The sequence below is a fragment of the Nestor notabilis genome, unplaced genomic scaffold (assembly GCF_000696875.1).
Source record: "Nestor notabilis isolate BGI_N333 unplaced genomic scaffold, ASM69687v1 scaffold23755, whole genome shotgun sequence".
Classification (NCBI taxonomy): domain Eukaryota; kingdom Metazoa; phylum Chordata; class Aves; order Psittaciformes; family Psittacidae; genus Nestor; species Nestor notabilis.
The window spans coordinates 1-69492 of NW_009930933.1; the positions used below are offsets into that span (position 1 = coordinate 1).

General features: G+C 37.0%; 2 protein-coding genes across 2 annotated transcripts; one reads left to right on the forward strand and one right to left on the reverse strand.

The window, feature by feature from the left end:
- Positions 1–5234: 5234 nt before the first annotated feature.
- LOC104399135 (gamma-sarcoglycan-like) lies at positions 5235–31951 on the forward strand (the record flags this gene model as incomplete). The annotated part of the gene is made up of 4 exons (XM_010015656.1): positions 5235–5354; positions 9353–9425; positions 30186–30309; positions 31778–31951. Coding segments are annotated over 4 exons (491 nt in total), but the record flags the coding sequence as incomplete, so codon positions are not given.
- Positions 31952–38739: 6788 nt separating this feature from the next.
- On the reverse strand, positions 38740–66649 carry SACS (sacsin molecular chaperone). Its single transcript, XM_010015655.1, is given in 8 exon segments — positions 38740–47467; positions 47469–50529; positions 53850–53941; positions 56287–57769; positions 58968–59114; positions 60382–60493; positions 64053–64138; positions 66568–66649. Coding segments are annotated over 6 exon segments (13287 nt in total). The 5' UTR covers positions 60398–60493; positions 64053–64138; positions 66568–66649; the 3' UTR covers positions 38740–38979.
- Positions 66650–69492: the final 2843 nt, after the last annotated feature.

The window sequence follows — 69492 nt, forward strand, 5'->3', positions numbered from 1 at the left end:
GGATTTCCCCTTAGTGAAACCGTGCTGGCTGCTTCCTTCTTAAAGCTAAGGCATCTCCCAGTGGCAGCTAGTGGCCAAAAAAGGAGTTAGATCCCTCTCTTTTTGCAGCAGGTCTGCAGAAGACGACACACATACACACCCCCCATCCTGGAGTACTACTTGAACATGTATCTGCAGTGTACCCTTCTGAGGTCTAATAGCATACTGGGCTGCATCATTCCACCCTAAGATCTGGAATGCTGTGTTAAGTCCTCTCCAGTATGACAGAGCCACGAGCAAACTCAGGAGTGTCACGTAGGATGCCATTAAGATGGTCAGGGTGTGGAAGCACATGAAGTATAGGAGGCTGAAGAAGTTGTGTTTGTTTAACCTGCAGAAAAGAAGACTTAAAGAGGGCTTCTAACTTCTGCCTGCTACTAGGAGGGCTAGAAGCAAGATGCCAGGCTTTTCTCAGAGGTGCAAAAGAGCAAGAAGTAATGATCATAGGTTGCATTGAAACAAAATGCAACTGGATAGAAGGGGAGGAAATGTCACTGTTAAATGATTAACCATGGGAACAGGTTGAATGGGAAGGGTATTGAATCCCCTTCCTCAGAGGTATTGAAATTCTACTTTGACAAGACCCTGAGCACCTTCATCTAAGTTCCAACCAGGCTGATCCTGCTGTGAGTAGGAAGTAGAACTAGGGGATTTCCAGAGGTGACCTCTGACTTGCATTCTTCTGTGATTTTGTCTTGCCTGGTCTTCAGCTGACACTCTGGAAGGACTCGGGTTGCTTAGAGACCCCATGTCAGACTTCCTAGTCCAGTGCAGAAGTTTTAGGTAGTCTAAGAGACTCAGATCAGGTGTTGTTTTTTTATACAGGACTTCAAATTATCATGCCTCATCTCCTTTGGTACTTGCCGTTCCACCTTACCTGTGTGAGGACTGTGTGTTTCACCTTTTCCTATTGAAGTTATTCACCGTGCAACACATTCTGGACTCACTAGGCCTGAGAGAAAAGGTGACACCATAGCCTTTTTGTCAAGTCACTATGTGAGAAGCATGGTCTCCTATTCCTGCCATGGTTTCATCAGTATTCCATTTTACAATGAAATGTTTCAAGGGTTTGGTTTTTTGTATTTAAATTGAGTATTTTATGAGGACAATGCCTAAATGGATAAAGACATTTAGTTAGCTAAAGCACACGGAGAGGGGAAAGTACTACCACCTAAATACCAGTTGCTGGTGTTTGCATGATCAGTGTCTGCGATGATCATTCAGAACTCATATTTAAAGCTCTCTAGACTTGTGTTTAATCATAGAGAACAACAAAGTATAAGAAGTGCTGACAGTAAGGTGTCCTTACTTTGATCTCAGAAGGCATAAGTGTTGTATCCATTGCAGAAAAGGAGAACTGAGAGAAAAAGAGGAAACAGCAGCAGCAAGTGTTCTATTAATGTATTAGAGACATTTTTCAAGGTGATGAGCGATGTATGATTTCGGCGTAAAATATATGTATTGTATATATGCAATGTGCTGCATGCTCTCTGTAGTAACACATTCATTTTAGCAAAAGACCAGCAAGTACTTCCACACCATTCCATATGAAAATCTGACTAATTCTGTGCTTCAAAAGCAATGGCTTTACATCTTTTGGTACTGTATTACTCATGGAACTGAATCTGTAAGAGTATTACATTTTTAATACACTTTTATTGAGATCTTAAGTGAGATGCTTTAATAAAAATTAACTAAAAAATGAAATTGCATAGCAATACCCTGAAGCACTCAGGTTTTTGGCTTATATTCAACACTTCTATGATTCTAGGTGATAGGATGAGAGTGAAGCATACAGAGGAAGTAATAGCCATAGGTTATCAGAAATGATGGATAGCAGAAGAGAGTAAGAAAAGAAAAAATCTCTTAGCAAGGCCTTTTGTGATAGATGAAGGGTGATGGTTTTAAAGTAAAGGAGTTCAGGGTGGACGTGAGGAAAAATATTCTTTGCAATGAGGGTAGTAAAATACTGGCACAGGTTGCCCAGAGAGGTGGTGGATGCGCCATCCCTGGGGACATCTAAGGCCAGACTGGATGTGGTTCTGGGAAACCTGATCTAGTTGAATATGTCCCTGCTCATTGCAGGAGGTTTGGACTAGATGACCTTTGGAGGTTCCTTCTGACCTAAACTATTCTATGATTCTATGATGATTCTATGATCTTATAACTATTATCTTTTTTTAAGTCACGTCTCTCTGAATTAATTTACCTTCCATAACAATAGAATTAATAAATAACTGTCAGTTTTCTGGTAATATGCAGATACCCAAATTGGATTAATCAATTCATGCTGTTTGAGAAAGGTCTTTCCTGTTATTCCTATGAGAAACGTGAAAAATCCTTCTTTAACAAGATTGCCTGTGAAATAGATTCAGCAAATCAAGAAGATAAATGTTCTTCTAGAAGGAGTCAAGTTAGGCCTGGTGCAAATGTCGTCACACTTTGGTTCTTTCAAATCTTTTCTTTTTTTTCCCAATGTGTTATTAAGTTATTAAAACTTCTCTGTCTACCAAGGTATTGAGAAGGAAAGAGCAGAAGTGCCACTACTGAGACCCAGCAGTTCATTTTCAAAGATGACTGCCTTTGTACCAAGGAAATTAGTAGATAACATTCCCTCTAAACACATAGTGTCTTCATCATATTAAAATATTTTTCTGTTATTGTGTGTAAATAATTAACAATTATATATAAATTAACAGTATATATTTCTGAGTCTTCTAGATACATTGTTGCATATCATTTGCAGGCTTGCACAATAATTCAAATACACATAAAGCATTTTCTAATTATTATTTGAAACATTACTCACACTATAAAATCTCACAGCTTAGAACTGAATCTGTGGAAGGTCTTCAGGCACCTACTTTATTTTAAAGTAGATATACCTAAAGTGTAAGTCTTCAGGATATTCATTCAGTTATAAATTCTTGTCCTTCTTTCAGCTGGGATAGAGTTAATCAATAAATATTCTATAGCTGTATAAAAATAGTTGCTTCCAGTATGCCAGACCTACTAAAATATTGAGAGCACTGAAAAGAAAAATACTTAACCTTGTCAAAGCCTCGAGAGTAACTATTCCCATTTCTGTCTCAGCTACTGGGTCTAATCCAGCAGGTATTTTAATTGCATACTTCTGAGAATGTGGTCTGACAATAAGCAGGATCAGGAGAAGAAAAAGCATTAGAATAACTTCCCTCCAGCATTCCTACAGCCAGTGTGTTGACCCTGGAAGCTGGAGACTTGGGTTCCCTTCCTGTGGAGGAAATAAAGACTCCAAATAGTACCTTCCTTTTCAAACAATGTAAAACACCTTCAACAAAAAGACCAAGAATCACTCCTAAATCCCTTCCAGCAAAAATGTGGCACCCTCAGTGTGCCTGAACCACCCAACCTGTATCATGTCAGACAGCAGAGGCTTTGATTTGTTTCCCACACTGGTGCTGAGCACTGTAATCATGGCATTGGATGAGTGGAAAGGATGAGGAACCAGCCCCTGGAGCACTAGTAAGGTTGATGACAGCCAGTTTACTTAGGCCTTTGATTTGTTTGAATGAACAAGGATCTACTTACACTATATAAATGGGCAGTTTCATTACTGCTGCTGGATAGAAACAGGAATAACAAAACATCTTAAACTAGATTTTCTAGGCAACCATTGATAGGGATCTAACCTTGCCTCACTTACCCAGAACTGCTTCTTTTGCAGTAAAAAAAAAAAAAAAAATAAATGACTGTTTAGCACCTTTTCTCTGAATTAAGGTATTTTCTGAACTCATTTTTTGCAATACACTTCTCAGAAATAAAGTCATATGCTTTGGAGGAGCTTTAGAGAAGAGTTGAATTGAGATCAGTAAAGCTGTGTCTGGATGCACATGTCCAACAGAGTATAATGTACTGCAGAGTTCAGCTTTCTGCCCTAACCGTCTTCAAATAGAATCCATATTGGTTTTTATGCCTTGAAATTGTTGCCTTAGTTTAGGACATTATGGCTATAACCCTTTCTGTGCTTGGTGGGCAGTTAAAAGCAATACTTTGTATCTGCCAAGTGAATCAATAAGCAATTTCTATAGAACCTTATGGTATGCGTCTCTCGCATCAGCTACCATGAAGATTTTAGGAAATACCAGAATGTATTTCTTAGCAGTATCAATCATCCACTACCTAATGTCATTTTAACATAAGATCTAGAAGGAAAAAAAAAAAAATAAAAATACTGTTTCTTTTGAGAATTACTGCCTGGAATATACTTAAGATTTACGGAAGTAGGCATGGTAAGACAGGTTCCTACTGAGAAGGAAGCAACTCAGCGCCTCTTGCTCCCACAAATAGTCTGTGAAATGCATTTATTAAAAATTTATTTAAAAAATTTATTAAAAAGGAGTCTTAAATGCTTTGACTATTCTCTGTAATTCTAATTCTGGCCACAGAGTTAGATGATGACTTATCAAATTGACACTCAAACTTACGTGATGTGAATTTTTAATTGATCAGGTTGTAGAAAGGGGAATATTAAGGGTTTGATTTATATCTGCTTACCAAGCCAATACTGTAGAACAGGATGTTTTACTGAATTTAGGATCTGGTAATACATAAAGACTCTCTTGCACATAATTATTTTAATTTTTGGAGTACCAGATCAAACTGCAAATATTCTTGTAGCTTTTTGAAGCTCTTCTGAGAACATGATCAGTACAATTGTTAGATATGTGGCGCTAAACTGACGTTTGCTAAGAAGAGCTGAGGGTCCTGCTCTTACATGGGATGTTTGTAATTTTAAAGCATTTAAGCCTCCCTAATCATAAGGGATGGTGCTGTAAAGACTTTGATAATTAGTTTGATTAAAAGAAAATGATGATAGATTCACACTGATTAGAGAATCTCAGCAATTTCAGCACCAAGAACAGGAATGTTTGTCTTAATCAGTTCATCAGGGATTTCCTAAATTCCCTGAAACCCAGTTTGAAAGCATGACTCCAGGCACAGTTTTGAATAACAAATCTGATCTTGTAAATAGACTTACTCAGTTTCAGTACTTACAGGGCCGCTATCCTTTGGATATCCAGGCTCTTCGTGATCCTTAATATACTTAAATGAGTCATTAAATTATTAAGACTGTAATTCAAATTATTAGCAATTTATATAGAAAACTGAAGAAAACTGATGTAATTAATTCATTATTTTACTGTGCTTTGCAGGTCCTAAAATGGTAGAATTTCACGGTCAGCAGTTTCAGATCAACTCAAAGGATGGCAAACCACTTTTTACAGTGGATGAAAATGAGGTTGTAATTGGCACAGATAAACTTCGAGTCACAGGTTTGTAACAGTTTGAGAAATACCCAAATAGTAGCCACAAGAAAAACACAATAAAAATGGCATTTTTAAATACATCATTGTGTGTGAATGCATGTTTTGGTTTTACCTCATTAGCAGATAGAAACCTGAAGATATTCTGAACTTTTTCAATAAGTAAACAGTGAGAACTTTTAAAAGTAAAATAATATTTATCACAGTAAAATAATAAATATGTTGGTTTAGTGATTGTTGAAATTTTTTTCTGAATTATTTAGTATTTCCAGTGCACACTGAGGCTGAAAAAATTCTAGATAATACAGAATGAGTTGTACTGAGTTTTATTTGTAAAAGCATTTTTAGACTCTCTCTGATATTTTTATGTGATTTTATCTTTCAAAGTGAAAGCCACTATATTTCTGCTTTGTGTGTAGACATATGTCACAAGATGTTATTTATAATATATTTAAAATGTCATTTCTCAAAGACAAGTTTGTCTTGGGCTATTTCTGCAAATTGCCAAAGTACTCATTTAATAAATAAGATGTCACAGTTATCACAGGAAAAGCTATTTCCTTTTATATGACCTGATAAAGTCAACCTTCATTTTCCAGGTAAATGGTTGCATTAAAATAGATATATCGAGTTGTGATTTCTCCTTAAGCCATCAAAGGAAATACCAGAAATATACTGTAATTTGTTTTCAATTGCATTTTTAATATTTTTAACCTGATTGCAACATCATGTTTAACTTTTGCTAATTACTGGTCCTCTGAAATCTTGAGGTCTTAATTTGAATTGATATATTCATATTATTTCACTGTGCAAAACTACAAATGTAGTAACTATACAATTAGTGTTTCAAAGCCAAAGTTAAGTTATAATAAATGTGTTAATAAATTTTGTTTACGCCTGAGGGTCTTATCTTAAATTTTTTATTATTTAACCTAATTGAAATTACAACTTTGTTTAACCAGGAAACCATATCAAATAATTATTGTTTGCCCAAGGGATGCTAAACTTTAATAGAAAAGCATGTTTAACACAGATATGAAAAACTGCATAATTGTTAACTGATTTGGAAAAGTCTATCTCTGCTCAAAGTAAGCAAAAATAATTCATACATGAGCTTAAATTGTTATGCTAAAACATATATTCTGACTTGTGCAATATTAGTCGTTACACTGCGAGGGTAATTGTTTACTTTAGCAGATACTGTAGAAAGACATGTTGCCTGTTTCTTTTTTACACTGTAGTAAAATTCAAAAGCAAATCCATTAAAATCAGTAAGGTTATTTCAGTGTAAAATTAATAGGAGTGAGAGGAGATTCATGCCTACTTTGCTTCAAATTAATTTATTAAAACTGTGATTTAAATGATACTATTAGCATGAAGGATGAATTAGTAATACTTTGCACACTGAGATAATTTTTTAAACAATTTAGATAACAAGATAAATGTAAAATAAATTTTAAAAAGCTTGTACCATAAGAAACAGAATACCTCAGGCTTAAAATACACAAAGAACATTTTGCGATATTTTATCTACGATATTTGATTTTAGTTCACGTTATTTATGTGAATTATGAAAAGCTCAATAGCAATTTTTAGGAAAACCTGAAATGCTTCAACTAAAATATAATGTACCAGAGAGCAAATGTCATAATTTAGGATCTTTCAGGGAAAATGAAAAAGTCTAAGAATAAGTTAGTACAATCCAATACCTCAGGAATTGTCATTTTCCACCAATTTGATATGTTTGACCTCATGCTATTTCAGTTAGATGTTTTCTGGCCCATATGGTAGAATGAAACAGCAGCAGACTCTCTCTGTTCTCCTAAGAAGGGCAAAATCAAGGTCAGCAAAGCATCTCAGATACCTCACAGGGTCACAGGCAGGTCTTGATGCTCGAGTTCAGACAACTGAATTGAACCTGAAGTCAGCACAGTCAATGTAGCCTACAGCATGAGGAAGACACATAGATCTGGCATGGGGAGAGCTATTCTGCTGACCAAATGCAGTTGTCTACTTCAGGATGAACTTGATGGCTCACTCATATCCCTTGAATATAGTGGCTGAGTTCAGATGCTAAAGTGTGAGAATCCAGCAGTATTTGAAACACCTTAGCATGTATGAGACGTCACATGGTATTGTTTTCTCTACAAGAGACACTTCATTTGATCATGACAGCTGGAGGCCAGGCAGGATGAACAAGGGTATTTTAAATGACGGTAGGTATATATGATTAGGTAACTGAATTTTGCCTCTAGATCATCTGCAAGACCTATATCATAGACATCATAGACACTTAAATTTATGAAAGTGAAGCTCAGCTTAACCCTTCATGACAATTAATGCTACCTGGAGATGTACTTCAGTTACATCCTTTTCAATATTCAGTAATGACCTGCATCTTTTGCAGACATGTATTACTCTGGTACGGAGGTATTGAACATCAGCATTTTGTTCTGGTAGGGTTTTATACATTCAGCTGGCATTGGTGACAGTAAACCCCACCTAGTACCAGTGTATTAGCTAGCAAATAAATTATTGCTTTATACCTAATAGTATTATCATGGCAGTAGGAGTGAGGTCACAGGACTGGCTGGAAACAGAATCTTCTTGTACAATGGCTAGAGTCCATGGCTGTAGGACTCTGCTTTTTCACTCCCTTGCCTGCCGTACAAACTTGCCAACTAGAAGGCTGTCCATAGAAGGGAGAAAATAGGCTCAAGCAGATAAAATTCTCTGCAAGAGAATTCATTCAGCATATATAAAATGGTCTCAACTACTGCACAAAAAGCTTTTTAACAATTACAAATTAGAATTTGTATATCATGACTGTTGTATTTGGTAATATTTTGATGGTGAGAAGGTAAGAAATTAATAGAATGTATTTGCTTAGCCTCCACTTTTCTTGAAGAAAAGGTGGCAGGGCAGAGGGGATTGGTATTTTTATGGAGAAGCATATTGTATTGCCCTTTCTCCAGTTTACTACTTGTCCTGCTTGCTTGTCTTTCATAATGTCTTAAAGATTTGCTGAGTAAGCGATTTTCTAGTGCTCTGTTCTATGGAAAGATTTTCAGATTTAGTAGCTAATGCTGAAGTGCAATGTGAAGATGCATGTCTGATTTAAACACTTCTGCTCAGAAGGTAAGGTAAGTAGGAGACAAAACGAGAGTATGAATACACGTTCTGTTAGACTTCGAAGAGGCAGATAGTGTGTGCTTGATAGGGTGTGTTGGGGGTGTTAATGAACCTTGCTTCATTAAGAAAATTAATATTTTGAGCTTGTGTATTTTAGGATTAAACTCGTAAGTAATAGTCTATAAAACAGTAAATATAGTAGCATTCATATCATATTTGATGTTATTTCTTTACAGTTTAAAAGATAGAGTAGGTAATGAAGATAAGAAGACAACTTAGGGCCATTTGAAAAAAAAAAAAAAATTGCCCTGAGATTATTTCTGGGGTTTTAGTGTCATACTTACTTTTCTCACAGGAAGGTGAGGTTTTACTCTTTCTTAGAGGTGAAAGCTAAAAATATGCAGATAAGCCTTTTCATTCAGTCTTATTCTACCACCACCACCCCTGTCACTAGTGCATTAATGTTGCTATTTCCCATTGGCTTTCTTCCATTATGAATATTTAGGTCTGTAATACTTTCAAAGATTTTGTGGAATTTTAATTCTCTCTATTAACTTTAATGGAAGTTATGCTTTAAAAACCTTACTTACTTACTTTGTTGTCCCAAGTAGTTTAAAATTTCTGTCTTCAACTTTCTAGATTTCATTTTAAAATTTACACATGAATTTTTACATTACCTGTGTATTGTGTTGTTCCAACCAATACTGTAATAGTAGGACTGTAGCTATATTTTAATTGGTTTATTAACTGTTAATATATTGTTTCTTATCTTTATTTCTAATATCAAAGTGGCCATATAAATCACCGTTTCTATTTTGTTTCCATTTGAACTTTTACAGTATAGTTTGGGTTTTGTTTTTTTTTTTTTTTTACAGGACCTGAAGGAGCACTTTTTGAACATTCTGTAGAAACACCACTTGTGAAAGCAGAAGCCTTTAAACAGCTTAGGTAAGAATTTATACATAAAAACATAAATCTAATAAGTAAATATTGTTTGCCATAAATATTCACATATTTTCTGACCATGGCATTTGCAACATCATTTACAAAACTGTAATTTAAAACAAATTATTGCTTTGAATGAAAATTATACATTGCTCTGCAATTTTGAAATATATTATGAATCCTTTATTGTTGATGAATATTTAAAGCCACTTAATGTACCATTGAAGTTTTTCTGAAAACTTCTATTTTTCAGTTTTGAAAACCTGAAGTATGACTTTTTCTATTATGTTGCAATAGAAGTTGCTTGTCTGCAGCAGGTCATTGGCCTATAATTAGTCAAGATTTTTAGAAACTACTGTCAGTCTGAGGTAACAGACTAGTAAGAACACTCTGGAAATGTGCAAAACTGTATGACTGAAGAGCTGTTTGGGGTGAGAAAATCATTATAAAATACTTTGTATGTTTCAGAGATCCTTACTTCAGGATAGCATTTCTTTCTGCATAATTCTATGTAATTTTGAGTATCCCAAATTAGCTTGTTATAAATTGGTTATGATGAGGTAATAAACTCGAATTACGTTCTGTTCATGAACATGTTATGTTTCTTTTTATAAGCCAGTTCAAAGAAAGATTTGAAATGAAAGAGGATTTCTTTAACAACTATACTTCTGTACTTTCATACCTTGGCAGTTTGCTACTTTCTGTCATAATTTCTCTTCTGATAGGGATAACTACTAGAGGGTAATGGAAGATGATTAAAGCTTTCAAAAACACTGTCTGTATCTTGGTGTCTGAATTTTCAAACTGAGAATGGCAAATGAGAGGGAGACCATTAAGATACTTCTTTTAATTTTCTCCTTGATATTTAAGATACACTTACAGTAAGATATCTGACGTGTGCATTCAAAGACCAAATGAGATCAAGACATTAGTTTTTACATGTTGATGTCCACTTCAGAAGTGTGTTTCTTCTACTGTGCTAGAATTTGGATGTGACAGACTTTGATCAATATGTAGGACTCTGCATTTTAGTGACCATTGTCTGAATTTGTAGGGATTGGATTCATTATGCTGTAAATTTGTCATTTCCTGTCATTATCTCAATTTTTATAAGGTAGGATGTTGAATTTTGTAATTACAAAGACAAGAATCTCTGCAAATTTTCATTGGATACATATCAACTATTTTCTGTGGTTATTACTTCACTTCGAATGCATCATCAATTAATTTTTTAATAGGCTTAAAGCTAATAGTTTTATCGTACATTCATTATGCTGTAGTCAATTTTAAGTTCTTATCTGCACTTTATTCAAAAACAATTACACTGTTTCAGACTGTATGCAACTATTATTATTATAAATTTTTCCTCTGGTTTTGAAATAGGATATAATTTGAAGGAAATTCAAATTCATTGAGATTAATTCAAATCACTTGTAAAGTTCTCCTTCATGGATGAGTGGCTTTTCTCTCTAGTGATTTTTCATGTCAATTGTAAACATGTGTTTTGATATAAAACATTGCTATATGTTAGCAGAGCTCAAGTGTAATGAGTAAAATCCCATTCAGTTCTGTCTTCAAATAACTTAAAATAATGGGAAGTACAGATTCTTCCAGAATTTACAGAAGTTTCCTAATAATTATAACATCAAAGAAACACCTATATGGCCACATCAACACTGACACTTGCAACTGACCTTAGTATTTGACATAAATCCTAAGAGCTGCTAAACACCTGTGCTAGAGAGCAAGTTAGCTTAACCCTAAGAAAAATGCTGAATATAGGACATGAAGCTGTGCAATGTATACACCACTTACTCATGTCCTGGCAGGCCCTTACCCAGAGCAGTTCAAAATGCCTTGTTCCTTTAATTTTATTTATTTTTTTACTTTTCTCTGTCATAATCTGTGTCAAGTCTGAAAGCAGAGATGGCAGTGATTTCATGGAAGGCTTCTTGGGAGCATGAAAAAGCAAATGCATTTGTCTGCAGTGCAGATGCTAAGTTAAGATGTAGGCAGAAAAGAACAATTTATAAATCTCATGCTGGAAAAAGTTTACTTTCAAGAGTAATCTTAGATGTCATTGTAAACAACATTCATGCATTCTGTTGTACAAGAGCTCAAACAAGTTTACCAATGAATGGTTATTTTTTAATGCTTTATAAAGATTCTGTTTCATTCCACACTGTTAAATACAGGAATCTACCTACTGAAAATCACTTCAGTATGAAAATTTAAAATGCCATTTTAAGTATTACTTTTCTATTTCAAACTTGAATATGCTTCTTTTCCACATTAAGGTAGTGAGTACCAAGTTATAGGTAATATAACCTATTTGCTCACCTCAAGCCATATCTTCACACTTCCACTGTCGATTAATCTTCTGCTATTTTTCCTTCAGTGGTTGTGCTGTACCATATGAATATGATATGCTAAATGAATGTGATATGAAGTGCCATGGTATGCAGCATTAACTATAGGGAATACTGCTTCAAGAAAACTCATCCACTTCAAATGTAGTTGCATGTTTCAAGGAGCTGATTGGAAAGCTGTTGATGCTCATAACTTTTCAGCTAATGTCAGATGAACGGAGGCTGCATTCACTCTCTGTCATTCAGATTTAGGGCAGGACTGGAAACAAAGCTGACATAAATGGCCTTCTGAATTACACATTCTGCTGGCTTTCCTGTCCAAATGCTGAACTTCAAGATAGACTGCTTTTCTGGGAACAAAGAGATAAGTGTGTTAGAACATATCTTTTTATAGCTAAGTAATGGAGACAGAGCAATGCAATTATACTGCGGTCAGTAACTGTCTTTTCATTCCGTAATTTGAAGGAAACATTTAGAGTCCTTTTCAGTCTAATAGATTGAATTCATGACTCACCCATAAAGAGATGTGCTTGCACTTACTTCCAACTAGTAGAAAGAATTACAACAACAAAACTGAAATTTCAAAAATGAACTTTCCTAGGTTTAAAATAACACTGCCTACTTTTTAATTCCTTTCCTGGATTTCTTATGTCTAAATAAGATACCTAGTTTCCATTTACAAAATTTAAGACTGTAGGACCTAGCAGAGACCTATAAACAGGGTCTTGCACATCATAAGTGTCGACAAACTTTCCAATGGCATGCTTACAGTCGACAGGAAGATTTGGATATATCCAAAAAATATCCTATGCAGAAAAACAGCACTGAGGAGGTACCTCATTAGAATTAGCTAGTTGTCATTAGTAAGAACAGAAATATATCTGGACTCCTACTTCTCCCAGCAATTCAGTTGCCTCAAATAGTCGAGTGTCTACACATCTTCCAGGTGCAGAGTTAGGCCATCAGTCAGCACCCCCAGGTCCTTTTTCCACCAAGCAGCTTTCTAGCCACTCTTCCCCAAGCCTGTAGCGCTGCATGGAGTTGTTGTCACTCTAATGCAGGATCTGGCAAGTTTTCTTGTTGAACCTCAACAAGCACCTATTTACTGGGTCATATCTCCTCTCCTATGGCTGAACCTGATCTTCTGTATGGTTGTGGGACCACAGAAGAGCAAGCAATAGGAAGCACAAGTTATTGTTTAAGGCATTCATCCAAGAGTAGGAGGAGACCAGGAGTTTTCAGTTACAAAAGTAATCCTGGAAGAAGAACCAGATGAATGCCCTGACCACTAGGTTATCTCCTCTTTATTTGGAGACAAATAAAGAGGATTATTTGGTTGTACAAACGCTTGCATTCAACACAGGCATTGCCACAATGCAGCTCTTTGCTCTTGCCAAACAGTTTTGTAGTCTGGAAAAGGGAGGTCACAGATACAGGTTTTATTCCCCTCAGGATAATGAGGGAATTGAACTGATGCTTCATAATTCAATATCGATATGATTGTATTATATGTGATATAGCATTATTATAATATTGATTATTATTGATCAGGTCTCCAGGGGCTTCTGTAGAATTTAGCTCCCACCTCAAACTGGATTGCAGCAATGTTTTAATGGAAAATGGGTACCTTGCTTTCCAAATAAAGTAATTTAAACAGAATTAATGAAACTCATATTCAGACACATATCTTGTAACTCAAAATGTAGGTGGTAAATCTGTAGTAGTAACTAATGGAACTAGATGATGTGGACAGAGACATTTATAGAAATTTCCTAAAAGCCAGCTTCTCCCTGGGTTCTGTGTTAGATACTGGAAGTAGCCTCTCCTGGTATTATTAAGAGTTTAATACCAGCACACATGCCCTTTTATATCCCCAGTTATCAAATAACAATCTTGATACGAAAACTAGTGTCTCAGTTTAGGCATTTTTCCAGTCTGATGCTAACATAGTTTTCTGATAATATATAGCACTTTAGAATACTATTTAGCATATTATTTTATTCTTTCTATATTTTATATCCTTGAAAGTTTTGTCATTTTGATACTGTTCACTTCTTGTGATCTACATGGCTAAGGCAAAACAATGAATGAGCAAAATTCTTTAAATCTCAAAACAATGTTTCTGAGCCGAGCATTCTCATTTCCCAAACTTTTTGAAATGAGCTTACAAAAGTGACGTCTTTCCATTTATTAAGTAACTGCATACTATGCATAATGAATATAATGCTCATGAATGAGTACTAGCTTTGTTCTCATATTTCCACATATGGATGTCTGACAGCCAGAAACTGTTTCTTCTGAGCACAAATCCTGTGGGAAATCACACTTAGTACAGTCAGTTTGTGGCATTTTGCCAATTCTTCAACTGAGGGTTTACATCCAAGTTCAGAAGTGACCCACATCTTTCCACCCTTCTTGGATTTGCATAGCACTATAACAGGAATGATGTCACTCTTCCAGAGAATCAACTTTTGTCAGAGTATGATTATAAATATATATATATAAAATGTTATGCAAATGTGGGTATATTCTGAAAATACTTCAGTAATTCCCAGACAAAGAGATGTTTTTTAAGCAAACATATAATATTGACATTCGCTGAAACTTTAAATGTATAATTTTAGAAACATTGCTTCATATTTTAATAAAACGCCTATGTCCAGTGCTTAAAAGCATAAAAATATATATTTTCTGGCTTGTGAATTACATGTTACAGAATATTGATAATTTGAGGGCATAATTATGTGTCTTCTAAGTATTTGGTTAAGGTAAATTACTGTACTGATGGGTTGCTGGTAGACCTTCCTATCTGTATATTCAGAATAAATGTGTCCCCTTTAATTTTTACTTCTGTTATGTGGCATCAAATAACTCCATTTTCTTATGGCTTCTACTTTACCGTGATTCTTTATGAAGGCTTACTTTTATGCTTTCCATTTCGCACTGGTAGTATGATTTCCTTTGCATTTGAAGTATTTTCTAGGGTTAAACTGTGTAATAAGACAGAGAGAAAAGCTGGAAACTGAAGTTGTGGGTGTATATGGTCACATGAGTAGTAATTATGAAGGAAATCCAGTAAGAGATGTGTAGAAGCAACCAGGGTAAAAACATTTGCTAAATCATTGCTTAATCATAGTTGTAATACTAATGCTTACATGCTAATTGCTTAAAAATACCATCTGACTAATTGGAGTACAGTGATTTTTATTTGTACTCATTATGTAAATCAAAAGCCCAGTCAGTCAGAGGAGAATGAATTATATAATGGAGAAGTAAGTCGACAGTTATGATTCAGTATTTGTAAAGCATCTCTGCTTCCTGACTGGTGAGATATTTCTACTGCAATGTGATTTTATGAGCCCTGGCATTAATTTCCTAGATATAAATTTGCATTCATATTCTTTATTGCATTCAGGTTAACTAAGAATACAATCAAATATTTCTTTTGGAAGCTTAAAAATTTCTTTCCATTCATCTGATGGACTCAAATCTGTAAAAAGCCATAATGATCAGATGATACAGGATATCATATCTATTACATTTTCAGAAGCATTTCTGACTCAGCTATCTCAAAATGCCCTATTAGCAAAGGCTTGGGTACTGCTTCACTTATGGCCTTCTTTTAAGCAGTGAGTTTAATTGAAAACATTAATCCTAAAGTGAAAAGCATTTTCCAAGCACAATATGCTTTCTCTATCTTGCATTACTGGCTATTTATGTGCACCTATATTTTTGCAAAATCTTGTTCAGTGCAATTTAGTTTACAAACCATAGTGCTTCACCTGCAGGGCATATATATCATTTTACTTATGGACCATATGACCATAGGAAATAGACTTACCTCTACAGATTAGATCATCCTTCCTTCTGTAACTCTGAATCTGAAGTCTGTCCTGCTCTTGCAGATGTTTCCCTCCTGAGGCAGGAGGAACATTGGGTGACCAGTGGTAATAGGACTCAGATCTCCTAGTGAGCCTGCTTCCACATGGATGTGTTGGCAGTCAGAGCTGCTGTCCTGAATTCCTACAATACTTTTCCTGTTTCAAAGGACTCCTGGCCTCTGAAACCAGTGGGTGATAGATAGATACCTCAGGAGAGGAAATCCATGCACTGATGTTAGTGGCCTTTTTGCCAGGTAAGATCTCCTTGAGGACACATGCCAGGTTTCTGCCCACTGTCATAATGGACTTTCAGTTTAAGACAGTCAGGTAGTGGCTGATGCTCTTTCTAAAGCCTCAGGTTTTCAGAGATGTCACTTAACACATTAAGATAAGTAAGAGTCATTTCTGCTGCTTATATGTGACAGTCTTGTGTGGGGCAGTCATATGTCTGCAGTGCAGAGACCAAAGTTTTACTGATTTTCTGCACCAACGCTGTTAAACTGGATGCCTGACAATGTCAGTCTGCTTGGTGAGATTGCCAAGGGAATTTGTCATCAGTGATTACAGCATACCCCACCAGAGCGCAAGCTACCACGAAAACTTCATTAATGACTGTCAAAGTTACAGACACCTTGCAGATGACCACCTGTAGCAATATTTGTAAGTCTATAATTGTGCTGTCACTGGTCTAAGACTTAACATTGAGCTGGGTAGAGCATCCCTTGCGTTATCTTTCACCTCATACCTCTCTGCTCGTCTATCAGACAGGAAACAAGAGTCACCTAGCATGAGGATGTACATATGGCAAATACTAGAAGAAAGGGAAGCATTTGCTGATAACAGTAATTCTTCCAAGATACATTATACATATGCACTGTCACTGTTCTCACTCTTCCCCCTCCACCTGTGTGTGCAGTTGTGATACTTCAGTTGTGAGGAATCTGATGAGAGTATGGCACATTCAGACACTGTACTAACGAATCACAAGAGGGGAAGCCAAGCCCTCTTCACTAGAGTGTTCCTTTTAATGCAGAACAAGTGGAAACTATGAGCAACATGTAGTGAACAATGCCAGTTACTTGAAATTTTTTTATGCTTCTGTATATTAACGAGAAGATTGGTTGAGATATATGAATGTCAAATTTAAACAAGGAAGATAATTTTGTGAAAATACACATAATTAAAATACTAACCTGATTTTTTACAACAGTGATACAAATAGTGTTATTATATGAGAGTAAGATTTTATAATACGAGAAGTTATTTAATACCATTAAAGGCATTTCAAAAAGATAGCGATGCTTGGAACATCTGTGATGTGCCAGATTCAATCACATTCAGTGGGGCCTTGGCCATTTTTAATTACCTGGAGAGTCAGCACATCATATAATCATAAAATTGAGGTCATGACAGAGACCTGTTTTGAATTAGCTCTGCTTACCACTCTTTATCACAACTGTCAGTCTTAAGAGAAGCTTCTATTTTAATCATACCTCAGTTCTGATCTTCAGTCTTCCTTCCTTCAGGAACTCTGCATTGAGTGACAGTGGACAAACAGGCAAAAACACCTCAATATTTAAGATGGATGGAGAACTAGTAAACACATCATCTTATCTTCTGTGTTTTTTAACAGGTTATAGGCGTTTTTAAATTACTTTTATAGTCCTCTCAAAGTACCGTTAAAACTGGGCACTGGTTTCTTCTCTTTCTAAGAGAACATGTAAGTGCAGTTGTCTTAATACTATGAATATTTCTTCTATATTGCTTACATAAAATAAGTTGTGTTAACCAAAACCTTGGGAACTGGAAACATCTGTTACTCAAATCTGGCTTTGTAATTGTGCTTGTGCACAGAGATCACCCGTAAGCCATAAGCAGTGCTAGTGCCTGCGTGCTTATGCTGAACTATTCCCTTGAATCCAGAATCTAACTGAGTTTTACTGGAATCATCTATTCCCACTCAGATTTAGAACATAAATACAAAGCAAATTTAGAACACAGGCTATCTCAAGAAATAAAAAGAAATTATGAGAATTTTTTTTAATTTAAAGGAAAATACGCTGAAGAACATACCAGCCAACATCTTCAAGAGCAGCAAATACTCCCAACATTTAAGAATGCCACCCAAAAGGAATGGAGTGCCTCAGGGATCTGCCCTTTAACCTTTATCATTTTTAACATAAAACAAAGTAAGCTAAAAAAAAAAAACAAAAAAAACCCCAAAATTACCACTTCTTTAAAAATCAACCACACTTCGTATACATGTGGAGTAAGTTAAAATCCCCTCATCTGTATCTGCCTAACACTTTGGCTGATCCTAAATGATTTCTTCACTGTTCATGCATGTGATTTAGCTGATAATTCAGCACACACTTCTGATTACCATTTTGCTCTTATATATTCAGGCTGTCCAGAACTAGAGGATCATCTCGGATGCTCATCCAGATTTAGAATTCCCCTCTCTTCAAGCAGAAACACTCATTCATTCATTCATTACTTCATTCATTCATTCATTGAAGGGATCCTCCCACAAGCCGCGCACACAGATGCCTTTTCAAAGAGACTGATACATGTGAAGCATGGACACAGGGGTTTACAACTGCTCAGGCAGATAGTTCACCTGGAATTGATTCAACTCATTTAGACACCTAGAGCGTAGCTATCTACCTCAGATCTCATCACCTCTTGGTGGAAGGCAACAAGCACCATTGGGGTGTATTACATTTTTATCCTAACAAAGACATTGAAACTATCTGAGGATAATTATGCCCTAGCAGTGCCTATTTCTCTCTGTTCATTTTGAAAGGTGAACAGGGGATCACTTATATTCCTTGCTATAAGCAACTACATTTTTTTAGAGGAATCATGCACTTACTGGCCATGCCATGTTTCGTTTCTCTAAAGAAATGAAAATTCATGATAACAAATAAGGCCATGCACTGTTCTGGGAAATCAAATCCCAGAGTAAAACTTTTCCACTTGTAACCCTATATTCCATAAATTAATCTAAAATGTTAATATTAGTTTATGTAACCTTGTAACTAGGATTAGCAAATGCTGCCAATTAATGGCTCTTGTTTGATATCAGGCATAAGGTAATGAGTCCTTCGAAGCTAATAATTTGCTTGAAGGCCCTGGCCATGCTAGAACTTCATCTTTTCAGGAAAGTCATGACACCATTGTATTTACCTAAAAGAAGTGCATTTTCTTTCTAAGTTGGAAAAAAACATAGTTATCTTATACTCACTAAGGACTTGGAGAATTTCAAAATATAGTCTTAATGTTTTAATTGCTGTCAATTTTCTGAACCTCTTCTTTCTTCAAAACCTTCTGCATATCTTCTACATATCTTCTGCATCAAATTCAGATTTTTTTTATACTAATCTTATTAATTCTGCATCTGCCTCCCATGCTTGTATTTACATTTATATTTGTTATCTTCTACAGTTGTTCCATTGACTCCAGAAATTCTTGTTCTGAGGGTTTTTCTGATTTTCTGTACTGCTCTGAACCATTCATCTCCAATGTCTTTTTGTAATTTACTTCTTTCTTAAAGCTTGCAAATCTGCAACTTTGTATGCAGAAAACAGCACACTCTCTCATGTCTTCAAATCTTGGGTCATCAGATTGCCCACAGCCTGAAGCACAAGAAAGGATTAAAATCTTATCTTGTTTATACTTTTCTTTATGGAGTTCTTAACAAAGAGTTCGTTAGAGGAACACAATCTAGTTTGTTTTCTTGGGTTCTTCAGCTCTGATATTGCAGTACTTAAAATTTAGGAACCCTGATTCATCAGTAGAGCAAGTAACAGACTTGACTCCATATCCAAGCTGTTAAGAGTTATAAGATTTTAATAAGTTCATGGATAAAATAATTTAAATATAGGATTAAACATGGATAAATTTATCTGTGGACAAATGAATATATCCATAGCACCTGACTATTATTTTATTTCTATCCAATGATTGTCTAATGTAAAACTCACAGAGTCTAAGAATCCATTACTGCAGTGGCTCAAGATTTTGTAAGGCCATCTTTCAGCTTTAGAAAATTCATTCCCAAGAGGTTAGTTGTGCTTAGTTGAGCCTAGTGAGTATTCGTGATCTATCTTCTTGTTTTCTTCATTCCACCACTAAGTGGCTCTTCATTAAATATTGACTCCATTGGTAGCAGTGAGATTTTATCATTTCACTGTAGTTCCACTTCTTTCAGCCAAGCACCATAAGCCCAGCTGTGTCATGTATGACAGCTGCTTCCTGAGAGTCGGCAGAAAAGGAAATAGGAAAGTGGTTCATTGGTCCTTTTTTTTTTTCCCCTCCAGAGTTGAGAATTCAACCCTGAAGTGGTTGAGTAATGAAGTGCTCTTACCCCTTAGGAACACAGACGTCTGGAGGGGAATCTAATAAACGTTATGCCCTCTCGAAAATCTAGCTATAAAGCTAACAGCAACTTTTAAAAGAGATTTCCTTGATCATACAGAATCCATTACATATTTGAGAGTTTATTTTATAAGCTCAGTCACCCTACATTATTAGCATTTTACACTGTGTTGATACTTGACAATCTTATTTTCTATAAGGCATTATTTTTTCAAGGAAAGAATCCTGCAGCAGTATTATACATGCCATACAAAGTTCTGTACTACTATTAGCAGCCCTCTTCTAACAACTGCTAGTGCTTCATACATCAGGACTGACAGTATTTGTGTGTATGTAAATGTCAAGAACGTTATTGTCCCAAGGAAGAAGGCTGCCAGGAAAAGCAGGACCTACTACATCCTTGTGTAATTATTAGAATAGCTCTGCCATTACTTAAGTATTTGGTATGTTTCATGCATTACAATGTGCATTTGTCTATTTTTCAGAGGTCAGAGATGTTACAAACTACCAGCAAAGCCCAGCACTTTTTGAGACTTTCCTGTGTGATTGAAGACAAAATGATAGACCTTCCAAAATGACATTTTCATTAATCCATTTAAGCAATAAGCAGAAGAGAGTCAAGAAACAAGTGACTTTTAAAAGCAAATTACAACAAATTGCTCCATTATTTTATAGTCTCTAAATTGCAACATAGTGCTATTGAAGATGTTTTAAAAAGCTTCAGAATTACTAGAAAAATGAGGTACTTTATGTGCAGCTGCTTCATTCAGCCAAGTAATTTTTCTTGAATGCAGTTCCTATGTACACTTGCCTCTAAACAGACATTCTCACAGTATGTTTCTGTGAATTCAATTGTACCCTATTTATTTTCTCCTGATATTATCAGACAACTTTTCTGTATTTTCATGAGGTGCTGGTGATCATCTTCTTTTATTACTAGCACAAAAACTTTATCGTGGAGAGATAGTAGCCTTGGCATACTTAAGTTGAAAGTGCGGTTCTTGTATCTTGTGCTGCTATAAGTTTTCCTGTAAAATTGTCTGTAACAAAGTAGCCAGATACACTTCAAAGAAACGGCAGAAAAAGTTCTCTTTTAATTTTAAATAATTATTTATTTTTGATGCATTATGAACATAGTAGTTTGCATAGTACGTTTTACTGTGACATGAACAATAGACTAACTTGGGATTCAGTAGAAGGGCCCCGACAGTGAGATTGAGTGCACCCTCAGCAAGTTTGCTGATGACACCAGGCTGTGTGGCTCAGTTGATACGCTGAAGGGAAGGGATGCCATCCAGAGGGACCTGGACACGCTTGTGAGGTGGGCTGATGCCAACCTCATGAAGTTTAACCAAGACAAGTGCAAAGTCCTACATCTGGGTTGGGGCACAACCCCAGGCACAGATACAGGCTGGGCAAAGAAGAGATTCAAAGCAGCCCTGTGCAGAAGGACTTGGGGGCGGTGGTTCATGAGAAACTCGACATAAGCTGACTTCATCTGCACTTGCAGCCCAGAAACCAACCATATCCTGGGCTGTATCCAAAGAAGCGTGACCAGCAGGTCAAAGGAGGTGATCCTGCCCCTCTACTCTGCTCTTGTGAGACCTCACTTGGAGTATTGTGTCCAGTTCTGGTGTCCTCAGCATAAAAAGGACATGGAGCTGTTGGAGCAAGTCCAGAGGAGGGCCACAGGAATGATAAGAGGGCTGGAGCACCTCCCGTATGAAGACAGGCTGAGAAAGTTGGGACTATTCAGCCTGGAGAAGACTGCATGGAGACCTCATAGCAGCCTTCAAGTATCTGAAGGGGGCCTATAAGGGTGCTGGGGAGGGACTCTTCGTTAGGGACTCTAGTGGTAGGACAAGGGCTAATGGCTTCAAACTTCAACAGGGGAAGTTTAGATTAGATATAAGGAAGAAGTTCTTTACAGTGAGGGTGGTGAGGCACTGGAATGGGTTGCCCAAGGAAGTTGTGAATGCTCCAACCCTGGCAGTGTTCAAGGCCAGGTTGGACAGAGCCTTGGGCGACATAGTTTAGTGTGTGGTGTCCCTGCTTATGAGGGGGGTTGGAACTAGGTGTTCCTAAGGTCCTTTCCAACCCAGACTGTTCTATGATTCTGTGACCTGTAGATAAAACAGTATCTACACAGAAGATACTACAGTATCTGTAGGTAAAACAGAGTATGCATCCTTATGCAGGCAACTCCCAGGAGCAATAACCCTTTGAAAATGGTTTCTTTAACTAGGCTGCAATAATTGGGGTGATGTAGTATAACCATTGACCAACTAATGGACTTGACAGGGGAAAATGGATGCTGTTTTTCAGTCAATTTTTTTCATTATAGTTCATTTAGTTTCACTCAGTAAAGCTCAGACTTAGGGTATCAAAGAGAGTGGAAGGAATACAGAAGACAGCATCATCCTAAGAAGCAATTATTGCACCTTTAAAGGAAGAAATTTACTATGTGTGATGCAAAATGGTGCATTTGTGAAAGAAAAATCAGTCAGCATTTGAAAGACTTACAGTAGTTATGTCAAATCAGAATTTTGTGCCAAGGCTTAACTAACTGCTATGTTTCCATTACTGTGCAAAAACTGATCAGGGAAGAAGATTTAATGAGTTATTAGTATTTTGTGGTTTTTGACATTCAGTAAGAGCTATTAGAGTTTACTGTTGGATAATAATAATCCCATGTCCTTAAGATATACGTGGTTGTTGGAACATGCTGTGAAACTCATCTTTCCTGTTTGTAAGAAGATGTAATTTAGGAGCCATTCCAAAGAAAGCAATTTTACAAAACAAAAGAGAAATGAGGCATATACCAAGACTGAGAGCTCAGTCCTGTTGTTTTGTCCTTCTTTGCCTTTGGACCTGCTGGCAAACAACCAAAAGCCACAAGGCAGAACACCAAGATCCATAGCTTTGGGTAATCATGTTCTTCTTGCCACATCCTGATCACCCTCCCCACTTGTCTGACCTCAAAACAACAAGCTGCTGGGAGATAAGTGACTATGGGTTGGAATTGGCAGCTGGCATTAGTGTGTACCTGCTGCTAACTATCTGCCTCTAGAACTCCAGCTTAGTTTTGCTCAGCTCATGTCAACAGGAATCCAGCTTCCTCATAAAGAGAGAAAATGGTTTAAAATTCTGTATATTGGACCATAAGTAAATGCTGAGAATCTTTTTCCTGTGTAACTAATGCATGCTTTGTCTATGGTTTGCTTCCTTACAATGTGTAGCTGCACTGCCAGTGAATTAGACTGCTTTCAAACTAATCAAAAAGCCAATATACTCCTATTGCCTTTTAAAGGTTAACATGCATTCAAAAAGCAGGGCTGAAAGCAGACACCTACAGAGAACCAAGGCCAATTAAGCCCACAGAATCCTTTTAGGTTGCTTTTTTGACTTTTGACTAACATCAGTTCCTTGACAGGTTAAAGATTCTCCTTTTCCCTCTTTTTTACTTGCGTTGGTGGGGTTTTTTTAACTTCATTTCCTACCTTTTCTATTCTTCCTCTGCTCCACAAGCTCCAGTCACTGCCTAATTTGATTTCTGTTCCCCTTTCACCTGTTCAAAGTCAGACTTGAACTCAAGGGCAGGTGTTCATGGCAAGACTTTTCTGCACACCAGGGACATTATGAGGGTTTCTTCCTTAACAGTGTGAAAATATGTCTTGGTTATCTGCCAGCAGCATCTCATGCTCTATGCCCCATTTTCACAGCCTGTCCCCTAAGCAGCCTAAGTGCTTCTGCATCTTTATAGACTTTGGTAAGACCTGTAGCCATTGCTCTCCTAACTCTTCTTGTTTCTCTCAAGAAGAGAAACCTGAACATTTGTAAGTCTGTCGGACCTGAAGAGATGTACTCCAGAGTCTTGAAGGAATTGGCTGATGTAGTTGCCAAGCCACTCCATGATAGTTGAAAAGTCATGGCAGTTAGGTGAAGTCACTGTTGACTGGAAAAAGGGAAACATTTCACCTATTATTAAAAAAGGTAGAAAGGAGGACCCTGGGAACTACCAAGCTGTCAGCCTCTGTGACTGGGGAGATCATGGAACAGGTTGTCCTGTTCCTGTGTTAAGGCACTTGTAGGACAGGGAGGTGATTCAAGGCAGCCAGTAGGGCTACAACAGTGGCAAGTCCTGCCTGACCAAGGAGTTGCATTTTCTACCTATCTGTCTGTCTGTCTGTCTGTCTATCTATCTATCTATCTATCTATCTCCTCTCTTTTTACTTCATCAATCTTTTCTCTAATACTGTTTTCCATGCCCCTATTAATGCCTAAGAACAAGTGTGAAGTAGCATCTTCAGTCCTACAAAGACTGACAGAAAGTGGTGTGGGGTCTTTCACTGTCTTTTGCCCCCTCATATGACTGACTTCTTAAATCAAACCTTTATACATATATATATTTATTTGGCACTTCTGCATGGATCCTTTTATTTTAATTGTACTAAAGCACATGGGAGGAAGACTGAGTATATTAGAGAAGTAGAAGTGATGGATTAGTATATTTTATGAACTCTCATAAAAATCAGTGCTGAAAAGATCTGTGAAAGACTTTTAATGAAAAGGCATTATGAACTAGCCAGCATTTAGGTTCTGCCTGGACCCACCTTGTGTTCTTTGAGTATTTAAAAGAGCTTCGCAAAAGAAAAAATACCCACCATATAGGTGACACCAGATCAATATCTTATTACTGGTCTAAGCTAACATACTGCTGTGAAATAATCTGATATAATGAAAAAGTCCAGTATATTTGATATTTTATTTTTGCTTCTGTACAGGGGCCCTGTTTTTTTTAATTAAGGCTGAGTCAGGGCTAAAATACATAGGTATTTCTCCTTTACTGATACAAGAACGTACTTAACTCTAATAATTAAGTCCCTATACACTGCTAAATTCTTTACCATACCTTTAATACTTTAGTGACAGGTTCACATTTCATATAGTCTTCTCTGCATGGTAAAATTGATTACACTATTTTAACCAAAAAGCAAGGGAAAAAAGTCAGCTGTATGCATGTATGGGCACACCAGTTGTTGAGTGCATCACAGTTCTAGAAGCGGTGTCCATCTGCCAGTCCAGTCCACTTACGGCAACCCTGGTCTTCCACTGGTAGATGCTGGGAGGAAGACATACATGTGAGGAATTTTCATCTCAAATCAGACCAAGGAATTGAATTCAGGAGGCACGCTGACTCCTAAGATGGAAAGTACAAAAACTGGCCAGAAGGAACACGAACAAACTGGTTCCTCTGTCCTGCTCTAAGAGTCAAGTAACCCCACATTGTGGTAGGAAACTTGGGCTCCATAAAGCTGTGGTACTCCTTCTGCAGCACTAAACCCCAGCTTTCTAATGCATTGTGGTACTTACAAGATCAGCAAGATACCCTTCCGTCTCCTGCCAGAACAGGATGAAAGAAGAGATCAATATGCCTGCAGCATGCACAGACACTATTGGCTGCTGCTTTATCACAACCACAGCAGGCTGTCACTCCCCTCACAGCCTCCCTAAACACCCAGATGAGCAATTTCTGGTGATCTGCTATCTCCACAAGTTAGCAACATGATTATAGGAAAAGATGGGAAACTACAAGACTTTAAGTTGTTGGGGTGGTTTCAGATGCAGAGCCTGGATGCTGTCCAGGTTTTCTCAGAAGGCTTTCACACAGTCCTTCATTAATTACTCTGCACACCTCAGCACTAGATTTCCTCAGCAGCCAGCCAAGACAGTATAGTCAACTTCTGGAACTATCTTACCAAAAACAAGAGAACAGTGGTAAAAATACTACCTTCCTTGTAACCCGTTGCTTTAGTTGCAGTGGACTACTGGAGGACCAATATCCAGAAGATGACAGAGCTATGAATATCATCAAGGACCATCTACTCCCCCACCCTTCCCTGCCTTTCATTAGCTGACACTGTGCAGTTTCCGTGTGCTTTGCCAATAAAACTCTGGGTGGATGCAGGGATTGAGTGAAGGAGACTAAGGCAAAATACCTATCCTGCAAGTAGGCCTAGGTGTGGTTTACGCTGCTTCACGTTCCATGGGTATGTCTATGTGAGTGTCTTAATTCAAATTAGGAACATGCTTTTGAGGGAAATCCCCCAATTGCCTTCTGAGCTCCCCACATCTTAGTTCTCACTGGGGAACTGTTTGGGGTACATGAGCAGGGTGACATTTGGAGTAAATGAACCTGAAAGCTATGCTCCCTGGGGAAACACTTAATGTGCTCCAAATTTTCTGGGCATGAAGTCTTCAGGGTCAGGCATCAGCTAGTACAGAGTACTCCTCTAGACAGATAGAATGGGGGTGTCAGGTCCTTGGCATCAGATGTTGTGCCATTCCAGTCAATTCCTCTTGCACCACACCACTTGCTAATTGACCCCTGGCAGTTACCACAGTACGTAGAAGCTTCTCAAAAGTACAGAATCCATCTTCCCAAATGAGATACAGGCTGTGACACGTCTCATTTAGGACAGCACATTACATAGATTAATTCTGCTAGATGATAAAGATCCTCACTCCATTTTGTTAAATGTAATTTATATGCCTCTAATTAAAAAAAAAAAGACTGATAACAATATATTCCTTCATCATTCTACTGCCCAAATTCAAAGAAACACTGTAAAATGACAAAAACCTCTAAGACAATCATAGAATAGGTTGCCCAAGGAAGTTGTGAATGCTCCAGCCCTGGAGGAGTTTAAGGCCAGGCTGGACTGAGCCTTGGGCAACATAGTTTGGTGTGTGGTGTCCCTGCTCATGGCAGGGGGGTTGGAACTAGATGATCTTAAGGTCCTTTCCAACCCTAACTATTCTATGATTCTATGAATCAGTTTCTATCCTCTCAGTCTCCAAGCACCCTCTAGCATTTGCAAGCAAACCGAATTCTTTTGCCAGGACTTTCGAGGGATGCACATTAACGTTTTGCTCAGCCCAGCCTACTCTCTTTCTCCTTTTATTACTTAGGGAATAGATTTTGAAACATTCTTATCAGCCATTATGTGCACACAGTGGTGTATCTTCTGGCTGATTGACACAAATCATTCACAGCACAGAGCAGCTTCCTCCCGTCATCTGTTTAAACTAGATCCACTGGTCACTGATTTAAAAAAAAAAAAAAAAAAAGCCCATTTTGCTTTATAAATGTCTATTTAAAACACCACCAGTGTTAATAATTACAGTGCTCTATTCATATCTTTCCAAGACACCCTGAGCTCATACAAGATTCTCCTTCACTCAGTTCTTCCGCTAGGGTAGTTCTGTGGTCTCTAGACCCTTAAGCATACAGGAGAAGTACAAACCTGCCCACCAGTGACCTAATGGAAGTACCTCAGTGCCAGGACCACTGAAGAATTTTAGGCAACTTTAAGGTCAGTATCTAAGGGGCTGAGGAAGTCACATGTCTTCAGGACCTACTGGGAACTGAGAAGGGACATTCAAAGTCAAGGTTCAACTCAATCACCTCATTTCTACACTAGGTGCCTGTTTCCCTTTTAGTACATCTGCGCTTGAGACACTGAAGCTTTGAATGCATTATGAAGAAACACATCATTAGTGTTACTGAACGTTGCCTTTGCTAAAATCTCACACATTGTACTTCCAGAAGGCTTTAAAATCACTGCTTAAGTTTCACTGTAGTTTCCATCTCCAGGAAGCTCCAATGACCTACTCAATTAGGTAAATCTGCCCTTAGAAAATCTAGAAATAGGACATGTATAAACAGCAGAAATTTAGGATTGTGATTAATATAGCAAATGTAATTTTTCCATGTAATTTAAATTGTATGTAAGTCATATCATAAATCTGTAAATGCTTCTGAAGTCTGTAGGCTTCTTGCCAGCATTAATTTTGGTAGAAAGTAGGAAATATTTCTCCGGTATTTGATTGCTTTTCAAACTCCAGGTCTGATATGTTCTTCAAAAATCTGTCCCAGTCTGCCTTCTTGTAATATTTATTGGAGCTTAAAAATAAAAATTTATGCCTACGTATAAATTACTTACATAGGTGGAATACTTTACAAAAACCCATGAGCTATTTCAATGTTTATAGCTTTTTGCTAAAACAAACTCAACAACAGTCAACTACCTTGACACAAACTCATGAAAATATATTAAATTCTAAATATTGAAAATACAGGCTTTGATTATTCATTATACGAGGCATACAAATGTACATCAAAAAATATTCCCGTGAAGCAGACCTCCTGTGTAAATCATTGAAGGAAAAACTGATTTCCAATTTCATAAAAGTGTAAATCTAAAGCAAAAAGTCATGGAAGAGTTGTTAAATCACAAACACTGCTTGGTAAATATTACTAACACTATATCAGATGTCTGATGCAGAACAGACTCATATTTGTGCCCTTGTACTCAGCATGATCATTACTGAAGTTTGTGCCATCTCTGACTCATGGGATAAGGCATCAAACTATTTTATCACTATGGTCCCAATAGGGATCCATGATGCAGTTATCCATTGCTAGGAATTTAAGTTATCAGTCTAAAGTTTAAACTGATCGAAAGTGATTAACCCGGGAGATGCTGGGGAGAGGCAGATCATAGAAACATGGACTTTGGGTTAGAAGGGACTTTTGAAGATCAAAGACAGAATCTTCTGCTGCTTCTGGCCAGCAGTGATAAGCCAATATTGCCTGCGTTATTTTCAGATTTGGGCATAAAAAAGGAAGTTTCAGTGACTGTGCTTGACTGTGGTCAGATATCATGGGTTTAGGTTTTAAGACAGCAGCTGGATTTAGCTTCTTTAGAATTCTAAGATAAAACTGAAGTTTTTCACGAGCACAACTGACTTGAATTCTAGTTTTAATGAAATAACTGCTAAAAAGGGAAGAACTGAAGCAGTCTGAGCGAATGAAACCCATCAGACAGTCACATCACGATTGTGTGATTGATTGGAGTCAATGTTTACACTTAGTATCTGATGCGCACCTAGTAAAGGACCTGCTGGGGCACAGTCCTCCACTCCTCCAGCTTGGCAGCTGTTGAGCACGCATGGACCCAACACAGCATCTGCTGGGAGTGCATGTGCATACATGTGCATGCACACATACGTGACCACCCCTGCATTTCTGGAAGACAGGGTGGGTGAGCACATGCAGACCTGGGAGCAGGGACACATGTCTGAGTTCTGCATTGTGATGAAGCCTGCATCACTTTCTATGTGTCCAGGGAACGTACAGAATAGAGAAGGTAACATGGATATAAAGTAAACTGAGACTACTGGTTAATTTTCTCTAGGCTTAATATTCACCTGTTTAATATTGGTTGATAGTATAAAATTCAAGCTGTTGTCATCAGGAACAAAACTCGGTAGGTATCAGCTCTGATCTTGCACCATTCCCCATGTTTCCTGAGGAAGCAGTTCTAGGTGATGGTCAAAAGAATATAATCACTAGCTTGTTGCTGAGCTTGGGCTTTTTCTTTCCATCTCTTGATTTTTAATTAGTACTTTTATCCCTGCTACTTGTTGTGGAAATGGTACAAAATTGTGAAGAACAAAGCCTTATCTCTTTCCAAAACAAAAATCATTAATCCTGCGCAGCTGACCTGATGAGGTGACTACTCAGCTCATGCAGTACCTTCCTGCCATCTTGTGGCATTGTAGGGTTTGCAGCTTTCTGTCTTGCATAATTTTTATGTCAAAGGAAGTTACTGGGTCTTAAGTTCCAGATGCTATCTAGTTAAACAACACACAGAGTGTGATAGCAGTGTCAAAACTCTTGCTGATTACAAAACTTCCAGACTGCACTAATTGTATTAATTTCAATATCTTGTTACGTCAAAAATGAAAATAAATTCAAACTGAAGAATATAAAATGGGTTTCAGTTTTAAAGAATAAATTACTGTTATACTGAAATAATCTGAAGTTATCTCTGAAATAATACCTTATGTTTGTATCATGAATTCATCTATATTTTTCATTCGGGATACTTTGGTGTTTTCAAATAGTTTCCTCCTTTTGCAAGTCTGCCTGAAGGAAAAAGAAGCTGCATCTTTCATGTGACTTCAGGCGAGATTCTCCAAGTGCTTGTTCAAAGTTTACTTACTTTTCAAAAATAAAGGAACATATGAGAATGTGCTATTGTCAGATTTCCTGCTCCTGCTTTCAGGCTGGAATCACCAACTCGATCTTTGAGTATGGATGCACCACGAGGAATTAATATCAAAGCGCAAGCTGGGAATATCGAAGCTCTTTCCCAAATGGATATCAAACTGCACAGCAGTGATGGTGTGGTGAGTACAAGCCCTTCTGTTTTTATAACTATGGTTGATCGTGCTGTCTGAATGTAACTAACTTCAAGACTTTTATTTATGGGTTAAATTAAATAATACCATCAATTGACATAATGTTGTGTTAGGTTAGAGAAATGCTTTCTAGTAAACCTGCAATAGCACCCATCTCCCCACTAGCACAGTCATTCCCAGGCACCCAATCAGGGTCCTTGTCCTAGAGCAGACACTCAGCCCCAGAGCTGCTAAATTAAGGAGGTATCAAGATCTGCCCCGTCAGCAACAGCAGGCCTCATGCAGCAGACCATTTAGCGCCTTTGTGAGAGTGTACATTGCCAGCTCTTCCACAGAAGAACTCTGGACCAACCTATATGTCCATCCCTAACCAGCTGGCACAGCTGCAAAGCTTAAGCACTCAGGCCCGGACAGACCTGGGTCCAACAGCAGCAGCAGCACCTACGCGCCCCTATTCAGTGTATGGGCAGGGGCTCTGTCTCGTGCCATACAATAGTTCGGGTTGGAAGGGACCTTTAAAGGTCATCTAGCTCCACCTACCCCGCCATGGGCAGGGACACCTTTCACTCAACCAAGTCGCTCAAAGCCCTGTCCAGCCTGGCCTTGAACACTGCCAGGGATGAGGCATCCACAATTTCTATGGGCAACCTGTGCCAGTGTCTCACCTCCCTCACAGCAAAGAATTTCTTCTAAATATCTAATCTAAATCTACCCTTCATCATTTTACAACTACTACCACTCATCCTATCACTTCCTGATAGAGTCTCACCCCATCTTTCCTGTAGGCCCCCTTTAGGCACTGGAAGCTGCTGTAAGATCTCCCTGGAGCTTTCACTTCTCCAGGCTGAACAAGCCCAGCTCTCTTAGCCTGTCTTCATAGCAGAGGTCTCTAGCCCTCAGAGAATCTTTGTGGCCCTCCTCTGGACCTGCTCAAGCAGGTCCATGTCTTTCTTATGTTTGGGGTCCCAGATCTGAACACAATACTCCAGTTAGGGTCTCAGCAAGAGTGGGCTAGAGGGGGAGAATTATATCCCTTGACCTACTGGCCACACTCGTTTTGATGCAGCCCAGGATGCTACTGTCTTTCTGGGCTGGAAGCACAAATTGCTGGGTCATGTCCAGCTTTTCATCCACGAGTACTCTCCAGGGCTGCTGTCAATCCACTCATCACCCTGCCCGTTTCCGTGTTTGGAACTGCCCCAACCCAGATGCAGGATCTTGCACTTGGCCTTGTTGAACTTCATGAGGTCTCTGCTAAGGAAGGATGGGCACCAGCTTATCCCTCTCCTGTGTTCTAGTGTTTTCTAAGAGCCTAAGTCTCAGAAAGCTTTGTATATAACAAGTCTGAGTAGAAGGCTATTCTTAAATCACTGCCTAGGCAGTCAGGTTGTTGTATGGCACACTATTGCATTATTATCTCTTCACAAGGTCATTTGTTCTGCTTTCTCCCATTTAGCTTTTGCTGGATGCTGAAACTGTGCGACTGCCCAAATTGCCTGAGGGTACAAGGGGTGGATCTGGTATTTCTCAGGGGCTCTACGAAATCTGTGTGTGTCCGGATGGAAAGCTCTATTTGTCAGTGGCCGGTGTGGGCTCCACTTGCCATGAATACAGCCGTGTCTGCCAGTGAGGTACCAGAAAAAGCACCTTGCTATAGTCTGATTTTTATATTACTGCTGAAAAGCATTACCAAAAGCAGAATTTTCAGTTTTAAACACGAAGTACTTCAGTTAGGAAACAGATCTGTATCTACAATTCTGGACTACAGGGTGAAAAGGGAAGAAGAGCACAAATGACATTTCAACTTCAAAAGAATGACTTGAATCAAATTACATGTTTTATCAGTAACACTTTGAAAACAGCCTTATGGAGAGCATAAAAAAAAAAGGAATATGTTTCCTTGCTGAACTATTACTCAGTCAGATGATTATGTCACTGTTAATATTTTTGAGCTCTGTGGGTTTTTTCTCTCACTACATGTAAACACTTACTGCATTAGTGGGTGAAATTAGATTGAGGGAATAATGCTAAGACAAAGCATTAGTTGGGGAATTCGAAAAGTGCCAGCAAATGGTCTATGCAATTTTGTTCTTGCAATAACACAAGACATGAAAAATGTGGTATTTGTATAAGTTCTGTGTAAAAGGTATTAATTTGCTAATAGCTTTCTGTTTTAATTTGTCGACATATATGCTGATTTGCTTATTACCGAGATTTGTATAAAAATAACCAATACAAAAAGCTTCAGGAGTCATTTATGCCACCCGTGTCTCAAATCTGTTCACTATACAATGGAGAAATATGTTAGTATATTTTATAATAGCAGAAGTTTGTTTTATTGCCTGTACTGTCATACTCATTTAAACCCTGTTTTAATTCAACAAGGCAATTTGCTCTGCCAGCTGGACTAGTAAAAAGAAAAGAAAAAAAATACATGGCTCCAGATTGTCTGACACAAGGAACTGTTTGGGCGGTGGGGAACAAAATCCTTTTTTGCAGCCCACAGGATCCAATTAAGAGGAGTATTTCATTTCCATCTGCAGCTGTTGACTGATACTTCTGATCCTGTCAGACCGAGACTCCATCACAAACGGAGAGAGTAAAACTAATCTTTATTATTTTTTACATTAGGACTTTGGATACAAAATAAATGCTCACCAGAGTTGACAAACCATTTATTGACCTTGTAGAGAAACACAATTGCAGACCTGTTCCCCTGTACAGTGTTGCACTAAACACAAATAAATTGTTTGCACACCTCTGGGTAGCTAGATTTGTACTGAATAGTCTGTTCTTTAAAACTCATGGGATTTTAACTCCTTTGATGCTGTTTTGTACATATTTGAGGTAGGAGCTGCTATCACATAGTGCCTTGGTGTCTATTTACAGAAGTTTTTGACCTGTAACTGTTATTAAACACCAGAATGTCGATCCTTTAGAGAAAGGAATCATCATCATTAAAGCAGGAGAATCAGAGCAAAAGAATTACTAAAGCTATCCTGTTTTTTGAACTTTCTACTTCAGCTCTGGTGGACAAGCAAAGAAGCCAAACACTCAGTTATGATCCAAGATACCGACAAAAGACTGAGTTGAGAAAGAGCCCTCAGTTAACAGTATCCCCTGTTATTGTGGTAAAGCCCTGGGTAGTCCCTGCCTCAAGGACTGCCTTTGTAAATTATTCAATGAGTCTAATGTAAAATACTGAAATTGCCCTTCATTAGCAGGGTGGAGCCCTCAGGAATTAAAGCAAACTAAAAGAGCTTCAATAGGAAAAGAAGGAGATGTGCTTAAGCTGAGCTTTTGGGTCCCCCCAGCCAAAGGAGGCAAGTGAACTGAGGTCTCCCGTGTTATTTGGAGACTGCTCCAATTGCTAACATGTTCCCTAAGGAAGAAGGAGGTAGACACACATCTTCCATTTCTGAAATCCCCTTTTCCTGGGCTTAGACATCTACCTTCAGAAGTGAATCTAGGGCTGTGGCCCCAAAGAGAGGAATATATCTCTACTCTACAACTCTATCTTTCAACTACATCTGTCTGTATCTCTCAACTATATCTCAGTACAGCTAAGCCCTCAGCTGAGGCAGACTTTAACAGAAACTGTTTGCAGCATTCCTTTTAAGTCAGTTTAGGCGGTTCCAGCTCCATGTGCAGGCTTTTGCAAAACAAATTATAAACAGACTTAGGTTATTGACTGGATAGAAAATACGAGTGTTAAAATAAAGGACATCAAATTCCGTTGTGTGTGCTAGATGCCAATAAACTGCTGCTACAAGTAACTCAGAGGGCTGTAGTGTCTCCAGTCCTTTATAGACATAGCATAGCAGGAAAACCAGACTTCAGTCCTTAGAGAATTCAGCCACTATCTAGTTTCAAAAGCATTTGAATTTTCACCATACCTATGTTTCTGACATCAATGAACATATGCCCACTTCCGTGTGGTACCAAACTAGTCATTCACCTAATCTAATCCCTAAATATTAGCCAGATACCATAAATAAATATATTAGTTACAATCTGCCTCTCCTGCTGGCAATGGAAATACAGCATTTAAAGTTAATGCGTTTTAAGCCTTTGTTTTGGACACACATTTTCAAATATGATTTGCAGTTAATACAGAGCAAGGGACTGAATCAAGGCTTTCCAGGTTACAAAAGTAACCTAATGCTGAAACTACTGGGTATGTGGAAGCCACTTCTATTGCAACTCCTTACATTGAAGTTGCTCTTAGTTATTTTTATAAAGCTGTGGTACACAGCTATGAGAATAGGGGTGCAGTTCTCTGGCTAGTACACTACTAAGCATTTTGGCACCTCAGTTACACATTGCAGTAACTATTACCTTTCTCACATGGAGATAGACCTTTGGACTTGCCTTAGTTCACAGGTGGATCCCAAGTCATACAGAATCCTCAGCATTGCCACCAAACTAAACACCAACCTGCCCCTCTTCAGTGTTTAAATTCTATTCTTCTTTTCATGATGCTACAAAACTGGCATTGAAGACATAGTTGCATTATATAAGTTTTTTTAAAGCATGGAAACTTCGTGTCACTGAAGAACAGTTTTGGGATTTTTTTCCTTTTAGGTGTGGTTAGTGGAGAAACAAAGTGTATGCTAAAATTACTGCAGTGTAATCAAAACCTGAATTGTTAATCTCTGTGTAGTTCATACACCACTGAACTATCTTTACTGGTATCTCCATGCGAATGTATTTCCACCCCTCTTTAATACTTGAAAATTACTGTTTCTACTTGAATCAAACATCAGTAAGTAGTTACAGATTAACAGAAAATTATTGCACAGGAAAGTGAGAGTATGCACTTCTCTAGTTTATTTGCAAAAGTGTTATCCAAACGGAGAAGAAAACGAACGCACTACCCAGCATTCACAACAGTGAACTGTATTGTTTGCATATTTTTACCCTCAAAAATAATTATTTACAGCAGTTCTAGTAACTGGTTGGGATTGTTACACAGTGGAAAAGTAGAAGTATCAAAATAGTAGTAAAACTTTATTGGTGACTGCCCAAACACAACCCTCTTTGTTTCCATTTCACAGACCTTTAGTATTGACATTTGTTTATCTTTATATAGCTTGATGCAAAAGGAAATTGCAAGAATTAACTGCAAACTGAGTTCTTGAATAAACTTTATACATTTTGAAAAGTCTGCTTCTGCTTGTGTGTTCCAATGAAACATCTTAATGTTTTCATTTTAAAAACAAAACTATCTTCCCAAGACTCTATGAATGTAAAATGTACATTATTTAAAAATATGAACAAAAATCTTGTCCCCAACCAAAAATTTACAGAATACAGAAAATGTTTTATGATTAGGTTTCACTATTCATCTAGAATTCCTTCATCTTCATCTGTGGTAGGTGAAATGCTACTGAATTCATCATCCAGAAAGCAAACCAAAGAAAAAATAAAGAGTTTTGACAAAAAACTCATTGACAAATGCCTGCATGAGACAAAAATGTGTCTTCTTCAAAGGAAGAAGTTTAATTATTTTTGAACTATTACTTTTGCCTGTGTTTCACAATACCAATCCAGCCATCCTCCAAGTGTTCAGATCCAGCAGTAGGAAATCTCAAAGTTGATACTACTCTCCTTTAATTGGAGCAATTACAATAGATTTTATTAAATCCTTATTTAAAGCAACCCAAGTACCAAGTGAATGCAATTCTGATAGCTCTTAAATTCTAGTTTTCAAATCATCACAGTAACTTTATGTCTTTATACAACAAACCATTTTTATTTTTTTTTTTTTATTTTTTGGTAGCGAGCTACATAGAGGTCTTCTTTCTTAAAAAAAAAAAAAATATGTTGCCTGTACAATGGATTGACATATACCTGGCTGAAAACACATTTTCTCTCATGTGAACTTGTGTAATGTGCAGAATTACTTGTAAAATGTATTTTTCTGGAACCTGCATGCTAACATTTACTTCTACAGACTCTTACTAAGGAATTGTCACATGCTGTTCTAGCTTCAGTGCCCAACTTAGGAACAAATATGTTATTTCCCAAGGTCCCCAGCTGAACCAAAAGGAAGCATTAATTAAGCATTTATTTTATTTATTTATATTAAAACAGGGATTCAATGGCACTTACAAAATCAGTTTCTATCACAACATGGTTTCCTGGTCTCATAAGACCTCTTTATTTAGGCTAGCTGTTACAGTGAGTTAAGCAAATGAAAATAAGAGATTTCCAATTGAGATTCCACTCTTGCCTGTCTCTCTCTGCATCCATATGTGAATTTCATTGCTTGATGGTATCAACCCAGGAATAATGAAATAAATTACTTCTTCTGCATCATTCAGGTGTTCTTGCTTACCTTGGTTCAGTATTTAAAGTTGTTTCATACCATTAGCCTGGCCATTTTCTTTCTCACAGTGTCAGCACTCACAGTATATACAATATAAACAAAATGAAAATATAACAGAATAGTTTGGTAGTTATGCACAGCCAGTTTAACGGCTCATAATAATACCAGTAAGGCAAAATAAGTTGCTTACAAAATACAGTTATGTGCTTAAAAGGTTTCCTTCCTCAAGATCTCACCTAAAAACAAGTGTTCATGTTGCTTCTCTGTTACTCATTTGCCATACTATCTATCTGAAGTTTTAGCTACATTTAAACTGCAAATACATGAGAACTGTTTCCTTTTGTTAGTATTTTGCTTACCCTAAATACTATTCATCTAACTTAATGCACAAAGGAAGTAAAAGCCCCATAGGAATCTATTTAAAAAACACACAAATTAACTAAACTCATTTATTTCATGGTACACCAGGATTTGTGTTTTACTTACATGCTCTTTATTGTTAAAAAAAAAAAAAATAAAAAAAAAGCAAAACATACAATTTCTTACAATTGCTTTGAGAAAACTGCAAACACTTGTCATAGCAGGAAAAAAAGCGTTTTCCCTTTTAATAGTACTTTAATATTAGTACAATTATTTAGAAGGAATCAAAAAGAGACTGTGTATTTACCTACAGAAATGAAAGCTTGAAATAATAGGTAAATTTAGTCTACTTCATAAAACCAAACCACATCAGACTGAAATATGTTTGCATTTTTCTTTATTGAAATTATGGCACTTAATATTAAATAGCAGAAATAATAATAGAGCTCCACAACCAGAAGCAGTATTGTTTTCAAACATCACATTTCTTCCCACTTCAGTTTGCATGATTTTTCAGAAGAGAACAAGCCCTTTATAATCTGCTCACAACTGAAGAAGCCTTCATCTTGATTTTTTATTTCTAGATTACAACACTATTGCAGCTGTATCCGCCCTGCAAGCTCACTGGTGTATACTATGCTTTGTATTCTGGAAGTTAAATTACAGTTTCACTGTGTTGTCACATAAATGCTTGTAATAGCATGTCACTAGAAAATATTTAACATTTATGTTAAATGTGGCTGATCCAGCAAAGAAAAATCCTTCCATTTAGCATTATCCTTCCTCATTTTTTTATTTTTTTATTTTTTTTTTTACAAATAACTGACATTGAACATATTGCATGACATTACCAGAAGTATTACAAACTATAAAAGAAAGAAAATGTGAACTAAAAATCAGACTTCTCTAGGGCTGTAGTGAACAACAAAATAAAAACAGCATTACATTGCAGCACCTTTAAACATGTAACAAAAACCAGTGCTCAGTGTATACCAAAAATGGGTTACTGAATTGTACTATTACCAATGTTTGTTTGTGGAAAAATATATCTATTTATGTACACACACAAAGGCACACACACAGGAAAAAAGAAGAAACTCAAGCATTTAGACATCTGAAAACTGAGTTCTGTTGTTCAAAAAAAATAATCATAAACCATCATACAATAATGTTCACCAATTTTCTATCATCCACATGCAGTTTTCATTAAACAAAAGATGACAGGCTCTAGAAAAAAATTAAATAATGATTTATAATAAAATAAATGCAATCAATGCATGTCATGAAGTTGCATGTTAAATCAAGTATCATTATTCAGCATTAAACTGTACCAGTTCACAGGTACTGAAATGTTCACAATGTGATGCTGCAGCAATTTTATAATCAGATCCAGCTGATAAGAGTATTAATACAAGTGACATGAATGTCCACAGAACACAAAAGAATATAGAAATGCTTTGGAGCAGTACCTCCAAAGTTATTTTATTTTCCATCCCGTCTCCCATTTCATTATATGTCCAGTCTTATGATTACTACATTGAAAACTGACATTACCATTCTGGCAACATGTATTAAATGAAGTCAGCCTAACAAGGAGTTATAATTACAGGCTTCATCTAACAGAAAGCTAAGCTTTGGTTATATAAAGTGCAGTTCAATAATATGCCAATTAATCACAATATTGTATATACAGCTAATTTTTGAAGCTCAGTTTCCTTGCAAATTTTAAAAAATATTCATGTTTTACAGTTTGCTTATACAGCAGGCTCAGTTAAAGAAAAATCCCATTTAAATAAATCTCAATTTTAAGTACTTCAGTACCATCCACCTTTGTGTGCTATGCTTCCGAACTGCTTGGCAATATGTAACCCACTGGATTTTCAGTAACCTGCACAATGGTGTTTGTATCCCATCACGTGAACTACCTAAGCTCTTGACAAAACAGTTCCCTAACCTCTTCAAACTGGTTACAGTTTTTGCTGTATAAAGTTTTCAAGTTTGATTATGATACAAGCAGTACATTCCATCACTCTCATAGCAACTTCTGAAGTAAACCTATCATTGGGAATCTGTGGAAAAGGTAGTAAGTCAGGATATCTAGTTTTTAAGCTATCTACTCCATATGCTTCCAATGTCTGAACATCATTTGTAAGCCCTTCAAGTTGCTGACTATATTCCTCTATTTTTTGTGCAAGGGCTGCTGGTTTTACGTCTTTGTCTGATTTGCCTTTCACAGCATAGTCAGCTGCAATTAAGGCTAGTTTAGTAGACAGGTAGCATTTAAAGCATACCCATTCATTGGCATTTTTATGAAGGTCATTTCTTGCAGCTGAAAAGTTTGCTCGGGCCTGCCTAAGCCATCGACGTGCCTCTACAAGATTGCCAACAGACCTGAATGTAGGTGGGACAAAAAAGCGTTGCGAGTAAGATGGCCCCGTGGAAGATGGACACTTTTCTTTATACTGTTGCCTTTCAGATTTGTGGCTTGTAGCTTCTTGATTCCATGAAGTATAAAATCTCTGAAATGAAAATTTATCAGACTGAAATCGAGAAGCAGAGGATGAAAATGGTCTTCTTGAGGCTCTGTCCATGTTTTGATCCATAAAGGCCTGTTTTTCTAGCCTGTTAATCTCATTCTGTAAATGTTTGAAAACTTCATTAGCTATATCAAGATTCTCTGCATTTTTATCTGGGTGCCATTTAAGATATAGCCTCCTAATTATCTTTTTCCTTTCAGATTCCGGAAGCTTCCATGCCTGTTCAATCACAGATGTCACTTCTTTTAATATTTCTGGCAACAAGTTTGACTTTATCTTTTTTGGAGAGTGATGTTTTGCAGACACTGATTTGTGGCCCTCTCTGCCAGCAAAGAGAGGTGGAATTGGCCTAGGTCCGTGTGCTGGAAATTCTGTAGGACTGGTTGGGGTAGTAGGTGTGCTATCCCTGCTCTGAGAACTTTCCTCTGGTCTTGAAAATTTGTACAAGTCAAGAGAGCTCACTATTTTATATTCACTATATCCAATATCAATCTGGTAAATCTTCCCTAGAAAACTGTGACTTTCATCATCTTCTCTTTCTACTTCTTGTACAATAATTGCATAGGTATAAGTTGGTTGATACGATCCATATATGTCACCACCTTCAGCATCAACAAGGTAACCAACATATTCACCAGGATAAAATACATTCATTGGATCCATAAGAAGAGTATAGTGAATTTCAGCTGGTATAGGAGTGCCAGGTGTTGGTAGTTCAAGTTTTGATGGCTCAGAAGAGTCATACTTCACTCCTAAACTGTCAAGCTTTTCACTGATCCGGTAAATATCATTACAACCCAGCATGGCAATTAAATATGAGGTATCAGAAATCAGGTTGTCAGTTGCAGATTTTAAGGTCATTGCTAATGCTAACAGGAAATTTATGTCTTTGCTGTCAGAATGTTGTATGTAAAGCAGGATTACTGCATTTCCATATCTTTTCAGGAAAGCAAATGTTTCACTTTTGCTGTGGGGAATAGGAGCAAAACCTTTAACTCTTAATGTTGTTTGCAACTTCTCAAAGCAGGAAACTTTCAAACCTTCTCGCAAAGCTTTGCAAAGTCTTATTGCTTTTTCTTCATTAGCTAAAAAAGCATTGTCATTTTCATGCTTCATAATCCTGATGAGTCCTGTGATGAATTGTTCTGAAGACAACAGTAGCTGTAACCTTCCCTGCAAAGAACATAATGCTCCAAACTGACAAATTCTGGGAGACTCTTCATCCAACTGTTCTTCAAGAATACTGCTAAGCAAGCGAGGCCTCAGTTTCTGAGGGAATAACATTATCAGTTTAGTGTGAAAACCATGGTCTTTACCTAAGTAACACTGGCTAAGATCAACAAGCATTTGCACACCAATGTTACCTTGGATTCTGCTTTTGTAGTGGGGTGCATCATCAAAAACTAAGATACTAGACTTCACCAACCGACCATCTTGACTGGGAAGGTAAAGGGCAAAATCCCTCATATTCTCAAGGTCATTCCTAACCTTGACAGAATCATTCTGAAGACTTTTAAACAGGCCAGAAACTACTCTCTTAACTGTGCGCATTTCATTAGGATCCAATTGTTTTCCTTCTGAGCTCTTGAATATGCGACCTAGAACTTCAACATACTGCTTTGTTGAAATAATATCTTCAGTACCCAAATGTTTAAATAACTGATGGAAAGTACCAAGTTCTAAAGGCAGTTTGTAAAGATACGGTTTAAAATCAGATTCATACTCAAGGTTAATTACCACCTCTTCAGGCTTGAGAAGCTTCCAACCTTCTTCCACCATTACAAAAGAAACTCCTCGAAGCTGAAAGCGGAATTCCCTTTTCTCCGAACTAAGAAATTCATAAATGCTTCTTAGCACCTTGGCCCTAGTTTTTACCATGTCCTCATCCAAAGTTGTTATATTGCATATGTTCCTGCAGTTATTGATAACTTTGTCCAGGGGAGGGTCCAAGTTAACATTTAGCATAGTTAAAACTTGCTCAAGTTGTTCTTGTGCACCAAGACTACTTCCCTCTTGCTCTTTGATGCTTAAAGGGGTTGCTTTCTCAGGAAGAATGGGACACGAAGTCCACAGCAACTGCAACACATCAGTCTGTTTGAATTTAGGATTCACCTGTGCCCCATTGAATCGTATTAGAGGAAGTGTCCCATTAACTTCTTGATACTGAGGATGAAGTCTAACAAATTCTGCTGGAGCTCGTTCAGGGCACAGAAAAGGAATTAATGACAGTTCTTTCAGAAAATTTCCTGACAAAAGGTCAGTTCTTTCTTGAAATATGTGATGCAGGAGGACATCAACAGTATTCTGTAGTGTTTCTTTAGACCAGTTTTCTGTATTTGCTCGCATGCTGATCTCCTTAGAAAACTGTAACAACTGCTGCTGTGAAATAATGAATTTCAATCCAATATGACGTAGAAAAGTTACCCATGATGAAAGGAAAGCAGCTTGATTTTTTGGTTTTGTAAGCTGCTCTAGTTTCTTAAAAAAATCTTGAGGTATAAAGAATTTTTCAGGAAGCATAACTTCAAAGACTTTTACAGTCCTGTCGTAAAAATATTTTGCAGGTTTTAATCTGTTGCTTGCATCATGAATGATCAAAACGCTTTCAAGCTTTTCAAACAGCTGTTCCTTCATATCTGAAGTTTCTTCAATGCTAGTTAGCCTATTCTTTAAGTAGATTAAGTGTTCTAATTTTGCATCATAAGACAGATTTTCAAGTTTTGGCAAAAGATGTTTCAAGTACACTTCAAGATCATCCACAGAGACACAGCCAAGCACATTGTACAAATCTTTCAAATGAACCTTCTCTTCAAGAAAAGCTGATGAAGTCGAGTGTGTCCATCTGTCTACTTCTACTGATGGGATGGTTTTCATGAGGACATAGCACATCCCATATTTTGAAATGCTGATATATCGGCCACTAATTGATTTATAACATGGAAGAGACTTTAAAATTTTAATGTCATCCTGAGATGTCAAATGACATAGATTGCAATTGAAGTACATTAAGAGAGCCTCAAAGTCACTTTCTGCTAATTTTTCAGTCCTAAAAGTTGATGTCTGCACCATGTATTGTATGGCTTTCAGAATACTTGAAGGATTATCTATATTTGCTGTACATCCTGACAACAAAGGCACTAAAGCACTGTCTTTGGAGCAAATTTTGTTCAATGCCAGCTGAATACAACCTGTTTTCATTAAAGTGTGAAAGACTTTATCACTCTGAGCATTTGGAAAAACAGCTATATGCATAATGCTGAGGGGCAGCAAAACATCACACTCTGGCACAACAAGATGATTAGCTGAGACAGTAAACCTCACACCTGGAAGTAAAGTCCAATCTTTCAAAGTTTCAACAACACCATCAAATTTTGCTTGCGTATCTTCTTGCTCTTCCTTAATATTTATGGACTCACTAATAAAATGCCATGCATTTTTAAGCCAAGATTCACTTGCAAAGTTTTCTTTCCATTTCATGCAATTTCTAGTTTTATATTCTCTAGGCAGCACAGATGATAACAATTCAGCAAAACTTCTGATATCAAAGACTTTCGCTACTTCACTGCTAAGTAAAATATTGTTGTATCTCAAATACAATGTGTTCATAAAGAGATCCTTGCGAGATGGAATCAATTCATGATATGTTGTTAAGAATTTTGGCCGCTTTGAATCAAAAATTTGCAAAACATTGTCAAGAGTAATAAGGAGTGGCAAGCCCTCAATTTGGATTTCATTTTCTTCTGCATCTTTAAAACAGTAGTCAACCAGAAGTTTGAGACTATGGAAGAGTTTCAAGTTTGTCTGCTGAAGACGACAGGGTAACTTTCCAATGTGGCAATTAGAGTCTGGAAAAGAAAACGTCATCAAAAATAATCGGACATCAGCAGGTGTCACACAGGTGACAGGAATATCTGCATCTACCAAACAGTGGTAAAGATTTGCGGTTTCATCACAGTTATATACCAAATTAAATCCAATTTCTAAGAGTAAGTGCTTCAGTCTGTAAACATTTTCAGCCACCGTCTTCCGCGTTGTGATGTTGTATTCTGTATTTTTGAGATGCTGCAATTCATCTTGTAGTAAATTGTCAAAGAATGGCCTGCCTTTGTTCTCAGTAGACATGTTAACCCATGTGATGATAACAGCAGAATGCAAATCAGAACCCTCAATATTTGGTGTTCGCATAACAGGTAGAAGACGCTTCAAATCTTCATAAATGCAACTATAAACTGCTTTCACCAAACAATACCAATCCGGCTGAATATCAAGCCTGTTAACTGGAAAAAAGGATAAAAATTTTTTTAAAGTGTCTTTCACAGCATGAATAGGTGTGTTTTGCAGCACTGATACTGTAGGATCAGTGCCTGGAAAATAGCGTTTCTTCAGCTGAATCAGCAGTTCAACATAGGCCGGTGCTATCAGCGCTGTCATTAGGCTATTATTCCAGTCACTTCTTACTCCAACACCGTTATCATCACGCCATAGATTTCTTCTTGCAGAATCCAGAGCAAAGTGTCCATTCACATGAAAAGGTAATCCAGTTTCTAATGATAATGGTAAGAAACAGAACGCTCTGTGGGGTTTTTTGTAATTATGAGTAATGCAAGCTGCCACCCCGCCTCGTGGAAAAAGAGTAATGTCCTCATTCTTGTGGGCTGAAACCACACTTTTGGATACCTTTTCCATGGCAGAAAAGCCTGACCTGTTACAAATTAACCAAGTTGTAAGATTTCCTTCAGAGTCTTCAGTATCCATTGTATAAGTAATCTGTTGCACAGGTATTTCACTTAGCTGTTTTTTTTTAGTTACACTGTCAATTACAGATGCATGGAATTGCTTCCGTTTCAGTCTGTCTCCATCAGTGATTTTGCCTTGCACAGAATACAACACATTCAGTGCTCCTGTTGTTTTTTCTATCTCACAAATAGAAATTTTTTCCATATGGTTCAAAAACATTAAGAGTTCTGCTCCATCTGTACGCAGCTTATCTAAAAGATTTTGGACCATTCTATCTGAGCACGGTACTGAGGAAATTTCTGATACTTTTGCCATGTCTCCATTTCGAAGAGGAAACCTAAACATTGTGCAATTATCCAGTTTAAAGTGATCTCCTAAGTAGAGGTCCAGAACATCTGAGAACTGTGTTCTGAAATCTGCATCTAAATCTCTAAACATGCGACCTGGACTTGTTGATGTTGAACCTGGTGCATATCTAGCATGAGGATCAAAAATACAAAGTATGTCATTGCCAGATATGAAAGAAGGGCAGTCAGTAATATGATAAACAGAATTGAAACCTATACCATATTGTCCAGTTTTACAGGGATTTCCTACTTTTGTACCTTTTCCAAGGTTCTGAATTCCTCGAATATCATCTTCTGTAAAAGGCTGGTTGTTGTAAACACACAGTGCTGGTCCTTGAAGTGGTGCCCATTTCTCATCAAATATTCTATCAACTGGATGCTGTCTGGGATCAAACACAAAACAGATCTCTGTAGCTTTTGCATCATCTGCATTCTGAAGGAGCTCTTTCAGCATTTCTTTTTCTGAAGGGTAGGCGTTGAGAATGCTTTTAATTCTACTTGTCAATTTTTCTTTCTGGCCAAATTCTGTTCCAAGGGTAGTAAAACAGATATTGGATGCATATCTTTCTAAAGCTTTATGGCGTTTTGGTATTGCTCCAAGTTTTACTGCAACTTCTCTTGGAATATCACCATGACAATATTTAATGGTTGTATCTTTAACTTTAATCCATGGACAATCATTGTAACACAAAGATTTTGCAGGCAGAAGTGCAAGACGAGTATCGGGTAACAAAATCTCACCATACTTTTTCTCACAAAATTCCTGCTTCTTCTCTCTAATGAGGCCCCATATTCCTTCACTGATTATTCTCCTGCAAAGCTGAAAGCTGTCTTCTGTTAGTTGTTTGGTCCCTCTTTCCTGATTTATTAATTCCAGAACTGCAGCAAAATCTTCAACCGTAAAAGCCTGTCTTACACCCACAGTTTCAAAGAGCTCACGGAAACTATTTTTGTATTTATTAGGCAACTGATAGAGATAGGGTGCTGCTTCAAAATTCAAGTGAAAAGACACTTTTGTTGGATCAACATACACATTCTCAACCAAAATAAAACTACAGTTTGTCAGCTGTTCAGTTATCATAGCTTTTGTTGATTCATTCTGTAACATTCCTTCATGTAGATACTTGTAACAAGCATTAGTGATATTTTCTTGATATAATGTGATCCCATCAAATGACTTTGCAACTTCTTCTAACTGATTTATGACCAAATTAACAGCTGGCTTCTTCAGCAAACCCAAAAATTCTTTGACAGCTAATGACAAAGCACCACAGCCTTTAAAGGAGTGGGAATTTTCATTAAGGATTGGTTCTATTAGGCAAACTATATCTTGATGATCAGCAGTGAAAAGATCATTTGCTGTAAACATCGCTTCAGGCTGAAAATCACTGCCTTTCCAGTGCAGTGAGAAGCCTGCTGGTTTGCTAAGGAAAGGTAGGAAAGGGATGGTTTGACATTTTGCAGCAAATTCTTTAGCTCTAGAGTCCCTAGATTTTAGTTTTTCATCGATAAGACTCAATATAATACTGCTTCTAAGGCAAGCTGCAGCATGATCAGTCTTGTTAATTTCGGCTACTGACTCTGCACGTTCTATCAGGTCTTCCCATAAAATATCATCTTTAGCCATTCCCAGCTGAACAAGTTTAACCAAAATAACTGGGTTAAGATAATCCTGAGTGGTGCCACAGGGAAATCTTCCATCTTCAGCATCATATAACTTTGCAACTCTTCCTTCAGGATGGATCAGCCTTGATGGTGTAACTAATGGGTGTCCATCCAATGAACAGGGAATACATGGAGTAACACGAAGAATTCCTGAGAACTCCTCAACTTTTTCATTGAGAACGTAACACATCAAAGGATCACGCAGCTCTGCATCAATCTCCTGAACATTAGGGAAAAATACCTCAGAAAAGAACTGTTTCTCAGAGAAAGTGTTCTCCAATAGTATGTATTTGCATCCTGCTTCTTCAAATCCTGTCTTTACCCAGGACGGGAGATCTACAGCACACAGATTTTTGGAACCCGTTTTTTTAAGGTACTTCAGAAAGATCCTGAAGGCTGAAGGTCCGACATCTGGTCGTTTCAGTATAGAGTCATCTAAAAACCTTACATTCTTCATGGAAACCCAAGAGGAACCATCAGAAAACACTTTGATCCCTTCTTTGCTTTTCATATGAGCTATGTCTTCATAAAACCCTTGACAAATAACAGAAAAATCATCATGAACTGAATCGGGATCTGGCCACACTGCACAGTAACTGTAGTCAACTAGCTCACCATTGATTGCCATGTCACGCAGAACACAAACTGCTTCTATGTAGGCTTTTACAATAACATGCCTCATGAACACTGTATTCCATCTTCCTTTCGTGTCTGTTTTCCAGATCTCTTTCCGATTTGAAGTAACTGCAAAGCAGCCATTTATATGAAGAGGTAAACCTGTTTTTATTCGTAGAGGTAAATAGCAGAATACTTCACCTATGGTGTTGCAATTAGGTTTCACAATCCACTTTTGATCCTGGGTTTCAGACAGCAACACTCCTACTCCACCACAGGGAACAAGACCTAGTCTTCGTCCACTTTCATGCAATGAAAATTTTAAAGCATCTCCAGTGTCCATGCAAGAACATATAAGCCATGTTGTTGAATCTACTGTTTTCTGTGGCAATTCATCAGCTGATCTTTTCACCTGTCCAGATTTAGCCATTTCAAAGAAGGAAGCTGGATCATCCTCTGTACCTCTGAAGAGTGGTGACTGTAAATCAGCAATTCGCCTAAATACATGGTGAAATTCTTCTACTACTATCTGTAAGATACACGAGGACTTTGGTAAAAATTTTATTACTGCTGCTGCAGACCTTCATGAGTTTAGCCGCTTCCTTTAAAACACTTACATTTGGTGCAGTCAAGGCTTTGGAAGAAAACAGATTTTTTTTGATAGTGACAACATCTTGTGCCACCCCAGGATCATCTGCCTCAATTTTCAAGTATTTCAAAACCATTGAATTTACACTCTGAGCAAATATTATCAGTCTATGACCACAAATGCTGAATTCATCCACAAGAGAGTAAATGTCTGCTGTATTGTAACATGTGCTGCTGACTTCACTCACTTTAGCTTCCTTCTTAGTCCTGAAGGACAGCCTGAAAAGCGTTCCTTTGTAGCTGTAAGGAGATTCTACAGTCAGTGGTAGCTGGCAACCAAAAACTCCTATAAATGGCTTAAACTGATTGGGAAATTTTCGCAGCCTCTTCTGTTGTTTACTCCAATTGATTTTGATCCCAGGGTTAGATTTATCTCTAATATGTTTACTGATATGGTTAACGTTTGGATCGAACATAATCATGAACTCCCGGCTCAAAATAATAGGAACATCTGTGATATGATAAACAGAATTGAATCCCAGTCCAAATTTTCCTACTTTGTCAACTTCACTCCTTTTTAAAGACTCTCCTAATCGAGTTATATTTAGGAAATCGGAGTCAGAAAATTCAGAATTATTGAATGACCACAAAGCTGGGCCATGACATGCTGCCATTCCTGGATCCAGAAGATTCTCTCTTATGTCCATATTTCTTCTCATGTCAATCAGGAAATTACATTCCGTTGCATTAGCATCATCAGCATTTTGAAGAAGCTCTTTAAAGATATCTGAAATGGAAGGGTATTCTTCCAATATGTTTTTAATTCTTACCGTCAGAGGCTCTCTTTGCCCAGATTGCTCAAATCCCATATTTTCTGGATTAATCAATCTTGTGCTAAGGCATGGGACATTCAACCACTCAGCAGTTTTCATCGGTATGTCTTCATGCACCAAAATTATTGGTTCAACAGCATCTTCAAGCAAATCATTTAAGTCATCAACTTTGATATCACAGTAACAGCACTCATGAATTGGCCTCATTGCAAGTTTATAAGGAAGTTTGCCAGTGTATAGTGGCATGGGTGTATGCAGGCTTGCAGGAATCTGATTGCTGTACAGCCATCTTACGATGCTCAACATAATATGAAGATTTTGTTTACTCTCTTGTTCAGAGAGAGACTGCTCACTTTTTAGATATATTTTCTGAATGACCATAGAAACATGGTCTGGTGTTAACAGCTCAATGGAACCACAACATTTAAACAACTGGTGAAACTTCGCCATAGTTTTTGGCACATAATGTAGATAAGGTTGGAGATCAAGATCAGGTACTGACTTTATTACTGCTTGTGTGAGGGAACAAAATGTTTTACCTGTCCAAACCCAGGGAAACTTCAGGGCTTTAAAAGCTTCTTTGCCTTCTTCTAGATGGTCATGCATAAATCCATAAATCTCAAGCAAGATATGCTGAAACTGGTAATAGTCCTCATCACTGAAAGTTTTAGAACTGTGCCAATCAACCACCACCTTGAAATGTTTTAAGACTGCTTTTATAACGGGCTTTCTGGGAATGCCAAGTGCTTTTTCTACATCCAACAGCACACTTTCCACAAGAGGAACTGAGGAGCCAACTAAAATTGCATGAGATATATCACACATTTCTGGTGGTGAACAGAGATTACAGTGATCTCCTTTCCAAACTAAGGACCCTGGATAATTTGGAGGCCTTTCCTTAGATGCAGGAATCCATTTTATTTTTTTCAGTGCAGCTTTTGTTTCAGATGAGTGAAGCAGTGCATGGTTTTTGTTCAAAATCATCAAGAGAGTTCTAGCTTTTCTTAACAGTAAATCATGGTTGGTGTTGGAGTCAGCATGCAAACTTTCAATTTTACTTGCCACTCTCATAACATCACTTTCCTCAAGACCAGCCTCATTTTTTAATCCTATTTGTCTCAGAGAATGAAGAATATCTGAAGATGTAAAAATAACAGGGGGGAAGCAAATTTCTTCCTCAGCATAAAACAAATGTTGCAGAAGTTCTACCTCAGGATCAAAGAGTTCGTTTGCTGACATTATCTTTTCCTGTGAAATCTTAATAAACTTTAGTGATGTCAGCCAATCTATCACATCAGTATTTTCATTTTTCAGAAAAGTCAGATTTTCAAGAACCCATTGCATTATTTGTGTGATTTCATCATATGAATAAAAATCACTTCTTATGTCTTGTATAATAAACTTCAAGCAATCTGTGCTTTTCAGTTGTTCTATTTTCAGCAGGTTGGCTAAGCGAATAGTAGCTTCATCACTGCTGTCAATTATTGCAGTAGAAAATCTTAGACCAGGAGGAATTTTGGCAGTGTGGTGTAATACCTGACTACCTTTTAGCCCAGTAAAAACAGGAACACTTTCATCAGATGATTTTTCGACTTTTTTAAATATTTGCAATTCCTGAATAATTCTTCTCTCTTTTTCACTTACATCAGTTAAACTAGCTAAGAACGTCCTAAGAGCATCTTTATGTGTTGATGGGAATGATGCAACCTGATTGCATAGTTTCTGTAAGGACATTTTTTCCATTATTTGTAAAACAGCACTTGGTAATGGTGGATGCACATATTTTTTTATAAGTGGATGTTGGATAGAAATATCCAGCTTCTTAAGTACAACTCCACCAACTTTCTGAATAACATCAGCTAAATATTCCGGGAGCTGAGCCTCAGATTCATCTTCCAGAATGATAGGTGATGGATTCCTAAATCTAACCAGTTCCACTGATGTTTGGTTTTCCTCTAACAGTGTCTTGGGGATAAGTGGCATGTCATCAAACACACTCAAGTCATCAGAAAAATGTATATATAGGTTCTTCCATACCATCTTAAGCCAGGAAACTGGTGGGTGATTTTTGTCTTCCAAACCTGGATACCACTGTACCACCATGTCTCTGCCAGGCCATGTGCTATTCATAACTTCTTTAATGAGCCGGGCAAATCTTTCTGGGTTCAGAAGCTGCAGCTGAGTGCACGGTCTTCCTGGAATTACAGAAAAGGGAAAAGCCATGAAAATCACAGAGCAGAGTTACATAAAAAAGCGCTTTTGGTTGTTGTGAGGAGCGGAGGAGAAGGAGAAAAAAAAAAAAATTCTAACACCTTGTGCTCTGCCTTTTCTTTTTGTGGAAAAAGCTGTTTGTTGTTAGGTAGAACTGCAGATACCAGCTCCCCTTGCGTTTAGGAGTTAATTAAAAGCAAATGCATTCCATATTAGTAAAAACATTAAAAAACAAATTGAAAATTGTCAATGTGTTACTGAAGTTGTTAGTTTGGCACAAGAGTTCTTGGGCATTCATAGCAACTACAGATTTACAATCAAAGTAGAAGCTTCAAACTTTTTTTTGTTTGGTTGGTTCTTTACACTACTTGTTTGTCTAACAGTAAATATGAATCTAATCCATTATTTGCCTATAATTGCAAAGGTTCAAATAGATTTGAAGAGTTGTTTATTAGATAGAGCAAAGAGCAACTCAAGTGCAGATCTTACACTAAAAGTGACAAGCAATAAGACTCAGTTGTGCTGAAACTAAGTTGAGATATATATGGTTTTATTCTTATTACCAAAGTCCTCACTAAAAGAAATATATGTTGACATTCATGTCTTAATTATGAATAGACAGTTTATACTTAAAAACTGCAGAATGTCTGGAGGTAAGAAAATAATGCAGAATATAAAAATACCACCACCTTCCAACGACATCAAAAATAATGACAGAAATGGAAGCAAGACATTTATTTGAATTTCAGATCTTTCTTCCATCTAGATAGTATTGCCATTTCCTTAATAGCAACAGTCCAATTAAAGATACTATCTACTACCCTTGCTCTGCTGAAAACCAGTAGTAGGAGCACTGCAGTGTTTATCTGTGCTAACTGTTCAATAGAATTAACAGAATGCATACCTCTGTAGGTATGAAGCTAAAGGAAGGATGTCCTACTACTGATTCTGAAGTTCTCTACTCAAATAGTGGGATTTAAGCTTAGCTTTTAAATGCATCCCTCTCTTGCTGGTCCACTGCTGCAAGTATTTCTTTCAGAAGGCTTGAGCACAGAACTTTAGAATCCATGTATTAAAATCCATACATGTGATCTTAAAATACTGGAAATCTTCCCACACAGGAAATAAACCAATGAAAAGCCCAATGAAAATACTGATCATTTCCATGTAACATAACTATAAGGGTTTCTTCATCAATTCCCCCTCAAAATGTATTTAGAACTCTTATCATAATTATCTTTGGTAGCTATCTTTTGGCAGATCTATTTGTCACGTTTTATTTACAAGTAAGCTGGCATAACAAGAACAGATAATCACAAAATTCACACAAATATCAAGCTTCAATCCAAACCAGTACATCTTCATTTAATAACCATACCTGAAAATCCCCAGAGAAGCTGTTGGGCTAGAATATAATCAAATCAATTTTTAGAAAACATCCCATGAGTTACACATTAACACACTAAATATAGAAACAGTTACCGACTAGAAAAATACAGTACACATTTCAGGAGGGAAAAAATAAGATCTGGTTTTCTCTTTACAACACAATAAAAAAACCTGCATCCCATCCTCTCAAAGAAAAAATATAAGGAAGTTTCTATTTCTGCAATTGTATCAGGAATATCTCTAATTTCTACAGCTATGTACGTAAAATTCTTGAGAAGTAAGGTCTCATAACCTGCCAAAACCCCGTTTAATACTTATGTATAACATACAGCTTTTATGATACTGCAGTTGTACAATTATGCAAATCTTAGAATGAAGAATAATTTAGGAGGAGGCAGAATGAAAAGTAGGCCACTAGAGTCTTGCAAAGGATCATCTTAAAAGCCCTAAGCATTTGTAGATTTAGAAGAATTATACTTGTTGTATTCATTTACAAAAGTAGGGTCTTCGAATCAATAAGAGGCATAGTACCAACCAAGAACAAGTCCCTAGAAAAACATCCTTCAAAAAAAACTGCCAGAGAAAGAAGAGAGACAAGCAAGACCTTAAATGTGAATACTTTTCCAAGGAACTAAAAAGACTAGATAGACTCTTTTGCAAATTGGAGAATAAGCCTGAAAGTGAAGGAATGTCTGAGAACTCAGCAAGGGATTACTTCATGAATATATAGGGGGGTTTCATTTTAGTCACTTTTGCTTTTTGTGTTGAAGGATATGGCCCATCAAACCTGCTTCTGTTTTTCTTGGTTTGCTCTGTTTTTTTGTTTAAGCATGATTTAGGACTGCTTTGCATCAGAACAGACTGAAGAAATGGGGACTGTGACTGAAGGACTGAAGACCATGAAAAACAATATAAAAAAAAAAAAAAAAAAAAAAAAAAACAAATCAAGACAATGATTTATAGTATTTTATGTCTGGTTCTAATGTCTTCTGTCTAAAAAAAAATTCTGATTAACTGAGCAATTCAAAAATACAGAGGGGCAAGAATCTTTTTCTGAAAAGCACATTTTCTAGACATTGAAGAATAGCTCACCATATACTCATACTATCTAAAATAAGCTGAAGAGTGACTTGTTTGCAAATTGTGTTTAGATGAAAACACTTCTGAAAACAACACTTCAAATTTACCAATCAAACGCATAACGAGGAAGGGTGGAAAGGTAAATACAGACAAACTGAGTAGAAGAGAGGCAAAAAGAAATTATTTGTAAAAGCTGTTAAACATAGAAGCATCTCATTTACAGATACAGCAAACTTCTTCACCAAGTCTTTTGACCAAGACTGGAAGTATTTCAGTACTGAAAAATATTTCAGTGTTTTTGTCATGCTGACAAAACCATAAGCTATGAATTAAGACTCAGGAAACACTTGATGAAATTATATGATCTACAGGTATGCTGGAGGTTAGATGCTTAAGTGGGTTTTACTTGGTTTTTAAAAAATGCACTGATGTGATCACTTCTGATTGTGATACAAGAGATGACCTGCAGTACCAAAACCTAACACGGGTATTGCATATGCAAATTCTAAAAATGCAGACTAAAATTCAGAGTGTCTTAAGTGGAGGAATACTATTTGAACAAAATTACTGAACCTTGAATATATGCTATAATAAGTGAGTATCTATTCTTTTAATATAAATTTTCATCCTTCTCCCCTTGCCTTTGCCATAATTTTCATGTCATTTCCAATTTAAATGAGTCTATCATATCTTAAATAGTTATTTCTGATGATCAATTTATTTATGCGAATTCAATTTCGAAAGAGACATTCCTTTAAACATGAGTTTAGAATTAGCCTGTTCAACCATTAGAAATCTGTTCCTTATATAAGATTACGAAAGACATATTTATTACCTCTGCTTTTGGCAGCTTCTTTCAAAGCAGCTAGAATCTCAGGCTTCAGGTCATCAGAGAGTAACCTTCCTTCCAGGCCAGGAAAGCGTGATCTAGCAGACCATTTAAAAAAAATAAACAGGTAAATAAAACAAACCCCACCACACTTTAGCAAGGCATCATTTATCTATGTTGCTTCATAGACACTACCAGCATGGTAACCATCATGATAAACAATTGCTTACATATGCAGAATAGGGTTTTCAGTGGGCATTTTCTTACAAATAAAAAAACCCAGACATTTAGAAGCAGTTAGTAGTAAGAAACTGATTTTCCAACTACTCTTCTTTTCAAAGCAGGTCTAAACAAGTTTTCTTTTGATAGAAAAACTGGGGTTAGGAAATTATTTTCATCTATTTGTATTTAAAAAAAAAAAGTCAAATAGCACCTACTATTCTGTGTCCTTTAAAGATTCTATTTCAAAGCATACAAAAATTACAACATGTAATTCTAGGACTTCACAGAGATCTGCGGATTTCAAAAGATTTGCAGACAATGGTTAAGGTTATTGTAGCCAAAAGTCAGTCTCATCCCACCCTTCATTTAAATTAGCACTTAAAGCTAAATAGTTTCTTAGGGTTCTGGTCTTCCTGAAATAAAAAATAACTATGCAGTTTAATTCTGACAGCAGTATGTTAAATATACATAAACTAACACAGAATCTTGTTATTCCACAGGTGTTAACAGAAAGAAATTAATAAGAACTTATTTCACCTTTCTAGCAGACTCCAAATTTGAATATACAAAGAGCCAAACTCTTAAGTTGAAAGTGTTTTAAAACATCTGACCTAAGTCGTTTATCATATTTATAACATTAGCATTGAAAATAATTACTGTAGGCAAGAATAAAGGCAAATAAAGCACTATAATTTCAAATCTCTGTATTATCATAGCTAGAAAGTATATTTATACCTGTTATAACATGCTTCTGTATTAATTTTACAAGGCTAAACTAAACTAAGACCATTACTGACACAACATGAACTGAGTAAGATACAGTGGTATCATTAAGTTTCAAGAAAACTATCTTATGACTAGTCGGAAGCAGGGAATGTTTTCTGTATGTATACTGGCTTAACTTCTGGAAAGAAAAGCAAAGTGAATGAATAGCAAAAGATAAATAAATAATGTCACAACAGATGTTAGATAATTTTTATTCTTTTTAAGAAGACGCTAGAATCACAGGCTTTGAGTAGGACAAGAAAGTTTATGGGTTTAGAATATAACAGAAAAAGAACAGCAGCAGATTTTGGAAAAAAAGCAAACTCCTCTGAAGCAACATGGGAAGACCAGTTACCTGCATCCAACTGCTTTTATTGAAGATGTGTTGTCTATATATGTATTAAAACCTTCTTGAAGATGTGCTGTCTATACATAAGGACCTTACTCAGAGCCCTTTTAACTTAGTATCATCTACACTGGTGCACTCCAACCCACCTCTATTTCCCTTATGAACAGTCCATAGGGCAGTAAAAGTAGCCGAGCACATGCCAAGTGTCACATTCTTTCACACTGAGGAACTGAAAATCAGTGGAACTTGGAGAGAGAAGGAGGGGTGTATGTGAACATATGTATGGCTAACACTTTACAAGGAGGAACAGCTACAAGTGCATCCGGTGTGTCCGAGTGACTTCAAGCAACACCTCTTAAGAGGTTACTTAGAGAAGGGTTCAGATTTAGCAAATCTTTTATGAATCTGTAATCCAGTACAGACATAAAGAGCATTAGTCACGCTTTCTCCTGTGACCCCAAGGTCACTTATTCCAGCTAGTCTGCTCTTTGCTATCACCTCCCCAGTGGCAGTGCAAGCTTTTTTGGCTGATGAAATGTGAACCGAATTGAAATACTGATGCAGCTGGGAAATAAGCAAGAAAAAAAATTAATTGGAGAGCAACTGGAAAGAACAAAGGGAGAACAGATGTAAAGGACAAGCCCATTTCTTTCCATGGTGGTATCTGCTTACTTCCCAAAACCAGTGTCTAGTACTAAACCCTTCACTGAAAGTGTTGTGTAAATAAATAAATAAATAAATAAATAAATTTGTTTAGGTTTAATGAAAGCTCTTACTACATAATTTTATGTACTTCCTAGTATGCATGTTTCTAACCTACTCCTATTTATAATTCTCAGAAGAAAGCTAACTTGAAATGTATCCTGAGGTATTCCGTTTAGGCTAGAACACACAATTCTTAATAAAGTTATAATGGCAAGTAGCTGTCAAAGTTTTCAAATGAGACATATGCACACAAACATACATATCTACAGAAAACAGTTCTATCTATGCATTATTTCATTATATTACAGGATGCTGCTTATTATTTTGTTTGCTGATAAGAAAACAAAAGTCTGAAACTCTGTTTAACATTAAAAAAAATGGCATTTGGAATATTAACTATACCTGGAATATTCTTCTGAGGTTATGTAAACTATGTCCTGTTCTGACACAGATGAGGAAAAAGGAATAAAGTTTCCGTTCTGTAATGGCAAAAGCTCCAATCCAATCAGTTCACTGTAGACTCCATCAGAAAGCACAAATTCTAAAAGATGAAGCTTTTCTTCAGCAGGTCCACTGTGTCCAGATTTCCTTAGTATTTGCCGTACTACAGCAGGAGTCACTTTTTTCACAGCTTTAGCAGCAGAAATAATAAGATGCACTGCACTAGCAATATTTGCTGGTACCTTGGCAATCTGCTTCCCTGAATTCTGGAGGTAGTTGAGAACAGACTGTGTGTACCCCAAACTCTCATCCATTTCAGAAAAGTGCACCTGTTCCACTTTTATCCACTGATTACTCACTGAGTAAATAACTGTGTGCTGGAGCAGCTCTTTAAAAAGAGGTTCTAGAACTGGTTTCCAGGGTACCCTGATTTTGTTCTCATCAGGCCATAACGTATAAATTCTTTCAGCTGACAATGGAAAATCCGAATTCTCCTCAGTCTCCATTCGTTTGATAGCTTCCAAAATAAGGGTGGTATATGCCTTCGGCACTATATTTACCACAAGAAGATCATTCCACAAAGCTGCTGGATCTCTCCATTGATCCAGCTCTCGCCATTTGATACTTCTCCTATTGTCTGTGAGACCAAAGAAACCACTAACATGAACTGGGAGTCCAGTTTTGCTTTCTTCACCTGGAGGTAAAGGCAGAAAACAAAATGCTCTTCCTGAAAAGTCTGCTACAGCTCCTTTTTCCTCCCCGTTAGTTGACAAAGACATGGCTATTCCAATAGTAGGAACAAATTTCAAGTCATCAGCTAAACAATCCAGTTCAGTACACATTCCTCGACCACCTACACAATTACATACTAACCAAGATGTTTTCTGTGCATCCTTAACATTCTCATCTTCTACAACTATATTTACATGGTATGTCACACATGTTATGCTATTGCTTGGAATTCCCTTACAATACTGATTTATTGCAGTTCGTAAGATTTTGATAGAATTGGGTCTTTCATGTTTCAAGGCCTTGTTTTCACTAGCAGTTACTCTAAAAATCAGCCTCTCAGTGCCATCAGCTTCCCTAATGTGCAATGAAACATCCTGAACACTCTTCAAGAAGAGCAATACTGTGTCCGCATCTGCTCTGAAGGATTCAAACAACTCTAAAACCTTCTGTTTGTCATAAACATTGCTGCTCAGTTGGGAAGGCTGCAGACGAAGTGGGAAACGAAAAAAGGTACCAGGAAAGTTTCCATTCTTAAAGGTTTCCTTAGTGCTGCCAAATACACCAATGAATGGTGCAAACTGGTCTGTAAGTTCATTGATTTCCTTGCTATCTTCTTTTAGATTCCAACACTGGCCTGATTCATGAGGTCCAAAAAGGGTTTGATGGGGATCAAGCATTCCAATCTGGTCACCACTGAAAATACTGGGGACATCTGTATACATAAAAAAACAATTATTAATAATCCTAAATCAACTTATTTTTCACACACAGTCCTAAGGAAGAAATTTTTAAAGGGCAATGAACCAAGTATAATGCCAAGGGATGTGGCTGAGTCACCATCCCTGGAGGTATTTATATTGTATTTAGATGTGGCATTTAGGCACACAGTTTAGCATGGACTTGGCAGGGTTATGTTTATGACTGGCCTCATTGTCAGAGGTCTTTTCCAACCTACATGATTCTGTAATTCCGATAACATATAATTCAGTGCTTATTGACAGTGAAGAATCAAGGATACCCCTAGTCTGCAATTAGGTACATAAACAGTCATTCAATTATTTGCATTCTAGCAAACAGTGAGCAACAGAAAGGTGGCTTGTTTTTTCCAAAACATTTTCCAATATATTTTAACTTTTTTTTCTTTCCTGAAAATATTAGAAAGCAACTTAGTAAAGGTGTATTCTATTACATTCATACCTTGCAGATCTTAAAGGCTTGTAGACAGTGACATTGTATGTTTAAAAGCATAAATTCCCAGAATTATCAAACCACTTAACATATTAGGCTTTTATTCATGCACTACTAACATACTGTGAAAAAACATCATGTGTCCTACAAACTCACTTCACAAGTTAAAAATGTTATTTCAGCAAAAATTTTACTCTTACCCTGTACTAACTGTGTAGACTGTAAGCACCATTTATGCTATATGCTTATGCTATACAGCAATAAAACATCTTGCCAGAAAGCATTAGTGTGCATACACCTTTATTATGGAGTCAACTTTCTAGCATGAAATAAAATCACTGCTTATTATGCAAAGAATCTGCATAGAAGTATCAGTCTGGTCTAAAGTTCCACACTTCTACTTACATATCTACCCTGTATTACAGGCCTTTTTAATATGATCAGCAGTGCATTAACTGAAATAACAGGGTAAAGGAATGTTCATTTCAACACAAGGGACTAAGTACATAATGATGTTACTACAAGAAACACATCTTCTCTAGAAAACTTCAAAAGCCAAAGGATAACTCACAGGGTTTTAAAAAAATATGAATGCTTCTTAAGGAAACCTAGCCAGAGATCCAATTTTAAAATGCACTATAGATATTAAACTAATATCTAAAATAATTAAACAATTTAACAAAACTGCAACATTTTAATTTTAAAATATCTATTGAGAGTACCTGTTATATGATAAACTGAATTAAAGCCAATTCCAAATCGTCCAACTTTCAGGGGATCATCTTTCTTTCTGCTTCTTGCTATTTCCTGTATACCATGCCAGTCCTCAGGGGTGAAAATTGCATCATTGTATGCATAAAATGCTGGCCCTATAATAAATAGGCAAGTGTTAAAAAGATAACAGACAGAAGAAAACTACGTAACCGAGAAAAAATTCTAGGAAAGAAGTCCACAGAACTGCAAAAGTGTTTCTTTATAACGTCTGCATGTGCAAGTTTATGGGGAAACTATGGCTCAAACTGACACCAAATTATACTTGGTGATGAAAGGGAGATACAGAGTAGCAGCAAAAGCAGAAGCAAGGAGATGGATTTACTTCTGTATATGGTACTTAAGAGATTTATATTCTGATGTGGTATCTAGTTCTGGTGTCCACATCTTAAAAGAATGATTCTGAAAAACTGAACAGAAAGCAGAAAACAAAACTTCTGGAATAAGTGTCCTGTGGCAAAAGGCTTGAAGTCAATCTGTTCAGTCTATCACAAAAATGTTTGAAAGATGTACCAATCACAGTCTATTAATACCTCCACTGGAAGGGATACATGGCAAGATATAATGATAACCTGTTTCTAGAAAGACAGACAAGTTCAAATTGGAAGGCACAATGAGGTTGATTAACAAGCTAGAAACAAGAAGTAGTGGATCACCCATTATGAAGTCTTCAAATAATAACTGAATGTCTTTTGGGATGATTACGCAAACTAATTTGTCTGATAAATATGTAACTGACCTCAACCACATGAAGCCATATTAGATGATATAAAAACCCTAAAGTTACAACAAACTACATTTGCAGTACACAACAGCATGGAGCAAAGGTTGGTGCAAGGGTGAGAGTAGGAGATGGAGAAGAAAACAGAACTGCCCAGAGAAAGCTGAAATGTAGGGTCATGTTTACATTAAGAACTGGAGATCACTCTCAAAAGGTAGAGGTGAGTATGTAAAAAACCTGAAATTACTGCCTAATACCCAAAGCATTCTTTTATCCCAGGTCTTATTAAATCTTGTTTACTGACTCTACTAAAAATCCTTTTGTGTATATTGAGATAGCGAGTGAACCTAGGGAAATAAGCCCCAGGATATACAGTCACCCTGGGAGAAGTTACCTGAAATAAAGCTGAACATGTAGGCTTTCTCAAACAGCATTAACTAGAAGCAGTTGGAAAGCTGCTACTGATAACCTGAAAGAAGACAGTGTAAGGCCTTCAACAGCAAACACTGGCTTTGGAAAAGAATTATCAACATAGACAAAATATGCACCTCGTAAGGTGGTCATCTCTAAATAGCAAGGAGAAAAACACAGAACCACATGCATATTGATGGATAATGGCCAAAACTAATAAAAATTATATTTACCCTGATACTGTACCATGTCCTTTGACCATAGAGTTTCTGTTCCATACTGAGTTTCATCATATAAAAACCTAACCTCTGTGGCACCAGCATCTTCTGCATTCTGTATCAGTTCCTGAGGCAGAAAAAAAACAAACAAAAACAAAACTATAATGCAGTAATGTTTTACATATTCTAGCAATGGCTTTCCAACTTAAACAATAGAAAATAATAAGCAATTGTCTTGAGTATAATTGTGTTCATACTTTTCAACGAAAATAATTTTATCCAGTTTACCTGAAAGTAGATATTATAAAAGGAATATACAGCCAAATACTATGAACATGATTGGAGCTCAAATTCCACACATAAACAGTTATAAAGTTAAGAAATAAGCTACTAAACTGTTACTACTATATTATCCCAAATCAGAGTTGTAAAAGTCTCAAAACAATGAAGAAAAAAACAATTAAAAAAAATAATCAAAGTTTGCTGCTAAGCCCACACAACAGCTGAAGACAACAGTGAAGCAGCAAATCATAGAAGGGCAATAAACATCACACTTTACATCTGCTGAATTCCATTTAACACTTCACAGTATGAACCAAGCATTCAAGAGCGAGCCACAGTGCTCACTCCTAACACCCTTTCAGCAAAGGGCTGCACAACAGTTCTGACCAGTAACTGTAAATCATGAACCAACAGAGCTCACCTGCTGAATGAAGCCCATAGCTCTAGACAGAGGCTTATATTGATTATTTGTTAAATAGTATTACCAGTGGTGAGAGCTATGGAAAACTCTAACTAAAATGTCAACAAACTAGTTCTGTAAGCACTGCCATTAACAAAACATGCCCATCCAGTCCCATTTACCTCAATAGCTTTATACTCTGCAGACACGTAAGCATGATTATAAATACCTACAGGATTAGAGCTTCACACAATGCTCTATTTACACTGAATCATCAAAGTGTAGAAGGGCTCCAAAGATACACATTCATATATACAAATAAACACACATACACATCTGTGTGTACATTTGTTTGGGTGTGTATAAGTCTGGCATAAGGAAGTATCCCAGCTGAGTTGAAAAGCTATGAAGGTACATCACATCATATCCAATGTATTCGTACAACATAGATTTCAGTCAATTACTCGTAACAATAGAAGACTTGCTAGCAAGATGAATCTTCACTTAGAACTAACACATCAACTAGCAGCAGATATTATAGGTTGTATTCTAATATACTGTTGACAGTAAAATAAGATCACTGTTATCCAATACCTGGTTTCAAAACTATTAACCCCTTGATTTTTCACTTTGTGACAGTATATTCAGTCTATAAGGCCTTTCTCACAAGTAACCAAAATATATTGTTTATATTGTCACTATAATTTTGAAGCATATGCTGAGGTAGCAAGAAATATACACACAGTTCAGCATAAATATGTTTTAAAGAATTTCTCTCTGTAAGGTATTCAATTACAAAAAACATACAATTCTTCCAAAAGAATAATCACAGCAATCATTCAAGATGATACAGAAAGACAGCAAAAGCCTCTAGAAATATTAAATAAGTATGAAAACTACCATGTAGTCAGAGACTTGCATTCATGCTGTGGCACACAGAGCATCTCCTACATTCAGCTGCAAAAGCATTGTATTTGAAGAATCCAAACAGTGAAATGAATTTTAAGAGATCAGCAAAATTCCTGGTAGTAATTCCACGCTAACAGTCTGGTAACTCTAAATTGTAAACCATGAAAAGAGGAACGTTTCTTCTTTTAGATTTACCCACCTGATTCCTAAGGACATTAACTTATTTCTTCACACTGGAATGAAAATTTGGGTTTAAATTGTTAAGAAGATCTGAACCCTTCACGATGCAAATGCATCTTACAGATTCAACTAGTACTGGGAAACAGTAAAAATGTAAGCATCCCATCCAATGCGCAAGCACTGCTCATAATATATCCAGCATGCAGTTTGCCAAAACAACTGAAGTTATGCTTATCTCACTAAGAATAATCAACTTCTTCCAGAGTTGCAAAGAAAACCTTCCAAGAGACAGCAGGAACTGCCAGCAACTGTCACCATGTGCATTTGTGTGTTTTATATATATGGATAAATATATACATGTACCTGCACCAAATCCCAGTAGAATCTTGTATTCGCATATACAAAGGAAATGAGCCTCCTAACATCCATGTGATGAAGCATTCTGGATGAGAAATTTAACATCCAACTATGAACTAATCACCACAGGTGCAATTAAAAAAAAATTAAAATATCAAACTGGCACTTCCAGACATTAGCATAAGAAGCTACAATAAATCAGACAAGTCATCTTCTAAAGGTACCTGTCTTTCCCCTTGTGGGACTTGATGAATTTAGAATGGTCTGTATTTTTTCAGATTATAGAATCATAGAATGGTTTTGGTTTGAAGAGACCATAAATATCATCTAGTTCCAACCCTCCTGCCATGGGCAGAGACAATTTCACTAGACCAGGTCACTCAAAGCTGACTTTGAATGCTTCCCATGATAGGGCATCCACAACATCTCCAGACAACCTATTCCAGTGTCTCACCACACTCATCCCAAAACATCTCTTATGTCCAATCTAAACCTACCCTCTTCGGTTTCAAAACATTGCCCCTTGTCCTGTCACTGTATGCCGTGGTATAAAGTCTCTATCCATCTTCTTTATAAGCCCCCTTTGTATGTTTAAACACCTAATAAGGTCTCACCAGAGCCTTCTCCAGGCTGAACAACCCCAACTCCCTCAGCCCTTCTTCACAGGAGAACATGCTCCAGATATGTCTGAAGTAAGGTGAGGTGAACTCTACTTTATCAGTTCACCATCTAATTTACTGAAATTTTTTTTAGTGCTTAAATCAATGTTGCCATTTCCATTGTTAAGTCTCTACACAGAACATTCAACGTTCAAATGTGGAGCATCACAACACAACATGTCCTACCGTTGCATACTTTGAAGTCTCCTGGACCAATGATAAAACCCCATAAAGAACACTAACCTCAGTTCAGAAAATCCTGCAACATTCTTTTGTTATGAGAACCAATGTCTGGACTAAAAATGTTTTCCAGCCCACATAAAACCGATGGGTTCATTATTCTTATCACTCTGGAGCAAGTTTCCCAAAAGCTATTCAAAGATTCCCATCATAAAAGCCTTCTTAATCTAAGGATGAAACTTTATGACTCTCCCATAGTCCAATGAGGAAAATAATATAGCTACCAAGAAATTCCACAACAAAATCTTGTTTCCAAGTCTTCATCTTATCCCAATCTTAATACTAAAATATCGCTTTCCAAAATTTGTATATACTATTATGTATACTACATAGCTTATAGCAGAGATGAGCAACAAATAATAAGCAAAACAAACATTTTAGATAACTCATATAAAATACATCATGAAGTCTCTGATTTAATTATCACATCTGTGTTTTGTTTGTTTGTAACTTACAAAGGCATCTGTGACAAGCAAACTCAGAAATGTCAAACCCACAACTCACTTTGCCTTGTCCACAGGAATGGAAACATACCTTTCCCATACTAAAATGAGTATCTAAAGAGGCACAGCAACTGCAAGATTTGCTGGAAAGTGTCAAATTAATGGCATTATGTCATGCTTATTAAATGTCTGCTAAAAGTACCATGTGTTATATACCTTAAGAATCTGTCCTCCTTCTGGGTATCTTCTTAAAATATCCTTCAGAAAATCAACAAGTGGTGGAGTTGTTTGTCCAAAACGACCTAAAGACAAACAAAAAACAATCTGTCTATTATGCTACTATGCACTTAATTTCAGATTAAAAAATACTCACTAAACATTTACTGGGAATATAGCAAATTGTTTTAAATTAACTCAAGGCCTGATACTGTTAAATCTCGTATTTCCAAAATCAACTGTAAAAACACATTATACAGTTTTTTATTTAAAAAGTTAAAATAGCACTCTTTGATGTTAAGGTCAACATGTTGTTTCATATCTAGACTAAATAAATTTGGGAGCTAAATCTTTGCATGAACTCCAACAACCGGATGTTCAAATGTATCAACTGCTAAAGGACTAGTACTTTTTAAGCAGCAGGATGGTATTCTAGGGCAGCTGTGGCTCTAACTTTTTTATAGCCAGTGATGATCTCTACTGATAGCTACACAGAGGCACAGTACACTTCAGCTCTAGTGTACACTTCCTGTTCTGGCATACTGTGATGCTGGGCCTGGTGCTAGATTTGGTGTTACCTAGGCTTCAGGTTACCTGAGAGAGTGCTACCAAGCATTACGAAGTTCTGCTGTAAGAGGAAGAGTCTATCACAGAGAGAAAGGTTCAGTACTCTTCATTTCAAACTCCAGTCTGAGACTAAAGAGCAGCTCCCTAAATCCAAACCTCTAAAACATGTGCTTCAAATATTCATGATGCAATCCACACAAGGAAAAGAGACTCTACTGATGCCCCATCACTTTATTTAAAAGTTATTAATGAAGTAATTATTCTCTCTCTCTCCCCGTTTCTGCATATATGTGTGTTTATATAGTACACAGATTCAAACACACACATTACATATATTACGGAATAAAACATTTTAAAAACAAAATCACCACAGAATTCTCAGCAATGTGAGGAAAAAGGAGATAGTTATCTATCTATTTGCAGACAAAAAACATCAAGTAAAACATCAAACATCTTGTCTTTATGAAATTTTCATATCACTATGTTTAAGGTAACTTAACAGCACCAATAAAAAAAAAAAACTAAGGAATTGCAACTCATGGCTGTAAGTGCAGAAAGGATTTTATAGTTTTATTATTTTTACAGTATACAGAAGTATATGGAAGTCAACATGCAACATGCAAACTTCTAAAATAAGGTGAACTGATCAATAGTGGGAAAGTTTGGGTGTTTCTTTTCTTAGGAGAAATTCTCTTAAATCAAGAAACCGATCTCCAAGCCTAAATTGGGCAGTTAAGCGGAAGTGTTTAAACACATTTCACTATGGGAACCACAAAAACAGACAAGTTAACTTGTAAGTGACAGGACCAAAGTAGACATTACTCTCTCTTTACTTTTAAGACCAAAGCTGCTCTACTTTAGGTCACAAAAATTACTCTGTCTGGAGATCATGACTTACTGCATCCTATCAAAGGCAGAACTGGTTTTTCTTCAGTATCAGAGCTGGTCATATTTAACATAAAACTGGTTCCACAAATCTAAAGGAGAAACTTCTTCCACAATAAGGGTAGTCAAGCATTGAAATGGGAACCCAGAGAGCCTGTGCATTCTCCATCCTTGGAGGCTTCCCAAACTCAAACAAATCAACCCTTTAGCAACCTGGTCTGACCTCAGAGCTGCCCCAGCTTTGAGCAGAAGGTTAGAGACTTAGGTTCAGGAGAATGTGAACATGAACTTCTGGCTAATATACAAACAATTCACTTCTCTCTATCACTAGAAAACCATAATCCAGTATACTGATGGCTTACATAGGCTAAAAAATACGATATTTTGTGACACCAAATAAAATACCTGCATGAAAAGAAAGGTTTCCTTTTTCATCCTACCATGCCATTAGCATTTATTTCCTTCTTTTAAAGTTACTGTTGAAAGAACATTGATGATAGCAACCAAGTAACATAATCACTACGGATTTTAATTAGAACATTTCTGAAGATATTCAGGTATCAATCTAATTCAAGATACTATACAAACAAATATACCAGCTTTTTTGTAACAAAAAGGTAACTAAACATACGGAATCAAAAGAAAAACAAACAACCCAGAAGAATTCAAAAGCTTTTCACCAGTATTAGTCTTCTACACAGTGGTGACTGAAAAGGTGTCCTTTCAAGTACCTGAACTGCTTACAAGTATTCATCTTATATTGTATGAGACAACGCAGGTATTAATTCTACTGCAAGCCAAGCTTTACTGATCCCAAAGTACAGCAATATTCTAATTTCTACACATGAAATTACAAATAAAAAATTAATCACCAAGGCACTTAGAAAGAGAAGTTTAATTTTCCTGGGTCAGAATGAATAGAACAAGTGAAGGGATACCTAGAACTCGCAAGTAAAACAATAGCCTCCCATTCAAAGCAAAGAATAATTTCAATTAACTCTAGATTGCATTAGAAAATGCTTTGACCTTCCAGTTTATGAACAGAGACAAGCATTTGTCATACCTCCTCCTTTCAACCCTTTTGACTGAAGCTTCAGAAAAACTTGATTTTGAGACCTCTGAAGATCAACAATCTTGATACCATCAGATAACTGAAATAAAAAATAAAATGGATCTTGATCAGAACATTCTGCAGTACAAATAACTTCCTGTGCCTCCATTTCCTACATATTTATTCCAAGAAGTTTGGTTTTATCTAAAAGTATACAAAAACTATGAAACATCCAGTATTCATTTAGAGCAGCACTTTAAGTCCCTGAGGTCTAGGATGGCCTCCTTTGCCTAATGATACTCCTCAGATGAAGTATCAGTCTGGTAGTAACAGGATCAGGAAAAATGGCCACAAGCAAATCAGATGGAACAAATGCCTACAGAAGTATACTAAGAGCAAGCCATGACCTCCCATTTTTACATTTGAAAAGTTTTATGTTCCAAAAGGAACTTTTGGAAGCATACAGCTAAAGCAGTTACTGTTCTAAGCTGCATGCCCATAAAGAAAATAAACACGTACAGAAAGTAGACAGTCTATGTACTCCAAAAAGTAAATACGGGTATACAGTTTCATATGGGTTTTAAACTAAGCAGTATCAGCTCAAAGCAGCTAGTCACACAGAATATGTAAAGACTCAAGTATGTCACACAAACCCCCTGCAGAATTCGACAGCCTCATCTCCCCTGTACCTCTCTGTACTCACCAGAAACATGACTGAGAAACTGGGGCAAACTAAGCAACAAATTCCTTAACAGCCACTGGGAAAAGTACTTAGTAATCACAGCACATGGATTTCTTATTTTGTTTTGCAATTCTGGTTTCATATTTTGTGTGTCCCCCAGTCATAAACGATGTGATGCTAAAACAGTCATGTATGACATGATCTTACCCTGCATACCACAATAACGAACGCAGAACTAGACGTTGCATTGTGCTAATTAGAAACTTAACCAATTCATAGTAAACTATATTAAACGTTTATTATGTGAAAGTTTATTATTATATTAGTCTCAGCTTACAAGAAAGTTCGGGACTACTTCCTCACTTGGATGGGTAAAATCAAATTACTGGAAAGAAGCTGGTGCTTACACAGACAGATGCTTACAGTCTAACTACATTTAATGAGCAAAAGACAGTCCTAGCCCACGGTATATAATCATAACTTTAAAAAAAAATAGGAAAAAATTATGTTCCTTTTTAGTTAGACCAGTTTTAAATAGGACTTGCAACAGCAGTGCGTTAAGTTCCTAAACAAATGTTATACTTGAGCTGATCTTGTCTCAAGATGTAAAATAGCTTACGCTGAGCACGCAAACTACTCAGGACTCACTAAAATAAAAAAGAATCCACAGAATGCTGCAACCTATCACCAAGTTCTAAAGCTGATATACCGAATTTTCTAAACGTGAATAACCGAATTTTCTCAGGTAAGATTTTTGTACCAGAACACCAGCAGAAACTAGGAGATTGAGTACATTCAAATGAATAGTTCAACACTGTAAGGAACTATGAGAGAAAGAGATACTGGATTTTACTTAACATGTAAATTGCACATAGCACTTTTAATGAGAAAAAATAAATTACTGATTCATATTCTACTACCTCAGTCAATTAAAAAGTAATTCAATCCCAATAAACAGGAGTTCAAAAGTTTATAGAGGTTTTTCAAAATTGCTACATAGTACTCTCATGTGTATTCTACTTTAATATTAATAAATAAATAAACCCAGAATAGCTGTTACAGTCTGCTTACTGCCTGTTCCCTGCCAAAAGACAGTTTTCTGTGCCAGACAGACTGCTGCTTAGATATTCGCTTCCAGATGAGTTTTATAAAGTGATTATACAGATCTCCTTCCTCCCAGAATAGGAAGGCCTGGAGAGAATGAAATGAAGGACGCACAAAACCAGGCACAAAAATAAAAAATAAGCTACATGCGTAGTTTGTTTCAAACCCGAGTCCTCAATGACTACTTGTGTTCCCCATATAGGTTCCTAAAAGCTTCTTAAGCAGTGGAATGACTAACATCTAATTCTTTCCTAGCATCATAGAATAGCATTTGGGTTCCAAGGGACCTTTAAAGATCATCTAGTCCAACCTCTATGCCATGGGCAGGGACACCTTCCACTAGACCAGGTTGCTCAAATCTCTATCCAACCCAACTCTGAACATTTCCAATGATAGGGCATGACAATTTCTATGGACAATCTGTTCCAGTGCCTCACCACCCCTATCATAAAATATTTCTTCCTTATGTCCAGTCTAAATCTAACCTCTTTCAGTTTAAAACTATCGCAGCTTGTCCTGTCACTACAGGCCTTGGTATGAAGTCTCTCCATCTCTCTTATAAGCCCGCTGTATATATTGAAAGACTGAAATAAGGTCTCCCTGGAGGTTTCTCTTCTTTATATATTTACAAGTCCCCCTACCCCACTTAATCCCAATTTCCAGTCTCTTCCCTTCTTGCCTCTAGTCATCTCATCCCACCAGTATCTCAAGGCTCCTGTTTCCCAAGAGCAGAGCTAGAAGCATGCCAAGCAGTTCTGAAACGGTGACCCCAGGCTGATGCCTTCAACAGAACAAGGTTACCCATTCATTTAACTCTCTCCCCTGTACCCAGACCTCAATTTTTAAATCATAAGCCCCCCTGCCACTGGGATGTCAACTATGCTGTTCAGGTGGGCCAGCAGGTAGAAAATAGATTAAAGATGGAAAAGAAGCCAGAACAAGCACATGTGCACTGAATCTTCTGTGCCTCCCCAAATAAATCAGGGTGAAGAACATGGATAATGTCAGAATAGGCCACAAAAACTCGCATGACAAAAGCTGGCACCATAAAGAGAAGGGTTAGCTGCTTGTCCAAAACACCTCCTTGCTTCCCATCAGAGACTCACATCTAAGGACACACACACCCCGTGGTGCCCTCGCACCACAAGACC